Source organism: Oryzias latipes, chromosome 18 (genome assembly GCF_053564925.1).
Source record: "Oryzias latipes strain Hd-rR chromosome 18, Olatipes_Hd-rR_3.1".
Taxonomy (NCBI): domain Eukaryota; kingdom Metazoa; phylum Chordata; class Actinopteri; order Beloniformes; family Adrianichthyidae; genus Oryzias; species Oryzias latipes.
Window position 1 is genome coordinate 11,053,444 of NC_136254.1, and position 51,557 is coordinate 11,105,000.

Sequence of the window (51,557 nt, forward strand, 5' to 3'; positions counted from 1 at the left end):
ATTGTGTGTTCGTAGATTTAGAGAAGGCGTATGACAGGGTGCCGAGGGAGGAGCTGTGGTACTGTATGAGGTCGTCTGGAGTGGCAGAGAAGTATGTCAGAGTAGTTCAGGACATGTATGAGAGAAGTATGACGGTGGTGAGATGTGCTGTAGGTCAGACAGAGGAGTTCAAGGTGGAGGTGGGACTACACCAAGGATCAGCTTTGAGTCCTTTTTTGTTTGCTATGCTGATGGACAGGCTGACAGATGAGGTAAGACAGGAATCTCCCTGGACAATGATGTTTGCGGATGACATTGTAATTTGCAGTGAGAGTAGAGAGCAGGTGGAGGAACAGCTAGAGAGGTGGAGGTTTGCTCTGGAAAGAAGAGGCATGAAGGTCAGTCGTAGTAAGACAGAATACATGTGTCTGAACGAGAGGGATCAAGGTAGAAGCGTTAGGTTACAGGGGGCTGAGGTGAAGAAGGTGCAGGAGTTTAAGTACTTGGGGTCAACAGTTCAGTGTGATGGGGAGTGTGGAAAAGAGGTGAAGAGGCGAGTGCAGGCAGGTTGGAGCGGTTGGAGGAAAGTGTCAGGAGTGTTGTGTGACAGAAGAGTGCCAGCAAGACTCAAAGGAAAGGTGTACAAGACAGTGGTGAGACCAGCTCTGCTCTATGGGTTAGAGACGGTAGCAGTGAGACAGAGACAAGAAGCTGAGATGGAGGTAGCGGAGATGAAGATGTTGAGGTTCTCCTTAGGAGTGACCAGGTTAGACAGGATAAGGAACGAGTACATCAGAGGGACGGCTCATGTTGCCTGTGTTAGCGACAAAGTCAGAGAAGCCAGACTGAGATGGTTTGGACATGTTCAGAGGAGGGATAGTGGATATATTGGTAGAAGGATGTTGGAGATGGAGCTGCCTGGCAGGAGGGCAAGAGGACGGCCAAAGAGGAGATACATGGATGTCTTAACAGAGGACATGAAGTTGGCTAATGTTAGGGTAGAAGATGTCCATGATAGAGTGAGGTGGAAAAGGATGATTCGCTGTGGCGACCCCTGATGGGAAAAGCCGAAAGAGAAAGAAGAACAAGATAGAAGGATTTTAACTAAGTTTTACAGAAACCTTGAAGTTAAGTTTTCTACCAGAAAGTAGTCAGAGGTGTTCCGCAGCATCCTCAGGATGGTAACATGGTGACGGTTAGGTGGAAGGAGGCAGGAACAACTCGGAGCCATTGGCGAAGGCGCGTCCAGCAAGGAAGTAAGCCGTTTTGCCTTCAGCCCGAGCATCTCTCACCAACGGCCAAGGGAGTCAAGTCAAGTCAAGTCAACTTTATTTATAAAGCGCTTTTAAAACAGCAGAAGCTGACCAAAGTGCTTAACAATGCAGAATAAAACAAAACAACAAACTAAAACAAACAGAATAAAATCCATAAAATCGATACATTAAATAAAAATACATAAAACCAATAAAAATAAATATATAAAACCAATAAAAACAATAAAAACATTAACTCATACTGAGTTAAAAGGTGAGTTTTTAACTTGGATTTAAAATCATTCAATGATTGGTCCCGCCTAACCTGCATAGGGAGTGCATTCCACAAGCTGGGGCCAGCAACGGCAAATGCTCTATCCCCTCTGAGTTTCCGCCGTGTCCTTGGCACATCTAGGAGCAGCTGGTCAGCTGATCTAAGTGAGCGGGAAGGGGAATGCAGGTGTAGCAGCTCAGAGAGGTAGGGCGGAGCCAGACCATTTAAAGACTTAAAAACAAATAAAAGAATTTTAAAACGAACTCTAAAATGGACAGGCAGCCAGTGGAGAGAAGCCAGAACTGGTGTAATATGCTCTCTCTTCCACGTTCCAGTTAACAAGCGTGCAGCAACGTTCTGCACCAGCTGGAGACGGGACAGGGATGGGTGAGGGGCACCAAAGTAAAGAGAGTTACAGTAATCCAGCCGAGTTGTAACAAAGGCGTGGATTACTGTCTCAAAGTGCTTTCTTGATAAAAACGATTTGACTTTGGCAAGCTGCCTTAACTGAAAGAAGCTGGATCTCACCACTGAACTGATCTGCTTGTCCAAATTAAAACCAGTGTCCATCTTCACTCCTAAGTTTGTGGCTGTGGATTTCACCGATTGAGTGAGAGAGCCCAGAGCTATTGGGTGTGACTCACTGTTGCCACTGGGACTGAAGACAATCACCTCTGTCTTTTCCTGATTGAGGTGGAGAAAATTCAGAGCCATCCAGATTTTCAATTCCTCCAAGCACTTAATTAAAGGGCTGATGGAGTGGGCATCCTTCTTTGTTATTGGGACGTATATCTGGGTATCATCCGCATAACAATGAAAAGCACAGTTATGCTTTCTAAAAATGGAACCCAGGGGGAGTAAGTAAAGGGAGAAAAGCAAAGGCCCAAGGACTGAACCCTGCGGGACCCCATACAGTAAAGGAGCAGAGGAAGATAGAACATTATTGAGGTTTACACAAAATGTTCTATCTTCTAGATATGACCTGAACCACTGCAGAGCAGTGCCACGGATGCCTACAAGTTGCTGTAACCGGGAGATCAAGATGTTGTGATCCAGTGTGTCGAAGGCAGCCGTAAGATCCAGTAGAACCAGAACCACGTGCATCTGTAGCTAAGAGGATGTCGTTAAACACCCTGAGCAGAGCTGACTCTGTGCTGTGTAGTGATTTGAAGCCAGCCTGGAAAACTTCAAGGTTGCCATTTTCATCCAAAAAATCCTTTAATTGGACATACGCAATTTTTTCCAGAATCTTCGAGAGGAAAGGAAGTTTAGAAATGGGTCTAAAATTGGACAGCACAGAGGGATCCAGGTTAGGCTTCTTGATCAATGGCTGCACTGTAGCATGTTTACAGTTTCTAGGAAACACACCAGAGGAAAGGCTGCCGTTTACAACAGCAAGAACTGCAGGTCCCAGAGTAGTGATAACCTCTTTAAATAATTGGGGTGGAATCGCATCAGAGGGGGAACCTGAGGGCTTCAGGTGTTTCACAGTCTTATATAAAACAGACAGAGTCACTGGTTCAAACAGGTCAAAGGTTACAGGGCAGGACACAACAACGGAGGGGTCCAATCCAGGTGGTGATATGAGGGCCCTGACATTATTCACCTTGTCCACAAAAAACTTAAAGAAGGTTTCACATGTCTCCAGCGTAGTTGGACATACACAGACTTGGGGGCATTAAGAGCTGCATCTATGGTGCTAAACAGGACACGGGGCTTGTGTCGGTTTAACATGATAACATTTGACAGATGTTCCCTGGGAGGCGTCGTTTCTCCCGGTCTGAAGCGATGAGGTCTTCAGAGAAAGGCATGTTGTTTTCTTTCAGGTATCTGGACTTTTTGGCTGCTTTCCAGACAGCATCTCTCAGGGCGCGGGAGGAAAATTGGATGATGATGTTTCGTGGCGTGGTCTTATTAATGTCTCTCTTCCCAAGTCTGTGCACGATGTTGAGACCTTCATTTACTTTAATGTTTTTATCCAGTAAGGTTTTCTGGCAGATGAGGATGACTTTAGCTTTCACATCCTCTGTGTTGTTTTCTGGAACCCCGGCCAGCCTCAGGTTCCATCTTCGAGAATAACGCTCCAGCTCTTCAATGCGACTTTCACAGGACCCCATGTGCTGTTCCCCCATTTTAACTTTTGTGTCCACCTCCTTCATTTTACCGGTAGTTTTCATTTCCTTTTCAGCTCCTCCGAAAGTAAATCAATGTTTTTTTTCAGACCTTCGATTTTCATACTGTTCTCCCCCACCATCTTTTCAAGGGAGTCAGATCTTGAGGCAAGAGAGTTTGGAAACAATGCCTTCAGGATCTTCAATTTCAGAAGCCTTACCTCTTTTCAGTAGTGGGGGCAGTAGTGAGCTCCTCAAAGCTGAGACATTTGTTTATTCTAAAAGTCATCCTTTAGACTAAATGAAATCCTTTTTTTTTCGTTTTGGCTTGCACATCTTAACTTTTATTTTTTATATAATTTTTTGCTTTCAGTGTTTTCTGTTGATTCGCTTAAAATTTAAAAGGAAAAAGATTAAAAAATGTAAGTATTTAAACGTTAAATTATAAACAGCTGTTTTTTTAAATCATACTTTACAACATACATATTGTAGCCTTATATGAATAAAAACAAATTTTACATTAGTTATTAATTTTGTGTTCATATTATTGTTGATAATAAATAAAGCCACAAAAAAAAAAAAAAAAAACCTAAAGAGACGTTTGGGAGCCAAGAGAGGCTCTTTTTAGTGAGCTGATCCAAAACAGCCGAATCTCTAAGAAGAGCTATGATTTTCATCACAACAATGAACCGTTTTTCCGTCCATTATATTGCCAGAATAAACTGTTGCATCTATTCTGTTTAAGCCTTGTGCTATCTTAGATGACCCCACCCTTACTTTGACGTGTTCTCCCTACCATGACAAAGGTGGATAAAGCTGGAAAGATTTCATGTAATCCATGGACACCAGTGAAGATCACAAATCATTGAAGAAAAAAGGTTCAGCGCACTGTCTAGTGGGTCTGGATGACCCAACTCCCAACGTTAAAGTGCCTAGGATAGCACAAGGGTTAAATCGCTCTTCAAACCGCTCAACCACTGACAGACTGTCAATGTGCTCGACAAGTGGGGACGTAACGAGGCCTTGTTTCCATCGGTCACGTGATTTGCAGTCCACTCAAATCCCTACTGAGCGACACTTCCAGTTAGAAAAAGTCAATGCCGTGTCAAGAAGGAGGTGTCAAGCTGGACATCTCTACCAGACCCTGACAAAGCCACAGCATCCCCAAAAAACAAACATTAGGATGAAAAAAGTCATGTCTCACTGAAGTCGCAGTTTTTGAGAGAAACTTCTAAAATATTATTTAATTTAACATAGTATAAATGACATGCTCACAGGTCAGCTTTGGACTTAGTCCCTTTGGAACAATTCCACCAAGCCTGTCGTAAGAATGAGCAGCGCTTCTTCTGCATTGCTGTCAGTAACAAATACTGATATCCATACCTACAGTTCCCTCTAGTGGTTGTTGCTATTTATTTTAAAAAGTCATACCTGAGTGTAAATCGCACCCTTGGCCAAACTATGCACACACAGAAAAAAACATATACTCAGAAAATATGGTTGCTGTTTTCTTTTGCAGCCTGTTTGCTGAACTAGGAATTTGCTCTGCTGAGTCCAATTGAAAACAGCAAAATAGGGACTTGAACAGAACCAATAAACCTCTTGGAACATTTACCTCACAAATTTTTTTTCTTCTCACCTCCTCTTTTTCCTTTTTTTTTTTTGCTGCAGACAGATCAGTCTGCTTCTCATCTCTGTTCAAATTGTCTATATGGGTTATTCTGGAGGGAATGAGAATTAAGGAGTAGGTTAGGTATGACATTTAGTGCTGTATTTATCATAAACACACAGATTCACTCATATCCTCGGTGGATGAAAAACTAACTGGAAAAGGATTTACTGATGACTGAGTTGTTTTACAGGCAGGTCAGGTGATGGCAGGAAACAAACTGCCAGATCAGTGTAGGGAAATGGCATAGCACCCAGGTTTTCCCAGCATCCCTTTTTGGAATCATAACAATGAACCCATTTGGAATCTCTGGCTGTGTCTGCTGAAGACCCTCCGACCACATACAGGCGTCCATCATGTACGGTAGCTCCAGGGGACAGATGAGGGCGAGGCAAGGTTGGAAAGGAAGACCAGGAGTCACTCCGAGGGTCATAAACCTCGCAGAGGAGTTGGTCTCCAAAGCCTGGACAAAGGGGCTGCAGCCCTCCAGCTACCACCAATCTGCTCCCCAGGACCAACATGGCATGGCCGGCACGTCCAAGCCCCGCGCTCATGGGGGCCCTGGGGAAGCACCCCCGGACTGGATCATAACCACACATGGTGGGAAAACAACTGTGTTGGGAGTCACAGCCTCCGGAGATGTAGATCTGCTCCTCAAGAACAGCAGCAGCGTGGCCATAGACGGCTGTGTCCAGAGGGTGATCCTGCCTGAGGGTGGAGGAAACCTCTCATTAGAGATTTACTGTTTTTTTAATTAAAAAAACACCGCATCCACTAAGAGTTCATCTTTTGTCACGTTAAAGTGTTATTTAAGAAAAAGTTTCTGTTCATTTTTCTTCTCAGATTTTTCAATACAATTAAATAAAGAGATTTTTAAACTGTTTACTGATTAAATGAATACAAAAAAATGAAAAAAAGTCTACATATATGAAGCTCAAATCCTATTCCCATTGATCACCCTTGACATGTTCCTGCTTTAGAAACCTGAAATTTTGTTGACTGGACAGGATGTGCCAAAGAAAACCTGAAGGACTCTTGTACCATGAAATGCTCTGTTGAGACTCAACTCTTAAAGATGTTTAGACGAAACCATGAAACACTCAAAACTATCTTCACAGCCAAGGATGGTGGTGGTTTGAGCTAGAATACTATAGGAACAGAGGGGAAGACGCACGCAGCAAACATGTTCCAGAACTCTCAACCTCAAACCGGTTTATCCTTGATTGATCTTTGATTGTTCATCTGAAAGTCTTCTGCCAGGGTCTTGTGAGTGGAATTTTTAAGGACAAACAGGAATGTACGATGTCCAACAAATGAAAAAAGGTCAAATTGTCATGTCCCCCCCCCCCCTCAGTTTTTTTGGATAAACCTGTTTTCACTTAAATGTTGCGCAAACGGGAAGCATAGTGTCCAAAGCAGGAAGCAGGTTTCTATAAGAGCACAGTGGCATAAGACAAGCAGCAGACACTCACTGCTCCACTGACAGTTGTTAACAGTAAATATAGATGGACAAAGGAAGTGGTCACTTTAGAAATGTTGCTGCAGTGTGAGGCAATCTCACAAAAAACATAACAGACCTTGGTGCTGTTTCTGCAGGTCATGTTGGGCTGTATTTTCTAGTTTTGAGTTTTTCAATTTCAATTTATTTGTTTGGAGGATAAGCCCCTTGAGATGTGTCATCTCGTTTTCAAGGGGGTCCTCAACATACAACAAAACAAGCAAATACCGACAGATAAAGTTGAGCAAACTTTACATATGTCAAAACAGAGAAAAACTTAAAATTTACAAGACAACGAGCAGGCACACACACACACCCACACAAACATTGCACCTACTAGCAATTAGTTTAAGGTAAGGAAACAAAAATAATAAATAAAAAGCAGAAAAGAAATCAAATTAAATCAAAAACAGTTACATGAGTGTTGGAGATGTACTAAACAGGCATTTTTAAATGCAAAGAATGAGGTTAAAGAGCGAATGAATGGAGGAAGATTGTTCCGGTCAGAGTGCCTTGTAATTAAATGAATATTTACCCATTTCTTTTTTAACTCTTGGAACAACAAAAAAGATTTAATCTGCATGACGTAAATTATAAGAAGACTGAAAAGGAATTAGATGTTGTTTGAGATATTGTGGGTAGCTGAGGTTAATACATTTGAAAATGTACAATAGCCAGTGAAGTTGACGTCGGGAGGATAGGGGAAGCCAGGACAGTTGCTGAAACAAAAGACAGTGGTGAGTTCTAAACGGACAACGAAGAATAAACCTACACAAGCTTTTTCTGCATTCAGATTGTACACTAAATCGATGTCTGCAGTTTTTGGAGCAATTTTCATCATTTCTCATATTGCCTCCTTTTTTACACATAATGTCAGTGTCATGGCCCGCAGCACTGTGATGCCTCAAAAAAAAATCACTTGTCGGTTGAACATAATATAAAAATAGAAAATATTTCCACCCAAATCAAATGTGTTACCTTTTTTTTTTTGGGAGATCTAAATGATAACCAGTTGGTGCAACAGGATATATCAGTGATGCTGTTACAGTTTGACTAAAAACCAGACCTACTAGATTTGCTCAGATAAATGTAACAAACCCAAGTATGATCCGACTTGACTCATGGGTCAGCCCAACTGAAAATCTAAGGCGGATTCCAAATTGCTGCCCTAGCCCTCTGGCTTCCCCCTATTGCTGCAATTATAGAGGCATTTGAAGCTGCAGTGGTGTCCGAAAGTGTTCTTTTTAAGGAGGAGCAGTGGCAACTTAGTGCTGGCTATCCTTCTACCGGTAAGGGGATACGCGTCACACTGTTTCACGGTAGGGAAACGCATTTCGTCACGTGGGATTGCTCTGAAGCACGGAAGTTTACAGCTCGTTCAGAATATGATACATTTTATTAAACAGACCTAAAGATAACAGTATTTTTTTCAAAAATCAAACCCGTCAAATAATACAATTAATTAAGATATAAAGTTAGTAAGTTTCAAAACATTTTATAGATTCTAAAGTAGTCATTTGTTGAATGCTCATTTTTACTGAAATCAAAAGCTATTCTGATCAAAAACATCCTAATAGGTCAAGTTTGATAGCCCAGGACGAAAGGTTGCTGATGATCCATCCCCCACTGAGCATACAAAGGATAACTACCTGAGGTCAAGTTTCATTTTAACATATAACACAATTCAGATTCTGCCTAAATGTAGAAGATACTCCATTTAATAGGGTTCTTCACTTCTTCAAGTTAATTGTGTTGCCCCAACTAAAACAATTCAGTTTAAATTCAGAAAATGATTAGCTTGAGGTGGTACTGTCATGTCTGCACACATGCTAATAGGATGGAGGAGTTAACTAAGTTAGTGCAAGTAACTACCATTAACTAAGTAAATGGTAGTGCAAGTAACTACCATTGTATTACGTGAGGTTATATCCTGATGTAAGCTTTGAACACATCAAGACCCCTGAGCAATCAGAAGAAAGGATGTGCAGAAGTGCAAAGTCCATTGTCTTCATTGCATGCTATTTATGAAATGAACAAGCCAACAGTGTAGTGGCAGTGCAATGTCCCTTCTGTGGGAAACCGACTACTTTGTGTTTCATAGCTCAACCACACAACCAAACATCACACCCACAACGGTAGACAAAACCAACACAACCTTTAAAAAACAAAATATAGAAAAAAATATATATATTACTTCCCAATATGCAATGGGGCAAGGCTTATACCACCTCTAATGTTTGAAATCTAAACACATTACAATTAAGTTGAGTTGGGGAAATGTCTATTCGTAAATGGTTCAGTTGGCACATGAACATAAATACCAAATGTTAAAGCATCCATCCATCCATCCACCCATCCATCCATCCATCCATCCATCCATCCATCCATCCACCCATCCATCCATCCATCCATCCATCCATCCATCCATCCATCCATCCTTTCATCCATCCATCCATCCATCCATCCATCCATCCATCCATCCATCCTTTCATCCATCCATCCATCCATCCATCCATTTTCTTAACTTGCAGTATCTTTTTCAGGGTCACAGAACTGTCAGAGCCTAACCTATTGGGAAGAGCTGGGGTACACCAAACAACAAGTTGTTAAGGAAATGTTAAACCATAAAACACAAATTAATATTTGGGTTAATATAATAAACATGCAATTTACTTTTTCTGAATAGTACCTCCAGGAGTTCTCCTCAGGGCAGTAGCTCTCCACCTCATCCAGACACCGACTGGGGGTCCAGCTTCCACCAAGAGCATAAATCCTTCCCCTCAGGCACACTACAGAAAAGTAGTCCCTTTGGCGCAACATGTCCGGCAGTTTTTCCCATTTCTTCTGCAAGACGTCAAACCTGTGAAAGATATTGATCCTGTGAGCAAACTTACTTCCTTTAATCAGAACAAAAATTACTAATGCCATAGTTTTGGATTTGTTTGTTTTAGTTTTAAATATTGTCATAGAGTGAAACAGCAGCTGTCCTGCAGTGGTTCTGGTTCAGTTGATCCAGTCTTACCTAAAAGCAGACTTGAGGACATCCAAAGACCCATAATACTTGCGCCCCCCTAAGACGTAAAGTTTGCTGTTGAGAAGACACACGCAGTGCCTGAAACGTGCTGGCTCAGGGATGTTTGTCACAAGTTTCCACTCTATTTCTCTAATCAGGCCGGGCCCACGGTGGAATTGCTGAGCAGACCACACAGTCCGGCTGGGAACCCTTTTCATGAAATCCTCATCCACAGTGTCACCCCCAACCAAAGCCAGGACCTGGAAAGAAAGATGTGGCACAGCCTTTACTGATATCTCATGTTCTGGTCAGGGAGGAGTCAGGAGGCACCAACCTGGTTTGGGGTGCGAGGTCCACATTCAGGACCTCTGTAGCTCCCATTCACTAAGCTCTTCAGAACTTTGACTGCACCCTTCGCCTCGGGGCTCCCGAGTAGGAGGGGGCAGCGGAGAACCTCCTGCAGCTCCGATCGGCTGAGGAGTGGAGTACGAACATGGCGGAGGAGGTCAGGTAGAGACGGGAGACGATCTTCAGGCTGGTCCTCCACCCAACCAACCACAGCCCTGAACACCTCCATCTGATATAAAGAGGCTTTGACGATGACCATGTCCCACTCTTCTTTTATTTTTATTTTTTTGCATCATTGACAGTATTTAGTTTAGTTATTTACCTTCAGTCTGTTTAAGTGTCGGGTTTTAACAAAACCAAACTGCACAGTTCTCACAAGTATAACAATGGAAAATATGTAGATTTGTTTTGGTGCTCTCTGCATTTTGCTGCTCACATTGTCACATTTTCTCTGCAGTTCTGGACAAATCCTGCAGAGCTTTCAATGCTCTCACATGATTCTAACTAACTATCAGAGATAAGTAAAGGATTTAAAATAAATTCAGTAAATTCACAATTTTCAGACTTTTATCTCTTGGTAAACCCAAACTGGGGTTGTGAGGGACTGTAAGCTAGCAGGAAAGTGTGTAAACAAAGATCTCTCAGTTATGGGTGAAGGGAACTCAGAGGCAAATTTCTAATGAACTCCTGCTGCTTTGCATAAATTATGTCCTAGAAAACAACAGGTTTTTTTTTTTTGCCTTAGGCTAAAAACAGCATCATCATAATGAAAAGACCACTGGGAACGCTTTGAAAATAGATCAGAAGATGACTGGAGTGGGTCTTTAATGTTGAATGTCAAGCATGGAGGCACAGGGTCTCATTCTTTGGTATGATTCCACTGTGGATTTGAACTTCACAAGGCAACAGAGGAGTTAGAATTCATTCAGACTTTCAGCTGTAATGCTATACATTTAAACCAATATGAATGTTATGTGTTTCATACAAATGCAGTTTCTAAACTGTTGTTCATAGGTCCAAGACATTTGAAAGAATGAGCTATGAATTATGTCTCAGTGAAGAGATAATGCTAACACTGACTTGATAAATTGATTTTTTTTTTCAGATTTTCACATTAAACAAAGAAAAGGCAAAATAAACAAACAACTAACAGCTAAATGAATGAATAATTAGGTTATTTAGACATAATATTAAGGAAATATTTGTTCATTTGTAAGAGTTTAATGAATCGGTTGGTTTGGTTTGATGTTTGGTTTGTTGGTTTAACTTTTAACATAGAAATTTGGAAATAAATTGTAAATGCAGGACATGTTTTGTCTGAAAATATCAGAACAGAAGCAGAAGATGGAAGCATGTTACCTCTGACTCCACACACAGGGAGTCATTCTGCAGCAGCCTGCTGAGGAGGACGAGGGGAACCGCCTTGAAGCTTTCCTCTGCAGAAACCTTCTGGAAGTGGGTCAGAACGTAATCCTCTGCAGCCTGAACCAGCTGCACCAACCCGTGAGTCTCAGCCAGGACCAGAACATCTGCACAGCTGCTCTCATCCATTCCTTCCCTCAGAAAGTCTGTGCAGAGCGAGAGCGCCCCCTCCAGCTGAAACTGCAGCAGTGCACCTGTCAGCTCCCATATCTGACTCCAGCCCAGCCACAGTTGACCCGTGTACAAGAAGTGAAGAATGGATTCGAGCACCCAGCCAGGCACGCCCCGCAGCCACACCACGTCCTCTCTGGACTCCCGTAAGCCTCCGCACAGGAGAGCCCGGAAATAGTCCCCGCCAGCTGCTAAAATCAGGCGATGAGCTGCAAACAAACAAGGAAAAAAACACATTTTTACAAACTTCATCACACGTTCTTCTGCAGAGAAAACCCAAAACATGGATGGGAGTCCATTCAACCTTTGCAGCCCACTGTGTGAATTTCTGAAGAAGTTCCTGGGAATTCTTTTGGCATGGAGGACAGCAAATGAGTCAGAAAAACTGTCACGTTCTTTTGTAACAAGACATACAAATCCTTCACAACAGATCGAAGAATGAGTCACCTGGAGTTAAAGGGAGAAAGTTTCCTCAGAAACTGTTGACCTGACTGTGACTCTACTTTCTCCGTCTGCCTGCATAACCAGCAGCTGATATAGCAGAAGACTGTAAACTGTTCCGGGAAACATCGGCAGCCTGAGGTGGATCAGTGTCCAGCACAAATGGAATTTTCACCCACTTGAACAAGTTCTGCTGGTGATTTACCCAGAACCCAGACTCTTTTACACATGAAAAGGCTAGAATATCCTAAAAGAAACAAACTCACAAAGGAGATGCTGAACAACTGTGACTGCGGTCATGTGCCTGGAAATTTCTCAATATTTATACCCAAAACCACCACCTTTTTCATCATATGACATTTCTTTTTAAAGCACGAAACTGACTGAGCCAGTTGTGATCAAATTGTAACTTTTAGTGATAACCTTCAAATATGACTATTGCATTGTTTATTAAGAGATGCACAACATCAATACTTTTGTAGTGTGAAAAAATATTGTTTTGAGTCCAGTTTCAGCAGGACTTATAGAGGACTTTATATTATTAATATTGTTAGTTTTAGCTCAATATAAAATATTTCTGGCACCAACACAACTGAAAACAAAGGCAACTAAAAATGTGTTCACTCCTGATCAGATGATCAGGTTTATCATTACAAACAAAGCTGCTGCAGTCTTTTTCTTTTCTGAACTGTACATAACCTTCCTTGAGTATTCTCATGAGAACCGTGCTTTTTGTCTTTTTCTAAAAAAGGCAAAAATAATAATGAGATTGGTGACAAAAGTACATCCCTATTTTCAAAGCTTTACAAAAGAAAAAGGGTTAACGAAAAGAAACCCATAAAAATATTCTTGGTATCGTATTTTACAAATATTAAGTCTTGCATTTTATATAAAGATGTATGTCTCTTTTGTTTGTCCTCTTAAGTTTTAGTTAGTTTTGATTTAGATTTCATTCCTTGAAAAAAATCAATTCCAAATCCAAAATAATTTCAAAGTAAAATGTTAAAACTAAAGAGGGTTATTTCTGTTGTGAAGCTGAACAGTTTTACAAAAGAATTATGGTAAATAAACTCTTTTTTTTGTGACAGGACACCCATAAGCTCTGTGTTTAATAACAGTGACAACAGCTGAAAGAAAAGGAAGTCTTTTCTGAGCAGATGGTAGTTTTAAATTAGTGGTTATGCCTCATAAAATTTTCGGACATTTGAATATTCTGGTTTTTAATGTCTAACAGGTGTTTTCATCTCAGCTAGGGAAAACCAGAAGAGTCTGGGAAAAAGTAAAACAAATTTTTGATGATCGGTAATCCTATCAGAGTTCAACCGCTCCACCTCTGCACTATGACCGCCCATTAAAGATGAATTGTATTTTTTTATATAAATTATATAAATTTTTTTGATAAATTTTATTATTTGTAAATGCATTTTCAATCAAATTTGCACGTGTTTAACAATGGATTTAGAAATGGATTTACAATTGCATTTGGAAATGCATTTTCTTAGAAGTAAACTAAATTACAGAAACCTGTGACAGACTGGCGACCTGTCCAGGATGTCTGCTGCCTTCGCCCACGAGTGGCTGGGATAGACTCTGGTGACCCCGAAAGGGACAAAGCGGGTTTAGAAGATGAATGAATGAATGAATGAATGAATGAATGAATGAATGAATGAATGAATGAATGAATGAATGAATGAATCACAGAAATTCCTAACTTCATTAGAAAACGTTTCATTTTTAAAATTGCTGAAAAAAAGTAATGACCTTCATGGATTTGTTGTATTTTCCTTCAAACCTTTTCAATTCTGCTGGGGTCTTGAAGCAGAGGGAGAAACAAAACTAGTATGTAAATGAATATGTTAGTTCAAAAGGGGTCCAAGTCCACAATTTTAAAAAATAGAGATATTATATGTTCAATGGTCTTCAAGGGAAAAGCTATCTGATTATGTGAAAAAAAGTCCCAAGTCCGTTGTAATGTATTGACCATGCTTGACATTTAAAATGCATTAAGTGCAACATTCCTGGACTTGGGCCTCTCTTGCATGGGTTTAGCTTTATCCCATAGATGGGAGCACTAGTTATCCAATATGGCAGCGTCCCTGTTTAATTCAAGAAGGGCCCAAGTCCAGAGACTTTAGTTTGCTGGTCCTCTTAAATTATAAAAGTGAAGAGCTTCATATTATAGCATTTGTAAGCTATGGACTGGTGCTAAATCTGGGTAAAGTATTAATCATTTGGTGTAGCCTCCCTTTAAGCTATGCAATTAAAATACCTGGAAAAACAAACCTCTTGGACTTGGACCCCTTTTGAACTAACCGATTCAAATGTATTCAGCTCAAGAGAACTGGATATGTCTAAAATTAAAATCCTTTTAAAGTCCCTGTAATGGCTCCAGGTCAGCTTTAGGATCATTTTTTAGATTATTTCATTAGTCTAAAAGAGTGTTAATGGTCTTGGACCCTCTTCTTTATCTGAATTACTTTGACCTTATGAGCCTTCATAGCCCTCAGGTCCTCAGGTGCAGGACTGTTTGAAATGCCAAGAGTTCGAACAGAAACCCATGGTGAAGCCAGGTTTCCGCACTACAGGCCAGGTCCATGGAACAGCCTGTCTCAGGACATGAGGACCTTATCCACTGTGGAGGTTTTTTAAAAAAACCCAGCAAAACTCATCTTTTTAAATTAGTTTTTAAATAGCTTTTAAATTTGGTTTTATTTTAATGTGCTATTTATAATTTTACTATGTCTTTATTTGTATTGTGTATGTTATCTTAGTCTTACTCGTTTTTGTGAATTATTACTATTTACTAATAGCATTACTATGATCTTATTTAATTTTAATTAATTTATTAAACTTGCTCTCAAACTATTGCCTGGGATGTCTGTTTTCAGGCTGGGAGGGGGGGGGCTAGGTGTCGTGCTCTTTTGCCCCCATAGTTCTCTTGCTCTGGTCCCTTCTGGTTGGTGGGAGGCTGGGGTTGGGTGGGGTCCCTTCGTTGGGTCAGGACGCACAGGCAACAGGGGGATAGGGCTGATAGCGTCTTAAGGGTTCTTTCTTTTTTTCTTTTCTTTTTTTAAACAAGGGGCTTGATCTGTGGTTGGGGTTTCATTCCTTATGTATTGGTAGGGTGTTTTTGTTTTTATTATTAGGCCGTTTGTTCTTACATCTACAGCACTTTAAGGTGTATTTATATTATATTATAAAATGGCTTTATAAATACATTTGAATTTGAATTTAATACTAGTTTCCTCCGCAGGTCCACAGTCCTGCAGGGTTTCCCTGATCCTTTGGCTTTGTGCAAACCTGATGATGCCCAATTAATTTAGGCAAGTTTGAGTAACAGATGCAGAGATGGTGGACTAGTAGGACCAGGACTGGGACTGAGATCCCAGATCAGGCCACAAATGGGACTTAACCTTATGACCTTAAGATTCAACATCAAAGACTTTAGAATTTGTGATCAATGTTTATTTGTTTATGCCTATTTTTCATCTCCAAGCATCACTATCAGGTCTAAAAATAAAAGTTGTCTTAGCATTTGAGAATGACAATTAGTTGACAAATTCAGACCTCATCTCCACGAGGAAAAAGGTGGTGCAGAAGCAACTGGTCATTCTGCGGCCTCCTCAACGTTCCCCCTCCCCAAAGACTCAGACCTTCTCTGTTACATGCTCCAGTCACACCCTCAAAGTCGGTTGACAAATTGTTTATGGAAGTTCTATGATGACTAATAATTCATCTATAAATTCAAAGGCTTGAGACTTGATTGGAAAAGAATAAATTCAACAGATGTAACTCAAATGTATCATTTGATAAACAACTGAAAATTTGAGAGTAATACAGAACGTAAAAGTGTTGTTTTTTTTGTTTTTTGAGTGAACATTTTTTGTCATAAACAATCGATAAACTTTGTAGAAATTCAAAACTATTGTACCTTTTTTTTTTTTTTTTGGTATGTGAACATTTGTTGCAAACATGTGAATGATCTTTGTTTGAAATGTCTCTAAAAGTGTTTTTCAGTTAGACAGAAGTGAAGCTTCAGCGTCATTTCAATCAGGAGGATCCCCCTCACTTCTGGGTGTGCTGGGTTGTTATATCACTCTACACGTGGTTATTCATTGGATCTTCACGTTGGATCAGAACTAGCTAAAACAGCTGGCCTTCTTTGTCTCAGGCAATCATGATCTACAAACTGAAGACATGGGGCATAAATACAACAAAATTAATTCATAGAACATTTGTTAAGAAATGGCATAACCTAAATTTGTCATTGTGATGGTAGCATACCCTGCCACACCCACACCCCCCCCCCCCTCCACACTTCCTGTTTAACAAGTTTTTTGCTTTAGATTCTTAAATAAATGCAAACATTTCTTTGGGTTAAAATATACATTTATTATTTGTTTTCAGTATTTATTTGTAGCACATGTTAATCTATTTGTTTAGTTTACTCATTTTGGTTTGTGTATTTAATGTCATCTGTGTTTGAGTTGCCAGTGCTGAGGGTGCTACTGGTCGCTGCGGGTGTGGCTGATGTTCTGCTCCTGGAACTGTGCTGTGAGGCCAAAAGGGGAAGTCAAGCCATCACAGCCTTTAAATGATCCAGTCAGGCAATTGGGCAGGCGCCTCCACAGAAGCCTCCAAGGAAGAAACCACTGACTTGTGTAATTGTCATCTGCTTTGCTTCTGTTGGTTATTTATCTAATTTTGTACTGCTATTGTTGTTTTCTTCCACTAGGGGACCACATTCTGTGGTTTAGTCTTGTCTTATGTCTTTGTTAAATGTTGTTGGTTCCCCCATGTCTCTCATGTGGTCTGATCACCATATATATTCCCCTGTTGTGTCTTTGGGGAGGTCAGTTTGTTTCTGTTACTTGGTCTGTTCAGTTGGATTAGTTGAAATTGAGTTTGTTGCCTGAGTTAATTATGTTTCTGTTGACCTCTTTTAAGGGCCAAGTTTGTAAATTATTTACATTTTTTTGAAAAAAATTAAACTTTCATTTTTTGATAAATTTTCTGTTGTCCTCTTTGGCCGCTGAATCCCTCATAGTCATATATGAATAGACGTGGAAAAAGTGAAAAGTTGTGGTCTTTACATAACATTTTCACATTTGTATCACAAATGTACCACATTTAATACTACAGATGTAGTGCGAATAAACCATGCAAAGAATACGTAAAGTAACGTTGAACATTAACGGTGCGTGATCATATACAATTCATTATTGATTCGTGAGTCAATTATGTAATCTTGATGTGATATGTGAGTCAGATGTGCAATTTAAACGTTATACAATGGTGGTACATGGAATGGTCGTGGAGAGCCACAAATTCGTGTGTGCATCTCACAAAAATCATGCACCATTCTATCAGATTTACATAAAAATTGCGTGTAAAATATATAAAATACAGAAAAACGGCATAATTCCCAAGCAACCAAAAATTTTGAACTGCTAAAAAGTAAATTCATGTCCAGACCTGTCAGCTGAAACTCTCAACGGACATCTGTACACATCGACGAAAGCAAGAAACACCTACAAATTATCTATGTCACACATGTATCATTACAGACCAAAACGTTATTCGTGGAACATACGCAAAATGTATGTCGTGACTGTGTGACATGGCCTTTAGGAGGAGCGCAGGTGTGTCTTGCAGCTACCGTGAGGCTCGGATGGCAATGACAAAGGAGCATACTATTGTCGTGAGTGTGGAAAGGGAATTGTGAAGTATCTGTAAGGGCAGTTACGCGCACTGAGGTAGAGGTGATGCTGTGGTACTGGTCATTGGCAAGAACTGGGATCCTTGCACGTTTTGCAGGGTTTTGCACGGATAAAATGTGTACGACACCCCTTACTTCACCCTTATTTACTAAGTGTTTGCATTGATTGACCTGTTGCTCACAGCATGCTGGTGGAAAAAATGTGCATCAACATTTAGCCTCAAGGCCCTTACCAAGTGGTTTCCTGCATACCCTGTACAGGTTTGCCCAAGCCCTTAAGGACCCATGAAGGCGATTTTGACAAAGGCCTCAGACTTGTAGGGATATTTGGGTCAAATTCGTGGTCAGCTTTATATTTTTACCTGCGAGGATACCCATAAAAACTATGTTTAAGCCTTTTAGTTTGGTCCATTAAAGTTCAGACAAATGTGTCTCTCCTCTGCTGTCTGTCATCTTACCTGGATAGCTCTCCCCACTCTCTGCTCGGATCGTGATGTCACAGCCCTCTCCTCTGTCCCACAGGTTCCTGATGTTCTCCAGAGTCTTTTTTGTCTCCTTTTCAGCTGAGGTCGTGACCCCTGACTTGCTCCTTTCTCGTAGCCTTTAAAAGTTCAGATGCTGACAAGCATCCAGCACCTCCTGCACACCCTCCTCCCCACTCAAGTCCACTTTCCCACTATATGCAAACTCCAAAGCAGCTCTCAGCCCAAGAGGAGTCAAGCAGTGAGAGCTTTCTTCAGCTTCAGACTGTGGTTTTTGCTTTGAGCCTAAAAACATTTGGGGGGTTTGGCTAGAAGCTGCCAAAAGCAGCCGGTGGGCCCGGAACATGTTTCCTTGGACATGGAATGTGCAGTCCAGGAGCAAGCCCTCCTCCCTGAGGACCTGTAACCGACTGAAGAGGCTTTGAGGGTGCGACTGGAGCGTGTAACAGAGGAGGTCTGAGTGTTCGGGGAGGGGGATCGTCGAGGAGGCCGCAGAATGAACAGTTGCTTCTGCACCACCTTTGTCCTCGTGGAGATGAGGTCTGAATGTTCTCCAGTGATCTTCCATTCCTTGCATCCCTGACTCAAACGGCAAAGGAGATGCTGTGGGCGGGGCAACAGCCAGATGATGACAGGAACGGTGAGGAGGAGCGGTGAGATGAAGCCTTCTTGGAAGTGTCCCACGCAGAGTCACTGCTGTTATTCACTGTAAGATCACACCCGCGTGGATTGACCCTCTGACCCGCTCAGTGAACCCAACATCATCGAAACGACAAATAAGTTCACTTGAGCATGTGCATTACTGTTACTCAAAAATGTACATTCTTGTTCAGAGAGAAGACTCTTTGTCTCTACGACTCCTACCTTCCGTTCCCTCTGCCGGGTGGAACAAGTGACTTTGAGCGGGGCACAATGGCACTGTGGGCATGTGGGGGTGCTCCACAGCAGGGATAATTATAGCCAGGCTCTTGCACTATAAAGAACACACTGCAAAAAGTTGTCAGTTTGAAAAAAAGGCTTTAGTTAGAACAAAAAAGCTTAAATTTTTTTGGTAAGGGCCAAAGTCTTCTGCAGGAAAATTGTTGAAGTACAACGACAATTAAAAATCTAAAATTATTTACTTTCCCTTGAAAGAATGCTGGCCGTCAGTCAGTGCTGGCACGAGGTGCCTGCATACTATTTTTACCACGGTCACTGAGAAGAGAGCAGAGGCCTGTTCCTGTTTCTTATTGATGGAGAAAACACTGCTGTGTGATGTGTTGTCAACACCGCTAAAAAGAAAGTAGGCTGAGGAAGAGCTGCACTCCTGCTTTAAGTTAAAACACCTAAAAACATCTTTTTATCTACAGTGATCACTGACCTGACAAGCTTCATGAAGATTTTAAATAAATAAATAAAAGAGAAAAATAACAACTGACATTATTATAAGAATGTATTATGTTGGAGTAAAAAAAAAATCACTTTTTTAAAAGCTTTTTCCACAGTTTTCAGATGATATTTATGGGTTGTGTTGTCATGAGAATGACAACACAAAGTGTTGGTGACCAAACCTCTCTGTGATGAAACCAGCAGCTCAAATGGTAAACACCTTTCTTTTGGTTACTCCAAACTCTGATGCTGCACACACTTCCACTGTTGTGTGACAAAGATTTACTTTTCCAGAGGACACTTCTAGAAACCGCAGAAATGAAAATACTGGGGGCTTAAGATAGTGGGTTTGTGTGTGTGTGAGAGCGTGTTTGGTGTGAGTGTGTGGTGCAAGGGGGAGGGAGGAACATGAAGTGAAGGGAGGAGATGTTTCTTTCCTGCTACAGGTATAAATTACAGGGCTTTTGCTCTTTGATCCTACATATTTCACCTGCAGGCAGCATCACATTGAATTGTAAGTATTTCATTCTTTTTCTTTCATTTATCTTTTTTATTTAAATGAAAATGTACTAAATCCTCGGGATGCAAGAATTAAAATAAAGCTGATTTACTTTATCGTAATCTAAAAAAAAACAAAAAGCTTGTTAAATTTAACATAAACCTTTGCCCTATAATCATCCTATATTAGTTCCCTGTCTCCAATTTTTAAAATTTAACAAAACACAAAGCATATATTTTTTTTCAGCTATTTTTCTTTAAGAGTTATTTTGCTTATAATGATTTTGACACTAGTGCTTTCAGCCAAATGCATATAAACATTTAGAACATACCATTGTATACACACCATACCATCTTGTGCTTTGTTATTTTAACAAATGTATCATGATGTTGGTAATAAAACAGGGAAACGGGGATAAAGGTGTAATACTGGGCTGTTTCTCCTGTGTTCCCTGGAGCTCGACCCTCACAGATGGGGCAGATCACTTCCAAGCAGAATGTGCTGCCTCGGACCGTCCGCTTCTCGAGCCACGAGGAAGGCCCCCCCAGATACTCCCCGCATCATTTCAATGGCAGGAATCCAAATTTGCGCACCAATCCCACCGCCATCGTCTCAGACGAGGACTCCAGGTTCGTTTTCAACACCACACAGCTTTCAAAGGAGCTGCTCTACTTTATCTCAACATCGTTCTGTTTCTGTGGATTGGAATTGTTTCAAAAATAAAATACAACTTTTTACTTTAAAAGCACATTATCAAATGTGGCCAAATTGAAATTTTTTGCGTTTGTTCAGATGATCTCAGGGTTAGAACAAAGAAATAAAAAAAATTCCAGCAACGGTCTACAGGAAGTGAGAGCGGCTGCAAAATCAGGCGTTTTCCTGTCTTTCACTCAGCTGTGGAAAGCAGACCCTGAAGGACAGCTGATGGTTCCAGGCCTAAACAACAAAGAGCTTAAAGAAACTCTATAGAAATTTGAAAAAGCTTCAGGTAGCATTGATTGGTTCTTTAGCGCCCCCCTCCCCCTACGCTTTAACTGCATCATAGCTTTATTCGTAAATGATATTGAAATGGTGGAAAAAGTCATTTTTGAGAAAAACAGTGGAGTGGGTGGGCCTCAAAAAGCTTCCCAGTTTAGGGATTTCAGATTGCTTGATTACATCCAACATTCTAAGGTTTTAGTCTTTACATCTCTCATACCGACTTTATCCGCCTCAACAAAAACATGTACATTAGGCATGCAACCTCGATTTTTGGGTCACGGTTTTGTTTAGCACAATGATTGTTTGACGCACTTTTCGGTTTCATGGCACAGCATTCAGTTTAGTTTGGTCGAGAAGTTTGGCATCCCTAATCTACTTTAGCTCCGCCCCTATTTCATTTAAAATTTTGCAGCCCACAAGCAGGCGCAGCTTCTGTAATGAAGGCACAGCCAAAGAGTTGCTGTTGATATGAACAACAGCCAGTAGGGTGGATGATCCGTCTGTGTGTGCACGGCCACCGAGCATCACAACCAAAAGACTTTTATTGATGAGGAAGACGTGCTGACAAAAACTTTTGATGACACAGAAACAATGAGATATCCTTGATGTTTCAGGCCCAAGCAAAGATTCTAAATGCAAAGTTCTATGAGTGAGCAGCATGACCTTTAACATAGAGAGAGCAGACATTAGACCCGTCCACCTGTCCTTTGACCAAAGTCGGACTTGCTGTGACCTAAAACCAGCATGAAGCTCCTAAAGCTGGTTTAGACTTGAAGTCAGTCTGTCTGAGTTGATGCTTTTTGCATTTCTGTTTTAGAAAGGTTCTTATTAAAGAGAGGTGTCATCTCTAAAAGTAGGAGAATTGCCAAATAACAAATAGCATGTTTGTCAAATGTAGTCAAAGACGCCATTTATACCCCCCCCCCCCCCCCCCCCCACTAATCATCCTGATGACATCAACTTTTAACTCTATCTTTGACTTTGCCAATAAGGTTTGGTGAGTCACCTCAAAACATGTTTTGTTGTTCATTTCACAGGACCCGGTAAAAGATTTGATAGTCATCCTTGCGATCCTTACATCCTCATCTACAGGATCGCTCACATCTCAGGCCTTTTGATGCACATGCACCAAACTCTGTGTGCAAAGCTGCATTAGAACAAGCAACAGACTTAAACACATCTTTGCTCTCCCTGAGTGAGCTTGATCCTTCAAATGTCACTGATGATTCACATTTCTTTTGCATCGATACTTCAAAAGGTCACTTCAGATTCACAGTCCACACAGCCAACACCCAGAAATACAAAGCAGAGCAAACATTTTAGGTGCAGCTGCTCAAACTGTCCTTTAATGACTACAGTTTACTGTCAAAATTTCATTACAACATTGTGATTTAAAAAAAAAAAAAATTGGCCTGGGTGAAACACGCCTTCGACCCACAGCAGCTTGGTTGGTTCCAGCATCTCGAGCCAAACAGATGGATTATTTGTACACAGTTGAACAGGATCATGGGGAAATTAGGATCACTGATTGGTTGTGAGGTTGAACTTCTGCAGTGATGAAGGGGAGTTTAAATCTTATAAAAGCAGTCATCCTTTCCAGTCAGTCACAGGCTGTTGATGATTTCAAGCAAAACACTGTTTCACAGTGAAAATTATTGTGAAAGAGCAGACGGCAAACTATATTTTTCCTCAGGTGGGGTTTTACTGAGTGAACTCAGTCACAGTTCTCACAGTTCACAGTGCTGCTCTTCTACATCTTTGTGTGTTATCGTCCTCACACGTTGCTTGAGTTGGTGATTCGAGGGGATTTTGTTGTCTGCAGCAGCACAGCAGATCGGCGGGGATCGCGGGCGGAGCTGCGGCGCTCCTCCCTCTACAGCACCATCGACCTGGTTCCTCAGCTGGAGCATTATGCCAGCTCCATACCGCGCCAGCAAACAAGGAGCCGACCCTCCCTGGAGGTGCTGAGGAAGTCCTTTGAGGTGAGCTACAAGGATCCCCAGCGCTCTGCATCATCTGGTTTCCAAGGTTACCTCCCAGTTAGAGGCAGAACCTAACAGCAGGGAAGGAAAACTACACTACATATTTTATATTCAATGTAAACGTCATGCCTTAAAGACTCACTTTGAGGAAAATTGTGTTTTCAGTGTTTTTTACATGTTCTTGTGGCATTTTTCTGATTATAAAGGTCATATAACAGAAAAAATTATGCTTAAAATTTCCTTTCTGAGTATTTCCTTATTCAAATTGTTGTGATTCAGGCACAGACAAAAAATACAGTTATAAAATCTTATAGCGGTAACATAGGTGCTGCACTTGGCAGGCCACAAGCTCCCCGCTCTGCTCCATTCTGATGCATCCACTTATAGACGACTAGATCCATGTACGTCTTTGTTTATCTGACCTGGAATCTGGCTTAAAACTGTTTGGCTGGATAGCTCCAATATTACTCGCAACTTTTGTTGGACCGTAAATGTTCAGTTAGGGTTGTGAGGGGCTGTAAGCTAGCGGGAGAGTGTTTAGACAGATGGATGGGGGGAAGTAAGGGTAGGCTTACTCTGAGACAACAGCTTTGCCCACAACTAAGAGGTACATTCCTTATGAACTCCTGCTGCTCGGCAGAAACTTAGACAGTTTTTTTTTTTTTTGCTTTTGGCTAAAAATATCACAAAATAAAAGCCCATCGAGGATGCTTTTAAAAATAGATCAAAAGATTCTCAGAGAGAAACTTTAAGAACTTAAATAGTGCAGACTAATTCTTTTAAATACAGTTTAAAGATTTATATAACTAGAGATGATAATCTGAATTAATACCAATATGCTGGTCTTGAAGGCATAACATGATCATCTATTGCTCTGTTTTTTTATTAAAAAAAATATTAAGACTCTGCATAGACTATAGGATAAAACTGATTTAATCAATTTAAGACATTTTGTCATCTGCTGCCGAATATGATGACCTGGGATGTTGTGCTTTTGTCAGGATGTGGAAGGCAGCGTGGATGGAGAAACCACTCTAGGCTCAATCGGCCTCCCAGTTCCAGAAAATGAAAACGAAGAGTCTGAGAACACCAAGGAGAAGGCTCCGGTTCGGTTCGGCTGGATAGTTGGAGTGATGGTGAGCTTAGCTGCCAACACGTGAGTTTGACAAGTGTAGCTGCCAATGCATTATCACTCAGGTTTTAATCAAACTCTCAGGTGCGCTGCATGCTGAATATTTGGGGGGTCATCCTGTTCCTCCGCCTGTCATGGATCACCTCGCAGGCCGGTATTGGTGAGTCATCCCTTCATTCATTCTCTGCTCTCCAGCAGCTGCATTTCTGTCCTCTTATCTGCACTGATTAACTTGTTGGTTGATAAAGCCGCATGCACGTTCCTGCTGTTATCAACAGTCCAAACTGGAAATCTGAGGAAAGGAATTAGGAAGCAATGTTCTTTCAGCCAAACAAAAGGTCGACAAATTGCAGAAAAAAAGGAAGGAAGAAAAGCAAACTGAACTTTATGAAACATTAAAAGAAAACAGTCATTCGGGGCTTTAGGGGAAAAAAATATCTGCGATAATCTTGGGTTTCTATACTCAAACAAGCAGGACTAACTGTTATCTTATAGGAAAGCAGCCATTCTGGATAATACTGCAGAGGTTTATTTAATCCTACTCTTGAAAAGTGATAAAAGTTGTTTTTTCATGCTGGATCAAGGCTTTAAGATATTTCTGAGGAAGAAATAAGCAGACTAACCTGCAGCCAGTCTGTATGTTTGATTCTGTTAAAGTGACACTAAAGCTTTCATGAACAGGAACTCACTGTGACGATCCCTGTAGCTCTGGATATCACGCAGAATGCTTGCATTGGCATAAAAAGAAACAAATCATCCAAAAAGCTCTTAAACTACGTTTACACCAGGGATTTGAAGCACGTTCAAGAACACGCTGAATGCATGTCCGCCACCTACAGCTGGAGGAGCCTTGGTGCCAAATGTCGAAATGATGTAAATCTGCTGAATCTTGCTCCAGGCTTTGTTTTTCACAGCTCTGTTCCGATATATGAAAGACCTGGTGTCATAGAATTCCAGCTGGGCACAAACTGCAATTATTTATTTCTCCTTCATCATCAATTTTCAAATGGTTGATACTTCCATTACTAACAAAGCCAAGACCCTGATTGGTCAGAATTCAATCTGGTATCATTTTCAACACGTGTTGCAATAGCCTGATAACGTTGGTAAAAACTTTTGTTGCTTTGCAGGTTTGAAAGGAGAAGCCCAAAACGCATGTTTATGGGACTTTTTCCCCCTTCCTTTCTTTATTAAGAAATAAAATACAGTCTCACTTTATTCACGTTTCAGATGTGGGCACATATCAATATGTGAGATAAAGCAAACAAATGCAATACAAAGAATAAATAAAACCCACTGATTTTACAGTTAAATACATATAGGTGGACCTGTTCATATACCGTTGAAATAATCAATAAATCTTTACATACTTTTTTATTATTAATGTTTTTATGACAAGTGGCGGTTAAAACGTGTGTTGTGTGAATGTAGTGAATGTAGCTTAAGATGCAAAAAAAATAAAGTTAGAAAAAGGTTTGGTCTTTGGACACGTTGAAGAGAATGGATCATCAGGCTATGACATCATCTGAATAAAATGTGCTTGGAAATGTTTTTTGTTTTTTTTCTTTCCCTTGATATCTGAGGTTGATCAATCCATTTAGCATATAAGGACTTCATCCATAATTCCTAATCCTCTTGTGAAGTTTGTTGGGTTGAAGTATATTTTTTGTGGCTGCAGCAACTCCTATTTGACGTCTAGTTTCATTTTTTTGCTGCCAGTGTTGACGTGTGTGATCATCCTCATGTCTGTGGTGGTAACCTCCGTGACGGCGCTCTCCATCTCTGCCATCGCCACCAACGGCAGGGTCGTTTCAGGTCAGTTTCTCCTCAAACTCAATGTGTGATGCTTCTACTCAACACATCTCAGCTCTTTTCTTTTTCTTTTGGGTTAATGTTGTTTCAGACATTTCATTAAGTTTCATTACATCTACAGTCATTTTGATGTGACAGCATTTTTGGGTACTAAAAGCCTCGATGGTGTTCTTTTCCAGGTGGAGCGTATTTCATGATCTCTCGAACTCTGGGTCCAGAGATCGGAGGACCAATCGGGGTGGTCTTCTCCTTCGCCAACGCCCTTGCTTGTGCGCTCAACACTGTTGGCTTTGCAGAAGTGGTTCGTGATCTGATGCAGGTACATAATTCTTTTAGAAATATTGGAAACTTCAAATGGCTTCAAAACTTCAAATCACCCTTGAGTTGCCATTCATTTGATTATTTATTCCCAAAGAGTCAAACTGTTTCTGATCCTTAGAGATATTTCTTTACAACTTCTAAATTAATGATCATTCTAAAAATAAAATACCAATGTATTCGAAAATGGAGGCAAACTCACAACAAAGAAGGAAACTAGTTCCAAAGGAGCAAAATGAACACCAATGATGAGTTACCTTTCTTTTTTTTTTTTGGAATGAACCCTAGCTTCTATGAATTGATATTTATGCCTACACATTGCAAAAAAACTTTCTAAGTATAAAATGAAAATATTAAATATTTGTTAAAAAAATATTTTTTGAAAGCAAAAAAAAAAAGTTTTTTAAAGCAAATATTAAATATTTTCATTTGCTACTTAGAAAGTTTTGTCTGCAATATTTTGGCATAAATATTACTTCATTAGCTTCCTGCTTTTCCAGTGATCAGCCTTTTTCTCACAGTCACATCTCTTGTATTCCACCATAGAATCTAAAAATGCAGGGAGCACAAAGTTCCTACTCAATCTCTCATGTGTTGCTTTTGTGTGTCAGGAGTTTAACGTTGTCATGGTTGATTCAGTCAACGATGTTCGCATCGTGGGCGTCATCACTGTGACAGTCCTTCTGCTCATCTCACTGGCTGGAATGGAGTGGGAGTCCAAAGTAAGCTTATCCAAACACCTTTATCATATTAATTGCTAACTTTTTACCCATTACGTATCCCGTTCATTTATTTATTTTTATTTGTCTCAGACTCAGATTTTATTCTTCTTGGTTCTGTTGGTGTCCTTTGCCAATTACTTTGTGGGAACGTTTATCCCTCCTAAAAGTGAAGACCAAGCTGTCGGAATCTTTGGATACAGAGGTATAGCACCTTCCTAAAACATGAAACTTAAAAAGTGACAGTGTCATCGACAGGTTTTTTGAAACAAACCACATTTTTAGGAAAAATAACAAAACTACTGCATCACAGAGTTGAAACAACCAACAATGAATCCAACCAGCAAAACTTTTTAGTTGCATGATTGTCACTGAAGAAGTACAACAGGAAGCCAGATAATATCTATAATTACCTAAAAGACAACTTATCAACTCTGTGTATGCAATTGATCAAACTACTAATAAATCAGTCATTTCATAATTATAAAGCCTATTTGGCCAATAAATAAGATCAAACTTAAAAAAAATGTCTGTTTGTGGTTGGATGTATGGATGGATGTTTGGTTGGATGGATGTATGGATGGATGGACGGATGGATGGATGGATGGATGGATGGATGGATGGATGGATGGATGGATGGATGGATGGATGGATGCATGGATGGATGGATGGATGGATGGATGGATGGATGGATGTATGTATGGATGTTTGGTTGGATGTATGTATGGATGCATGTATGGATGGATGGATGGATGGATGGATGGATGCATGGATGGATGGATGCATGGATGGATGGATGGATGGATGGATGTTTGGATGCATGTATGGATGGATGGATGGATGTATGGATGGATGTATGGATGGATGTTTGGTTGGATGGATGGATGGATGGATGGACGGATGGATGTATGGATGTTTGGTTGGATGTATGTATGGATGCATGTATGGATGGATGGATGGATGTATGGATGGATGTATGGATGGATGTTTGGTTGGATGTATGGATGGATGGATGGATGCATGGATGGATGGATGGATGGATGGATGGATGGATGGATGGATGGATGGATGGATGGATGGATGTTTGGTTGGATGTATGGATGGATGGATGGATGTATGGATGGATGGATGTTTGGTTGGATGTATGGATGGATGGATGGATGTATGGATGGATGTTTGGTTGGATGTATGGATGGATGGATGTATGGATGGATAGATTGAACCATCTAGATTGTAACTGGTTTTCAGTCATAACATGAAAAGTTTGAGGCTCCATTTTAGACTTAGTGGTTTTGTGACTTTGTGGTTTAATTTCAAGCATTGCTTGAGTATTATCTGTTAAAAACAAGAATAAGTACACCCATAAAATAATGTTTTTTTTTATTTTATTTTTTTTACTAATTTCCGTTGTTTACAGGAGATATCTTTGTAGAAAACCTGACGCCAAACTGGAGAGGGCCTCAAGGAAGCTTCTTCCAGATGTTTGCCATTTTCTTTCCAGCTGCCATTGGAATCTTGTCAGGTGCTAACATCTCTGGAGATCTTAAAGTATGTTGAGAGGAACATCATTAAAATCCAAATTTTTCCAACTAAAGCTGCTGCCCACAAAACAGGATGTTCACTGATTCTCCTTGCAGGACCCAGCCGTTGCCATCCCCAAGGGAACACTAATGGCTATTTTTTGGACAACAGTTAGTTACCTAGGGATTACTGTAACTGTTGGTGAGTTGAATGTTCAGTGAACCTTTGATTGAACTCGTATCCATGTAAAATTGTATGTTTTGAAATCAAGTGAGACTATGACATAAGGCAATCCATCTGAGATGTTTTACCTCACTCATTCTCCTCCAGGAGCGTGTGTGGTGCGAGACGCCTCTGGAAACATGAGTGACATCATTACTGGAAACAACACTGACGGTTGCATGGGACTGGCGTGCAAACTGGGCTGGAACTTCACTGACTGCTTACAAACCCAGTCGTGTCAGTTCGGGCTGGCAAACAGTGTGAAGGTGACCTGAACAGGACTAGTTAGCACAGGGAATGACCATAATGACACCAAGGGAATTGACCTGAAAGTCCAGAGTCACTCAAGGCAAACAAAATCATATAAAAACAGGCAGGGTGAGAGGAACGTCCTTTAGACACCCCGTGTAGATAGGAATTTAAGAATTTTACACAAATTCACATGAAGCAGGTGGAAAACATGGACAATCCCAGTGATATGTCTCAGAGATTACTGGAGAGAAGAACATAACACAGAACCCCTTACTAAACAAACAGAGAATTAAGAGCTAATCAGAGACCCTCCAGTGTGCTTTTGGAGGAAACAGGGAGTGAAGGCTGAATGTGTTGTATGTGATGACTGTGACTTGGAAATGTTCCAACCTTTCAACCTATAGATTTATAGATCTATAGGTTCCATAAGGGAAGCCTCTGCATCTTAAGGGGAGCACAGTTGTATCTTGTAGTTCCCTTTTGGATCGGGAGGCCACCTCAAAGGACATCATTGTAAATGTAAATACGATTGTCATGCATGTGCTAGGCGTACGGTGAAGTATTTGTAAGGCCAATGGAAGTTGTTTGTACTTATGACATATGGGGGATGCTGTCGTATGGTGCCTTTATGCCACACTCCAGTACTGGCCCCTGGTTGACCGCCTGTGAATGCCACAGGCATGCTAGTGCTATGCTGGTGCCTAGGACTCCCCATATGGATGCCCACTATACTCTGATTGTCTAATTTCCTAATTTCTAGGAGTCAGGCTGTCCACAAGAAGCACACAAGGACATACAACAGCACTTATAAACTCCTTGCACAGTCTGCAGGACTTGGAGGGTCAAAAAAAAAAGAACACTCCGTAGGAAATGACTGTATCTCACCTAGTTCAGCCTTACTGACCCTTGCATGCTGTATAAGTGTTAACAACAACCTGTTGCTCACATCACGCCTGTAAGCAAAAAGGTGCATGAACATTTTTTGGTCTACCAACACTGAGTGGTGTATGATCTTGATATTTTGTGTGTGCCACCAGCATGTCCCGTACAGGTTTACCTATTTTCCGCCTGTATCCAGCCATGAGGGCAGTTGTGATCAAAGCTTTAAAGTGATGATACTAAAAAATAGGGGAGAAAACAGAACTGGAAAACTCCCAGCTCCTAATCTATCAAATTGTGTCAAATCCATATTGATCAGAATTTTAAGACCCCGAGTTATGATTGGTGATACCCTGTGATAACTTCTTATACTTTATTCCTAACTAAGAATTTTCCACCCAGGTTCTGGGACAGGTCTCTGGGTTCTACTACCTCATCACTGCTGGAGTTTTTGCTGCCAGTTTGTCTTCTGCTCTTGGATTTCTCGTCTCCGCTCCTAAAGTGTTTCAGGTGAGATGGCAATTAAGGGGAAAAATAAACAACATTAACATTTGAGAGAATATTTTTCTTCTACCAAAGAGACAAAGTCAGCATATCTGTCAGACAGTAAATATGATCAATATTTTTGAGTTGAACATGAGTTCTAATCCTTCTACCTCTATGTTTCATTTCAGTGTTTGTGCAATGACAAAATCTACCCATACATCATATTCTTTGCAAAGGGTTATGGGAAAAATAACGAGCCACTTCGGGCCTATGTGCTCTGCTACCTGATTGCTGTGGCCTTCATCCTCATTGGTGCATCTCACTCGGAGTCTTCGTAGCTATACCTGACGGGATGGGTTTATTGAAACTGATCTTTGTTTTTGACTCTATTTGCTTCTACAGCTGAGCTGAACACCATTGCAGCCTTGATCTCAAACTTCTTCCTGTGCTCCTACTGTCTGATAAACTTCAGCTGCTTTCATGCCTCCATCATGAACTCCCCAGGTAAAAGACTTACTCCCCCTTTGTTGTAAAAGTGTGGCTTAGAGTGCATTAAAAGCAATTCAGCTGTTTTACCATGGTTGTCAAAAGTAGTGCTGCTGTTTCTGAAGATTGAACTTCAGTTTTTTTTTTTTAAGTGAAGTGAATGTGCATTACCCCCACCAGACGAGATAAGGACCAAAAATCCAATGTGTGTTTTTTTTTTTTTTTTTACTTTAGGATGGAGGCCGTCATTTCACTACTACAGCAAGTGGACGGCTCTGTTCGGGGCTGTGATCTCTGTGGTTTTGATGTTTCTGTTCACATGGTGGGCCGCTCTGGTCACTTTCTGCATCATCTTCTTCCTGTTTGGATACGTCAACTACAACAAACCAAGTACGTACTTTAGGAGTACTTTTGGGGCATACAAATCCACTTTTTTACTATCTATATTCTTAAAAGTAGAAAATCAAACAGCACAAATTTCATTCAAAACTTTCTATAATATTTGACTGACCAATATTCAAAATAAATTTACGGTCAATGAGAAGTTCCATAGTCTGTGGGGAGACAGTAATTTGAAACTGCGTTTGGTTTGAACCAATCGGAAAGATTTTTGTGTGTCTGTGTGTGTGGTGAAAACAAGGAATGACTTGGGACACGAACACAAACAGACAAAATGTTCAAAACACTTTATAAAAAATTGCTTGGTCACAGTATTTTGGGTATGGATACATTTGATTGGTATATTGGTATTTGGGAGTATGGGGATGGTGATGATAGTGGTGATAAGCATTGACAAATTGTATTTTATTTGTATAATTTTTTATGGTGAGGGTTTTATGTTGATGTAGATTTAGTTATACGTGCATAAAAAGCATAAAAAAGCTTCTGCCCACTCTCTTTCCAATATGCCCAAACTGCCATGTTAGAAATATTTTTCATTAATTTCAAACATTCTTGTTATTGTTGTTGTTTAAGCTCTGTAAAAAAATTCTTCTGTCTTCACTTTTTTCATTTACATGTTGGAAATAAATAAATAAATAAAAAACAATCCAGTATTTACTTAAATACATTTGTATCATACATTATTATCCCTGATGAATTTTTTTTGAAAAATAAAAAACGTGTAATTTTCAGATTTTGCATTTTCCTCCAGAGATAAATTGGGGTTCATCAGTTCAAGCAGGCACATACAACATGGCTTTGTCGTACTCTGTCTCTCTGACCAATGTGGAGGATCACGTGAAGAACTTTAGGTGAGTCTCTGCACAAATGACTTCACATAAAACCTTAGTTAATATATATATATTTACAATGTTTACATTATTTTTGAGTTAATGTAATCTTTTTTCTTAGGCCTCAGTGTCTGGTCTTGACTGGACCGCCAAACCAGCGACCCGCTCTGGTTGATTTTGTTGGCTGCTTCACAAAACACATCAGCCTCATGATCTGTGGAGACATCATCATGGTTTGTTTGCTTATCCTGTCTTTGATGTTGTCCTTGGACATTTTTGATCATTGTTTGAGGTTTATTCACAGTGAAAGGGCTGATTAATCTGACAGATGTGAAAGCTCAACTAAACTCTAAAGCAATCCAGAGAACTCTGGCTCTCTTAATCCAGGGGTGGGTAAACTATGGCCTGGGGGCCAAATGCTGGTGGTTAAACTATTTAATCTGGCCTTTGTAGCTGGTATAAATTATATTGGTAATCCTTATTAATGTTTAATTTTTCCCTTTAATTCTGGTGTCTACAAATATAGTTGTTGAGGTGCAGATTGTTATTTTGAATTCACGTGTTAATGGAGGATTTCTTTTTCTGATGTTCATGTGTGTTTTTCAAGTTGAAAAGTCATTTTTCTGATTATTCCAACACCACATGAATGCAGCATTTCTCTAAGTTTGCATTTTTCCTTGAGGGGTATCAACCCATTGGTGCATCTAGCACTTAAATGAGTATGAAGGCCACGGTATCTATCTATCTATCTATCTATCTATCTATCTATCTATCTATCTATCTATCTATCTATCTATCTATCTATCTATCTATCTATCTATCTATCTATCTATCTATCTATCTATCTATCTATCTATCTATCCATCTATCCATCTATCTATCTATCTATCTATCTATCTATCTATCTATCTATCTATCTATCTATCTATCTATCTATCTATCTAAATATAATAAGTTTTCTGTCAAATTTAAAGTGTGCTTTTGTTATTTACTTCTCTTTTGTGGTGGATTTCCAAAAGACTTTACGCATCTGCTCCTGGTCCGGTCCTTACATCAAATTTTAAAACGTTTGCCCACCCCGTCTTAATCACTAGAAGATGTGATCCACTTAATTTTGAACAAAGACAGAATTTTTAAAGACTAAAATAAAAAAATCAACAACTGTCCACAGGGTGTAATTTGTCATTTAATGGTGAAACAAATGTCTCAGGAATAAATGAGGAGCAGTGAGGAGTTTTGGTCCATTCCAGTCTTTGCATCCCTCCTGACCTGAGAGGTTTTATGCTTCTATAGTTTGTCTTTAGAAGCAATTTTGTTTCCTTAATAAAAAGGATTTTTCTGATTCTATCAGGAGCAGGACAGAAAGACTCGACCAAACAACACCACAGACGTGTTGGTGAAGTGGCTGAACAAGAGGAAGGTGAGATCCTTCTACACTCCTTTCACCGGAGACAACCTGAGGACTGGAGCTCATCATCTGTTACAGGTACATCCAGATAGTGTTCGCAGAGCAGTAGTAGTAGTAGGGTTTTATGATCAGGCTTCACATTGATCCAGGAGTTTTGGAAGTTTCTTTGTCATCTCTTTTGTGTGTTAAAGGCTTCTGGACTTGGCAAGTTAAAACCCAACACTCTGGTTCTGGGCTTTAAGGCAAACTGGAGGGACAGCGCCCCAGAGACCATCGAGGATTATATCAACACCATTTAGTGAGTCTCTCAAAGCTCGAAATGAATCATTTGAAAGCAGAAACTGACAATAATCAGGAGGCTTCTTTGACTTTGAAATGTCTGACTACAACAAAAATGATTAAAAAAATAATTTTAGTAAAGAAATAATTTTATGATGAAAGAACAATTTTGTATCTCACTTTGAAAATATTTATTTTCCTTCCTGTTCTCCAGTGACTCCTTTGACTCCAATTACTGTTTGTGCATCTTGAGGATGATGGACGGCCTGGACGTCACTGCTGACTTGGATTTTAAAGGTGACGCTCAGAAATGATTACCGGTACATTTCTTCAGAATTTGACACTTTGATCTAAAAATTAAGAGAAGATGATGTTACACCTTCAGTGAACGATGGCTTTGAACCTGATGAACCTGAAGAACCTGTGGAACACGATGACCAGCATAGTAATGATGAAGACCCAGGTGAGAGCTGACTCCTCCCACTTATCCAGGTTACAGATCAGACTGACTGAGGTTATATACCTGTGGATCTGGGATGGATTTAAGGGAGTGAGGAGACTACAGAGGTTGGAAACATTACTGATAAATTTTGGGTTGAACTCTGAAGAGTAAGATTTTGTAAAAGCTCAGTTGGACTCAACAGAGTCAGGATTGTCTTCTTCTTGCAGACGCTGACATGTCTGATGAAGACAACAGCGATCAGATCAAGACTGTGTTCCAGAACGATCAGGGCAAAAAGACCATTGATGTCTACTGGATAGCTGATGATGGAGGTGAGTCTGACAGGGAGTTAGGAGCTGTCAGGATTTCACACTTTCCTCACACAGAGACAAACATCCATTAAAGTTTGATTTCACTTTAAAGACGTTTCTCCTCATTTAAAGGTTTGACTTTACTGGTGCCCTACCTGCTGACCAGGAGGAAACGCTGGCACCGCTGCAAGGTCAGAATCTTCATCGTGGGAGACGAACAAAACGAGGAGGAGGGCCGCAAGGAGTGAGTCCTCCTGTTCATAAACGCTGACAGTTATGTTGGAAAAATGAGAAAAACATTTGGGAAGGTGCTCGAGTTTCATTGAGTCATTTGTCTTGGTACCTTGCACAGCACAACCAAAAGAAGAAAATGTTTTTTCCACAACAGTGACTGAACATACTTTAAATTCCTGCATCAGAAGAAACACAGATAATACAATTTTCAGGAGATAGATAGAAAGGCCAAAACAAAAACATTTAAAAATACAACTTGTGTCCCTAAAAGTGAATCTAAGACTTTCAACCTGTCTGTCAAGTGGGCCATACCAGTAATATAATAGCAAAATAACCTATAGTCAGCTTGTTTTTTGTAGCTTTGTGTCTGTTCTGTTTTTTTTTCTCAGTTGGAAAAAAATCCCTTAACCAACATAGTAGCCTAATCACTTATTATAACACAATAATTCACAGAGGGCAATGGATTTAAAATAAAATGGACTTAAAAAAGTTGGTTTATTCAATTTTATACAGACTAAATGTTTTACATCTGACACTGAAGCCATCCCGATTGTAAACTTATGAAAGGGCTACGGAAAAAAATAAATAAAACACTCAATTCAACTAAATGTAACTTGCAAACATTTGTGAACATAACAAGAATTTAACCTCCCTTTTTCTCCTGAAACTTCACCAGGCCATCAATATCAGGATTCAAATCCTGTGCAGCAACACATTTTCCCATTCATTCAAGTGTGTAAAAGACAATGAAATGTCCAAAAATCTTTTCCTATGTTGGCTGCCTGAATTTTGTGCCAACACCTGCCTTCTTTCTGACCTTTGATGGGGCTCCATCTGTGGCCAGACTGACATCATATGACCAGTTCACTCCAACATTGTCCAGCGCAGTAACTAGAGAGCTGACTATGTAACTAGAGAGCTGACTATGTAACTAGAGAGCTGACTATGTAACTAGAGAGCTGTTGTGTCCATCATAGGAATCAACCCAAGAAACTCAGCTGACAGTCTCATCACCACGTCTAATGAATATGCACCGCTGTGCAATATCTGTGATGTTGGTGTTTCATCAACACCATCCGAAAATGCAATAAATGACAGGATTCTGTATTTTATTTGGCTGCCCAAGTCTTCTAAGAGATATTGTATCTGGAATCGATCCTTGACAGACTTCTGTCAAGGATTTGGCAATTGGGTTGTCACACCTGATAATTTTTATAGCAACTTAACAGCGGGAAGGCTCCCGAGGAACCTAGATGTGGAACGTGCTTGCAAAGATATGGGCTATGTCTGAATTCCTACCCTAATCCCTGACATGATCTGTGATGTTTTTCTCAGGATGATCGCTCTGCTGAAGCGTTTCCGTCTGGATGTTAATGATGTCATCGTCATGACGGACAGTGAGAAGCGTCCTCAAGCTAAGAGGTGTTGGGCACACTGAGCACAAACACACAAAATCAAACACATTTCAAGTTTCCAAGAAGAACATTTTTCACCAAAAGCTACAGAAACTTTTGTCCTATAGTGTTTAAACATTTAGAAATTCACACCAGGACAAATAAGTTCAAATAAAACAGCAGCCATTGTTATTTTCTCCGGTTTAAAGGAAATTGTCTTCTTTCTCTCTGGTGCTTTTGTTCTCCAGCTTGACCCGGTTTGTGGACAGCATCGCCCCCTTCAGGCTGTATGATGAACAGCAGGAAGGCGTTTCAGTGCAGGAGCTGAGACAGAACGCCCCATGGAAAATATCTGACAAAGAGTTTGAAGTGTTCAGGCTAAAGGTGAGTTTGTCTGTGTCCAAAGTTAACGTGTTCATGGCGTTACTCTCATGCGTGTTCTTTCTTTTTTGAATCACTTCCTTCACTGCTCTCCTTCTGTAGTCTGAGAGGAAGATCAGGCTGAATGAAATCATCCGCAAGAACTCACAACACACTGCTCTGGTGCTCGTGTAAGTTTACTGTTTACTGAACACAAAGTAACCTTCACAAACACAGACAAGTGACAAGTTAAGGAGTCAAATCTTTGTTTGCATGTCAACAGATAGTACTTGTTGTTGATGGAAATGTGTTTTCAGGAGCCTCCCTGTGCCGCACAGAGACTGCCCCAGCTCTCTGTACATGGCCTGGCTGGACACTTTGACCTACGGCCTTCACTGCCCCGCCGTGCTCATACGAGGAAACCAGCAGAACGTCCTGACTTTCTACTGCCAGTAAACCCTGAGGAGAAATCAGTTCTGAAGGAGCATGTGACTAAAACAAAACTGACATCCTGAGAACAGCAGCTGTATGAGCAGAACTAAAGATTTTGAAGAGTAAGATCATATTTTCATACTTTTACAAACCTATTGGACACAAAAGAAGCAAACAAGCTCTGCTCAACTAAAGCATTTAGTGATTACAGAAGAAACTTAGAAATGAACCAGATGGGAACTTTCTTCTTATCTTTGGGCACTACGGCTTCCTCCAAAAACAGTCCCAAAAACATACTGCATAGGTTGATTGGTTACTCTGAAGTGTCCTTAGGTGTGCATGTGGGAGAGCTCACGTGCACTGCGACAGTCTGGCAACCTGTACAGGCTGTATCCAGCCTTCGCCCAACAGTAGCTGGGACAGGCTCCGGCATCCCCGTGACCCAAAATGGATTTGGTGGGCTACGAAAATGGATGGATGGATAAACAAGACAAAAAAAACGTTTTTTTATGCGTAAAATTCTTTGCACTTCAACTCCAAGAGGGGTAATGCAGAGCATCAAGTGAGCCTGCGGATACTTTGAGGGAACTAAAGGATGTTCTTACTCTAAAAAAGGGTTCAATTTACAGCTGCATGAGAAAAATGGCACAATAATGATCTCATGAAAAGGTTATTATAGTCATGTGCTGATAAAAAAAAAAAAAAAGTTCCCCGACTTTTGTAGTTCTGTTGTAACCCTTCTGCTATCCTAGGCACTTTACCATTGGGAGTTGGGTCATCTAGACCCACTAGACAGTGCTTTAAACCTTTTTTCTTCAATGATTTGTGAACCTCACTGGTGTTGATGGATTACATGAAATCTTTCCACCTTTATCCACCTTTGTCATGGTAGGGAGAACACGTCAATGTAAGGGTGGGGTCATAGGACAGCACAAGGGTTAAATACACAACAAGGATGTCCATGAATGGAGTGCCTGAAAACAACCTCAGTGGAAGAAGTTGTTGTAGTGAAGTCACAGACAAGAACTTGATGCTTGCGATGTTTCTCCATCCTTTCTGCAACCAAGAGAGATTTTTCAAGATTAAACAAAACACAAAGCAAGACTGATGGAAATGCGAGAACCGCTGTAAAACAGAGAATTTATGCTTAGGTAGGTTTTGCTTATAAAACCTAGACAATGGTTTTATAAGACAATGGCAGTGGTCACATTTTTTGATTTCTTGGATTCAGGGACGTCCGTCAGCTAAGAAATTTCTGGATGCATGTTAATTTACTGAGTACTTTTTAATCTATAATTCTGTAAACTTTTCTCTATCTGGACAAAAATGTCAGAATAAGTGTTTTCACTGAAAAGAAGTGTAAAAAAAGCTGATATTGTTTGAGAAACTGTAACAACGTATAACCACTAGAAATTAAGATCTGCAACTTTGCAGTCTTTGGAGTGCTTCTGTGAGCTTTTATTGCAGATCTGTACCCTATTGTAACTCCTGACAGAGGCCAGAGTTTTATTTTGAATTTGCTGATACAAAACCTTTGTTGTGAAAGGTTTGGCTTATTCCAGCCCTTTACTTTTTGTGCTATGCCAGATTTGTTTTAAATATTTGCCGTCTATTTCTTTACTTTAGTACTTTGAACAAATATCATAGAAGAATCATGATTTCTGTGAGAGAAAGTGTCTATTTTCCTATAAACTCGTGACTCTGAAGTCATGTCAGCGCTGCTTTGGGACTGAATTGAATCTGAAATGACTTAAGTTTCTCTTCGTCATTTTATGAAAAAAAAGTGAATGAAACTGAAACTTCTCTATCCTCGTTCTCTGATCTATCAGCTGTAAATCTGTAATTTATGTTTCATTTTAGATTAAGGTCAGTCTGTTAGAAACATGTGGTTTTAAACTAAGGCTGTAAAGCTGTAAAACAGAAGGTAATTTTCTGATGATCTTTTTTTTTTAATTAAAAACCATGAGAGAATTGTTTTCTATGAAATAAATGGCATATCATCTATAGTGTTTCTATCTTTTCAGTTTTTTTTAAGTATTTCTGGGTTTTTAAAAGACTTTTACAATAGAAAACAGTAAAAAAAAGTAAAAAAGGTGCAGTCATTTATCAAGAGATATGTTACAGACCCTACTGGCCGTCCACACGCTGCTGTATGTCTGGCCTCAGATTCTCGTCCACATCACAGCGTATATTCTCCCTTTCGATGCAACGAGGGAAGAAACGGTGTGCATGTCGCAACCATCCCCTACTACACTGATCTCCTGTAACAGCCTGACACGCAGCATCCATTACATGGAGCAGGGACTTCTGATCTTGAGCCCGATGCTCAGACACTCTCCACCTCCAAGCGGAGAAAAACTCCCCAATAGGATTGAGAAAAGGAGAGTAAGGTGGTAGGAACACTATGAATGTCCTTGGATGAGTAGTGCACCAGGCCCTGATGAGCGGGCCATGGTGGAAATTCACATTGTCCCATACAATAACATATAGTGGTAGGTGAGGCCCTACAAGATCTCTCTCAGTTTCAGGGATCAAATCAAAATAATAATAAATGTATCAAATGTTCCAGTGGATTCATATATCGTATTCATTTTATATGTTCTTGACTAATTTTGACAATCGAACAGACTATTGTGCATGTGATGACTTACACAATGAAATGATGCTGACTCATTTTGGAGCGAACAACCATTAGCCTGAGAATCAACAATCAGTTTAGATCAACAAGATCTACGTATTCACTTGGAAATTGTGCTAAATGAAGGCTACCTGTACTTAATCATTTGAAAGATATACTGAGACATTGAAAGATGTACTAAGACATTTGCAATTTGATGAAATTCATGAGAAATTCTATTCTGTTGTGAACAATTGCCAAGTGGTTTGGAGGTTTGTCCATGTTGTTTTGAGAATGTAATTTCTGTTTCAAGGAATGAGCCAAACCAATGGAAAAAACTGTAGAAACCATACATTAAACTAAACTGAGTCAAGCTGGCATTTTTTTGATTCCCTCCATTGTTTTCATTCACATTACAACTTTCTGGTGTTTTATCTGTAATTTTAGTGTATTTATATCGTTTTACTCAGGAAAGTCCCTGATCTTATGTTGAACTGCGCTACAGTTCAGGTAAGTGTTCAGATCTGCCATCTAAAGTGGGCTGCCTGTGTTTATACAGTCTACTCATCTTTAGAAACCATAATGGGGGGGGGGGGGGGGGGGGGGTGATTCATTCAGTCTAACATGCTCATCCTGTTGGAGCCAAGTTTCTGTTAAAGCTAGAAGACTAAAGGCCTGTTCACACCGGGACGAATTTCGCGTGCAATATTCGCCGACGGCGTTTTGAGTGTGCACACCGAGGTGAAAAACGCCACGCGTAGAAGCGTCATTTTTCAAAAATAAATGTAAAAATTAAACTGAAAACATAAGTAAACCAAACCGAAATTGCCGTACTGAAACGGTTCGGTACTACTGCGTGTACCGTTACACACCCCTACTGCTTATGGCTCCACAGCCCACAACAAACTAACTGCTGCTTCCTAATACATAAATAAATAGTTTTTATTTATCAAAATAATATGCTTTATTGGGTTTACTGGAGTTTTTGATTACTTAAAGAAAAAAAAATTAAGAGTCTGTATCAAAGGGAATTTGTTTCCATCATCTCACTCATCTTAAGTCTGGTGTTTGACAGACAGACAAATCTATTTAAGGTTGTGGAAAATAGACGAAAGATCAAAGGAAATATCAGCGTCCAGTTTAGAAAGAAGAGGAAGAAAAACACTCCAAGGATCAAGGAATGCAGGCGGTGTCCAAAATGAACATTCACCAGGCAGGAGTAAAGGAGTAAATTTTGGAGCGACATTTTCCTCATTGTTAATGAAGGTTTGTACTTAATTAGATTAGTCTTGTTGATTAGCTTATTGGTGAATTTCATCTAAGCTTCTCTTCCATTCTCATTTACAATCATTGCTTCAGATACAATGTACTCAATGAGAGACACTGAAGCACAAAAAACAGAAGAATAAGTTCTTTAGTTTCCAATAATGTTCACCCATGAAGTCAAGAGAAATGACCAAAAGTAATTCATTTATAATTCCTGTAATAATTCATAAGTCGGGTTGTATTCAGCTCAGGCAAAAAAAAGTGGCAATTTTTACCAGAAGCTAGCCAGCCTTTAAAAGGAAAATACAAACTGATGTGTGTTAAGGATGAACCAACGCACATACTATATCTTAATTGTGAATTCAAAAATACAAGTATTTTTTTACTTATATGATTTGTAAAGTAAAATAAATAATATATGTTTTTCTTGCGTTTGTTATTGGGGTGGGGCTGGAAAAGGCCAGTGTTTCGCTCAGGATGTCAAACTAGCCAGGACCGCCTCTGGGTGTCAACTTTATTTTTTTTTATTTTTATTTTTTTATTTTTTTATTTTTTATTTTTTTAACTTGTCCTGTCCAACAGCTAGGCAAACAGATGAGAGCTGAGGGCCTCTTGTGTTGGACATATTTTATTTTAACAAGAGGGGTTATTCATCTTCAGACAAACCAAAGGTATGTCTGAATAAACCCCTTTTGTAATTGAGGCCAAACTTTATTAATTTCAATCATGTTTGAAAATCTTTGGTGTTGGACCGGACGAAAAAGGAAAGAGGGGAAGAAGAGAGAGGGACGTTAGAGAGAGGGGGGGGGGGGGGGGTAGGAGGGTGATAATAGGAGGGGAAGGGGGGTAAGACCATGAAGCAGCATAGAGCAGACAGGTTTACTGGTTGTTTATCGTTACGGTACGGTTCAAATGTAGTACAAAAAGGGCGGGGCCTGTTCACACACACTCAAATATTATCAACACACTTGCTAGCCGCAAAAATGTCCACATGTCAACATGCACACAAAACAGATAGTGTTCACGAACGCATACCTATGCCTTTAAACCAACTAGTGTGAAATCTTTCATTCAGTCAATCATGCAAACTATTAGTGCAAAGGTGAGCTAACACCTGTGCTCAGGTGAGTGTTTATGTTCTTCTAAAATGGATGGTGGAATGTGAAAAGAAGGAGGAGGAGTGCCCAGCCACCCCCACACCCCCGCCGCAGCAGCAGCGGCAGCCGGAATTCCCCCAACGCCACACGGGAACAGGCAGGGAACAACCGCCCCCCGGGCGACCAAGACCGCCACCCAGGCCAGGGCCAGCAGGACCGCCGCGAGGCCCCCAGAGCCAGAGAGCAGGGAGGCGCAGAGGGAAAGAGAGCGCCGCCCCAGCCCAGCCAGGAAAGCAGCCCCCCGCCGCGCCGGAAGAGCCCAACGCAGGGCCCCACCGGAGAGGGACGCCCACAGCCCCAGACGAGCACCCCACCACCACCCAGGAGTTCCGGGCATCCCCCCGCCCCGACCCCAGGTACGAGCCAGGACCCCCCAAGGGAGACCCGCTCCGCACTCCAGGCAGCCACCCACCCGGCCCACGGTTGGTCCAGGTAGGAGCAAGGCAGGGGCCCGCCGCCCCCGCCCAGGAGGGGGGAACCCCGGGGAAAAAAGGGCGGCCCACAAGGGGTGTTATAAATATGGCCCGACCAGGCTCGGCCATGTTGGAAGTTTGGCGGGGCCCAGCTTCCAGGGGCAAGGACCAGGACCCACCCCCCAGGGACACGAAAACCCCCGGCTCAGGTGTAATATGAACCCCCCCACCGCGCGGAGAGAGCACCGCCGGGCCCAGGGAGCCGGCACCCAAGGGACACGGCCGCCATCGCCAAGGGGCCCGCACCCCCCACCAGGGAAGGGGTAGGGGACAGATGGACCCAGGTCCCACCTTCCTTGTAAAATGTGTGTGCGTGTATGGGTGTTTGTGTGCATGTGTGTGTGTTTATGTTTGAATGTATATATTGAAGGGGGAGGGGTGTGTGTACTAAGGGGGGTGCAGTTAAAATTGGCGAGTAGGGCACTAAGGGGACATCTCCTGATTACTCACAGTGATGTCCCCTCACCCTCCACACCAAGGGGCCCTAAATGTCTAAGGTGCGGTTAAAATTGGCGGGTAGGGTGCCAGGAGGACATCTGCGGCTTGCTTGCAGTGATGTCCAAGCACCCCCCCTACCAAGGACCCTACATGTCTAAGGTGCAAATAAAACCGAAAGAGGGGGGGCCCACTCCATACGGCAACCATAGGAGGGGGGCCACTCCCAAGTAGCCCCCCCCCAAGGTGCATCGCAGGCTAGACCCCCCACCCCCTCACCCTAATATGAGGTTATATAAGGAAGGGGGTAAGTTGGGGACAGCTGGTAGACTGTCCCCCGGTGGTCAAACAGCCGTCCCCCAGCCCACCCCCAGCAAAGGGGCCAGGGCCACCCAGCCCAGGGGCCCACCCCCGGAGGCGCCGACACCCCAGGCCCGGCACCACCCACCCCACACAGAGAGAGAGGAGCCAGAAAGCGTCGCCCCCCCCCCGGAGCAAGCCCAGGCCCCCACCCCCAGACGACGGCCCTAGAGGAGCTCTGGTCAGGCCTCGACGGGACCGAGGAGGCCAACCGGCCGATGCAACCACTGATTGCCTCAGCGGAGACCAAGACCCGTCTGGGTGTCAACTTTAGACGTATCCATTAAGCGTTTTTGAGATCCCCCAGGATGCAGCGCAGCGCAAACCAACTGATGTCTTTCAGAAACAATATTTCTGTTTATATAAATGGTTGTGGAAACTGAAATCAACATCTCTATGATTATTTTACAATTTGAAATTATTTTACTTGAAATTTTTATTCTTTCAGTTTTCTACTTTACATTTTGGTTTTCATGCTAAACATCTGGCAGAAATTTGCATTTATGCAATAAAAGGAACTCATAAGTACAGGCATTACGAATCGTCTGTGGTTCTGTGTATTGTTGCCTTTAAAACTTACCTTGTAAAGCCTCAAGTGTAAGGAAAGTGGACCCTAAGACCAGTTTGAGCCTTTACTAAAGAGAACGACCTAGAACGGTGTTTGTTATTGTTTTTGCTGTTTTTATTTGGCATGGTCTGGTTAAATTTTCATATACGAATATATATTGTAAATCTTTTAAAGGAAAAATATCAACCACCTTCTCCTTCCCAGAGCAGTTGCTGCTGCCACCTGGCGGCCAGGAGAGTGTACTGCATCTGAGCTTTGCTTCCCTCAGTCCTGAGTCCATACATTTGGGGTCCACCAGTCTCTCGTAATCCCTGATTGTAGCTTTTATTTTTAAATAAAGGTTGATTGAATTCAACTCATTTCATAAATACTTTATTATTCTTTGTAGAGAAATTTGAAAATAATATCCTGTGAAAAACTCAAAAATGATTACGGAGCACACGCTGCCACTACAAACTGGGCTTTGCTGCAGGACTCTTAAACTGAAATTATGCAAGGTTCATTTCAGCCAGGATCAGCTCTTTGCAGACTCACATCCTGGTTTCAAGGTTATGTAAATGGCTTGTTTTATCACCCAAATAGGACCACTGTTAAATGCAAAAATGCAAATTTAAACTTTTCACATTTCCAACATTGAGCCAAGCCTTTTCTGAGCTAAAAAGATAGGGAAAATTCATTTGAGTCAAAACAGCACTTCTGTGTTTATTTAAGCAAATTCTGGAAACCAATATTTAGATTCACACTCTTCTTTCCACTGTAAATGGAAATAATTTCTTTGAACTTGGAGAACTTCTGTTCAGATGTTCTGCTAATTTTTTTTTTATCAATAAAAACTAAACAAAATAAACGTAATCAAAGAAATATATCAGTTCATCTAAACATAAGTAAGGATATCAGGAGAGGGGGTACGGTCAATTTCTTGCACACAGGCTACGACTTTGGGTTTATTAAGTTGACCATGTTTGTTTAACAACATCGTGCAGTGACATTATAGGAAAATGGGGGGAAAAAAGCATCTTTAATGTATAAAACCACATGCAAAAGAACAATTCTGACAAGACAATCATGTGGATGACATTGAACAAAATGAAGTTCTCATGTCCACCAGAAAGAACACAACAAGCTCCTGAAATCAACTATAGAATCTAAACCAAAACTCTCAGCTTGTGTCCAAGAAAATAAAATTCTAACAACAGCTTTAAGATGTGGAACAGAAAAAGTTGAACTTCTCCTCATCATTTCTCTTGAACCACTTGTGTTCTCCTCCTGTCTCCATGGCTCCTGACATGTCACACTCATTCACCTGTCCAGGTGAGGCCCAGTTCTTGTAGTGGACCACCTCATCACTGACCCAGAACCAGAACCCCAGAGTGCAGGTGTAACGCAGTCCAGTCCACACAAAGGCAGAGGAGGCCTTCTTGGTTTTCTCCTGGACCCATCTCTGTTCATCCATGTTAGTGATGGTGACCAGGTCATGGTGGTGATGTCTGCAGTAGTATAAGGCCTCCTCCCAGGTTCTGCTCTCTTTGATCAGGATCACATGATCTGTTAGTGAAGGAACCAAAGCAGAAACGGAGTCATTTCAAAGACAATGGCTGCAAAAGAAAAAACACAAGATATATATTTTTTTAATTAGTAAAGATGGTTAAAATATTTATAAATGTCTGTAGCTTTGAATATGAAGTAGTTACACAGTTTCACTTTCAGAATAAAAGCTTGACATAAAGTTTTGGGAAAAAAAAGTATTAAAAAGAAGAGGAGAAACACTTAAGACCTCGGACAGAAATCCTAATCTGTTACTCTGAAGTTAATCTGTCTTCTGTTTCTGATTGCCAAGTTTGTTTGAAACGGAAAAAAAACAGTTAAGTTAAAAATGTGTTCCTACAACTGAATGAGAGAAAGACAAAAAGAGACTGTTGTTAACATCTGATCCTTTTAAAGAATGTCTTAACCAAATTCTGGGTAATAAAAGAAAAATAAACAATTCAAGAAATTAACATTTTGAACCATAGATAAAACCGCAAAATAAAAGAAGGAAAACAATTAGAAATAGACCTAATAATATAAATTTCACGACAGAGATTCTTCAATCCACTAAACTCTACATTTTATCAAGAGAGTAAAACAATTTTCTTAAAACAAACAGAGGAGGCCTGTTAACCCTTGTGCTATCTCAGATGACCCCACCCTTACACTGACGTGTTCTCTCTACCACGACAAAGGTGGATAAACTTGAGGAAAGATTTCATGTAATCCATGGACACCAGTGAAGATCACAAATCACTGAAGAAAAAAGGTTCAGAGCACTGTCTAGTGGGTCTAGATGACCCAACTCCCAATGGTAAAATGCCTTGGATAGCACAAGGGTTACACATGCAGACACAGCAGCTGAACATCCTCCACTGATCTGTCACTTTCAAACTCCTCTCACCATCATAGCAGATGAAGGGATGTTCTTCACTACAATTCTCAGAACTCCACCTTCCTCCCTCATTCATCATGGCACAACTGCTGTCGTTTTTCTCATCATCATACTGCAGATTCCAGAACCTGAAGGAAAAGCTGCTCCCATCAGACCACTGCCAGGCGTCTCTAAACAGGCCAATGAAAACAAAACCACCCTCGGACTGTTGGATTAACTCCTTCGTCTTCCCCCCATCCAACTTTTTCATCTGCTCTGGTCCACTGATCAGGTCTGTGTGACGGTCCCTGCAGAAACTCTGAGCATCAGTCCAGTTCAGACTCTCGTTAGCATAAATGACATGAGATGGGGTTTTTTCTGTGGAAGCAACAAATATTCATACAATTCTGTCAAAAATGTTTTATAAAGAATGGAAGAAGTTTGTATTATTTGTATTCTCACCATCATAGCAGATAAAAGGTTTTGCTCTGTTGCAGGACAGGTCCGCCCACTTTTTGTTGGTGTTTAAAGTCCCACAGTTCTCTATGCCATTGTCATTTGGTTCGTCTGTATCCCATCCATTATCTCGGCTTTCATTGAACTGCACATCAGGCTGAGACCATTGCCACATTGTGCTGCCATTAGCTTCTCTGTACAGACCAATCCAAGCGCTCCTGTTTCCTAAATGCTGCCTGAGTCTGTTCATGTCTGCCATGCTGATCACTGTGGCCAGGTCAGTGTGATTGTTGTCTTTGCAGTAGAGCCGGGCTTGATCCCAACTCTTGTTTTCATTGATGAAGTGATACTGGAGAAGCTGGTTTGTCATGATGCAACAAGGACCTGAGAGAAAAACAAAAATCTGCTTCTGAACAATCTGATCAAATTCAAACATTCTTCTTCTTCTAAATGAGACTTTTTCTGTTTCACTGTGACTGTGTCAAAGAAAAGGAGATGATCAGAGAGCAGCTGACGGTCAACTCACCAACAAGGATGAACAGGAACAAACTCAGCTTCATCTTTGCTCTGCTACTTCTGAAACTGCTGAGACAAATATGAGAATAGTTTAAAAACTGGATTTATGATTTTATGATACTTAAATAAATGTGGTGGCCATAAAAACCTGATCAGAAACAAAGAATATGTTAATAAAAAAGAAAGAAAAATAAATATGTAGAAGGGCAGTTCACACTAGCTCAGCAAATATTGTATCTTATAAAAGTCCACCTCTGATAATATTTGGATCTATTTTGAAAGCGTTCCCACTGGTCTTTCATTAAGATTGACATCTTTAGCCCTAATCAACAAACCTTTGTCATTTCTAGGATTTCGAGGACTTCCACATTTTGTCTAGGACAGGGGTGTCAAACTCATTTTGGTTCGGGGGCCACATTCAACCCATCTGATCACAAGTGGGCTGGACCAGAAACATAAAAGCGAAAAACAGCTTTTTTTTGTTTTTTTACACAATTGGAAAACATGCCTCAAACAACAACCCTAATCACTTATTATTACACATTCATTCACAGAGACCAATGGATCTCAAATAAAATTCATTTCACTTTTGATAAAATTGATTCAATTGTATACAGACTGAATATTTTACATCTGACACTGAAGCAATCCTGATAATAAACTTAAGAGGGGTTATGGAAAAAAATAAACCCCCTGCCTAAAATGTAAATGTGCAAATCAATGAGACATTTATCAAAATTAAACTTACAAACATTTGTGAACATAAGAATTTGGAGTTAACCTCCTTTCTCTCCTGAAACTTCACCCGGCCATCAATATCAGGATTCAGATCCTGTGCAGAAACACATTTACTGTCATTCAAGTGTGCAAAACACAATGAAATGTCCAAGAATCTTTTCCTGGTTTCTGCCTGAATTTTGTGGCATCACCTGCCTTCTTCCTGATCTTTGATGGGGCGCCATCAGTGACCAGACTGACATTCCGTGGCCAGTTCACTCCAACATCGTCCAGTACAGTAATTAGAGAGCTGACTATGTCATCAGCTGTTGTTGTGTCCATCAACTCAAGAAACTCAGCTGTGACGGTCTGTTCTACACGTCTAATAAATATACATAGCTGTATATATCTGTGATGTTGGTACTTTCTTCAAAATGCAATAAATGACTGGATTCCTTCATTTGGCCCCCAAGTCTCCTCAGAGATGTATCTGTAATCGTAGTCCTTGATAGACTTATGTTGGCAAAGTGCGACTGCTTTTTTGGGGCACAAGACTCTTGCAGCCTTCAGCATCTTTCCATAAGTTCACTATCAGAAAATGGATTGGATGTTTGCACCAACTTGTTAGAAGAAAGGTGTCACCACTCCATCAGTGATGTCACAGCTGCCATAAATGCAGACGGTTATTTTGAAAATATCTCCTTTTTATCTCTAAGTGACACCACTGTTGGAAAATCTTGTTTCAACTGTGCCCGAAAGAATAACAAGATCATACGTGCCCTGTTTCAGCAAAATATCGTTTCTGTTCCCTCTGCTGTCTTTAAATGGAAAAAAATGTTTTTCTGACTTGCCCTTGAAAAATATTGTTAAAATTATAAAATATATTACTAAGAACACCCAGAAACAATCAGTCACCTATTTTGAAATTGTAACATGACTAAAACATTTTTGAAAGAATGTGCACATTTTATAACTCACAAATTAGACTCACAATTTCCGATGAAATTTGAATATATCATATTTGGCCTACACGAAAATCAAATCAAATCAAACATAAATAGGCAATTAATCTAATTACAATATTTAGTAAGTTTCATATTCACAAAAAAAAAATTTCTTCATCACAACAATTTGTCCCTGTAATAATTAAAGAATTAGAATCTTATTTGCACTCTATTTCTAATAGCTTAAACAAAAAGGCCATACACATTTATGAAAACTGTCTGTCTTCGAACATTTTCAATACATAGTAATCTGTTTTTGTAATATTTATTTTGTAATACATGGACCATCCCCTGGCATTCTTATTGTTATGACTGTTGTTTCTTGTCATGCGTATTTATTACATTTGTTTTGAATAAAAAAGTTTAAAAAAATATGTATTTTTTTTTTCAGTCCAGCTCATAGTTGGTAAATCTTCTCTTTTCTTAACTGCAATTGGTGATTTTTTTCTTTATGGTGAGTCTCATAGTGGTGCTGAACGTTATATTCTTAATATCTTATATATAATATCTTATATTCTTTTCATAGCACTGCGACCTGTTGATGACATACCAAGCACGCGGGTTTTACATTCATCTCCGTGAACAAATAAAACTCTTTTCTATTTTTCCTGGAAAGCTCAACGCTCCCACCTCAACCTTTTTTCTTTTTGACAACATTTTGGTCACTCAGGTGTCACTACTGATCATTCTTATAGCATCATAACAGTGGTGAGGCTCGCAGGGAACCAAACTTGGGCTTATCCAGACAGAGCTGTTAGTTTTCTTTGACACATGCAGATATATGCTGTTTCACGTGGTTTGCTTTTCCTTTGCTTCCCCTAGTGGTGGAATTGTGCAATTCAGTTATTTCTTTAAAAAATCATAACTTGCCACAGGAATGGACTAGAAACGTGCTTTATTTGTCAGACATCCTTATGGTTCTTTAATCTTTATGTGTGGGCCGGACTAAACCACCTGGGCCGTATGTTTGACACCCCTGGTCTATGACATAATTCTTCTCTAAGAGTTCTGGTACATTGCCTGTCGGTCCGGGGAGAAGATCCCTCTTCATGTGGACATCCCTGACGTTTTCTTCGTTTTTCCCTGGAATTTGGTCTTTTTTAAGGGCTTTTCCTTATTGTCGAGGATGCCCAGTTTAGTCTGGTTAGCTTAGGTTACCAATCAATTATTGTATTTTATTACAGATTTTATGTTTTGAACAATTGCTGACACCCGTCAAGACAACTATGTTGTAAAATTGGACTACATAAAAAAAATGGAATTAAAGCCGCAAGCGGCGTTGTATGGCCCGCAGACGAAACCCGCCTTCCAAGCCCTACTCTACGCACCGCCGCCCTCACCGACCTCACCGCCCTCACCGCCCTCACTGCCCTCACTGCCCTCACTGCCCACTTTTGATAAAGGCTAGTCAAAACTGCATTTGCTAATTGTGCTCACTATGCTAGCTATGCTAATGTGGCTAAAAGTGCTAGCATATCGATCAGCATCATCAACTGACTCAGAAAAACACATGCTTTAAGATGCTAATTATGCTAACTATGCTAGTTATGCTAACATAGCTAAAAGTGCTAGCTTAGCTATCAACATCATCAGCTGACTCACAAAAACACATTGCTCCATTGGTGAGAGCTATATGTCATAAGTTAGTAAAAAACCCACTTTTTTTAAAATGGCCGCTTTTCTGTTGATTTTATCTCCATAGCAACCATTTTGTGTTTTGGTCGCCTTTTGATGACGAACAGATTAACGTCAGTTTCAGACAAATCGGTAAAAGTAAACTTTTTGTTGTCCTTAGCAACAGTGGTTTTATGCTAACAACGCCACATTCCTCATATGTCCATATCCAGTGTTTTTCAATGTATTCAGTTTCAGGCATGAATGCATGCATTCAAATTTCCCAGTAGTCCATTGAAAAACATAGGAGTTATTACAGTGCGCCAATTTGCTAGCTCGCCAAGCGCACGCCGTTCAAAATCTACAACTTCTAATTCCAACATTTTTTCCACAGTAGCTTGCCATTGATGCCCAAAAGGTTTCGAGACGATCAATGAAAATTACAACTACAAGTTTACGTTTGAATCCGGTGGCAAAGGTGTTTTTTATAGAAAATTCAAGATGGTGGCCTTTTCCCGAGGTCAAAGTTCGACGAAACTCCAGAGGTGATTGTAGACTTACGTTAGGGACATGCGAATTAAATTTCGTGAAAATCGCTTGAAAAAAAGTTCATTTTTCCATATTCTGTAAAAAAGCGAAAATCTCAAAATGGCAGATTTTGGCACAAAATGGCCGCCAAACCGTAGGACATGTCGCCATCACATAACGTTTTCAAAACTTTGTTTGGATATACCCGACAAAGTTGTCTGGGTTTCATTAGCCGATTCTTAAAAAAAAAATCTGAAATTTGTTTTTTTAGCCGAGTCAGCACTTTTTTTTGCGATGGTTTTTTGTTTACCACGGC

At 40.5% G+C, this 51,557-nt stretch overlaps 3 protein-coding genes across 5 annotated transcripts; 1 reads left to right on the plus strand and 2 right to left on the minus strand.

The window, feature by feature from the left end:
* Positions 1–4,832: 4,832 nt before the first annotated feature.
* LOC101155818 (kelch-like protein 33) lies at positions 4,833–19,585 on the minus strand. Its single transcript, XM_020699711.3, has 7 exons — positions 19,245–19,585; positions 18,357–19,086; positions 11,505–11,947; positions 10,132–10,374; positions 9,807–10,057; positions 9,474–9,644; positions 4,833–5,994 (listed from the first exon to the last, which is right to left on the minus strand). Exons 3-7 carry the CDS (start codon positions 11,694–11,696, stop codon positions 5,454–5,456), a joined length of 1,398 nt encoding a protein of 465 aa, XP_020555370.1. The 5' UTR covers positions 11,697–11,947; positions 18,357–19,086; positions 19,245–19,585; the 3' UTR covers positions 4,833–5,453.
* Positions 19,573–39,133, plus strand: slc12a10.1 (solute carrier family 12 member 10, tandem duplicate 1). Of its 3 annotated transcripts, none has more exons than XM_004084309.5 (28): positions 19,573–20,262; positions 20,705–20,876; positions 23,051–23,210; positions 24,212–24,346; positions 24,427–24,502; positions 26,062–26,157; positions 26,334–26,473; positions 27,084–27,194; positions 27,285–27,396; positions 28,609–28,739; positions 28,829–28,913; positions 29,043–29,200; positions 30,468–30,575; positions 30,740–30,863; positions 30,954–31,055; positions 31,272–31,427; positions 32,191–32,290; positions 32,391–32,502; positions 33,621–33,755; positions 33,869–33,975; positions 34,171–34,253; positions 34,342–34,419; positions 34,626–34,730; positions 34,842–34,953; positions 36,279–36,365; positions 36,586–36,721; positions 36,821–36,888; positions 37,015–39,133. In XM_004084309.5, exons 1-28 carry the CDS (start codon positions 20,175–20,177, stop codon positions 37,151–37,153), a joined length of 3,216 nt encoding a protein of 1,071 aa, XP_004084357.2. In that variant the 5' UTR covers positions 19,573–20,174; the 3' UTR covers positions 37,154–39,133. The 3 variants fall into 3 exon arrangements, with proteins under 3 accessions (XP_004084357.2, XP_078792451.1, XP_023822140.1); XM_078936325.1 differs by having other exon boundaries at positions 20,070–20,262; positions 23,054–23,210; XM_023966372.2 differs by lacking the exon at positions 19,573–20,262 and having other exon boundaries at positions 20,649–20,876.
* Positions 39,134–44,401: 5,268 nt separating this feature from the next.
* Positions 44,402–47,444, minus strand: LOC101155320 (C-type mannose receptor 2-like). Its single transcript, XM_011492533.4, has 4 exons — positions 47,389–47,444; positions 46,869–47,246; positions 46,437–46,784; positions 44,402–45,550 (listed from the first exon to the last, which is right to left on the minus strand). The coding sequence occupies exons 1-4, from the start codon at positions 47,420–47,422 to the stop codon at positions 45,204–45,206; spliced, it is 1,107 nt and encodes a 368-aa protein (XP_011490835.2). The 5' UTR covers positions 47,423–47,444; the 3' UTR covers positions 44,402–45,203.
* Positions 47,445–51,557: the final 4,113 nt, after the last annotated feature.

Coding starts and splice junctions, on each gene's coding strand:
- slc12a10.1 (XM_004084309.5), top strand. CDS start 20,175: ATGTTTCTTTCCTGCTACAGGTATAAATTACAGGGCTTTTGCTCTTTG. Junction 24,347..24,426: donor GCTGGATAGTTGGAGTGATG/GTGAGCTTAGCT, acceptor TCAAACTCTCAG/GTGCGCTGCATGCTGAATAT. Junction 29,201..30,467: donor GGCTGGCAAACAGTGTGAAG/GTGACCTGAACA, acceptor TTTTCCACCCAG/GTTCTGGGACAGGTCTCTGG.
- LOC101155320 (XM_011492533.4), bottom strand. CDS start 47,422: ATGAAGCTGAGTTTGTTCCTGTTCATCCTTGTTG. Junction 47,247..47,388: donor GTTCCTGTTCATCCTTGTTG/GTGAGTTGACCG, acceptor TTTTTCTCTCAG/GTCCTTGTTGCATCATGACA. Junction 46,785..46,868: donor ACCTTTTATCTGCTATGATG/GTGAGAATACAA, acceptor TTGCTTCCACAG/AAAAAACCCCATCTCATGTC.
- LOC101155818 (XM_020699711.3), bottom strand. CDS start 11,696: ATGGATGAGAGCAGCTGTGCAGATGTTCTGGTCCTGGCTGAGACTCAC. Junction 9,645..9,806: donor GTCCTCAAGTCTGCTTTTAG/GTAAGACTGGAT, acceptor TATCTTTCACAG/GTTTGACGTCTTGCAGAAGA. Junction 5,995..9,473: donor CCTGAGGAGAACTCCTGGAG/GTACTATTCAGA, acceptor CTCCACCCTCAG/GCAGGATCACCCTCTGGACA.